Source organism: Streptopelia decaocto (assembly GCF_964273445.1).
Source record: "Streptopelia decaocto genome assembly, chromosome: 2".
Classification (NCBI taxonomy): domain Eukaryota; kingdom Metazoa; phylum Chordata; class Aves; order Columbiformes; family Columbidae; genus Streptopelia; species Streptopelia decaocto.
This window is the reverse complement of record NC_138655.1, coordinates 110,539,424-110,611,512: the sequence shown is the minus strand read 5'-3', so window position 1 is coordinate 110,611,512 and position 72,089 is coordinate 110,539,424. Positions and strand designations below refer to the sequence as shown.

Sequence of the window (72,089 nt, the reverse complement as noted above, 5' to 3'; positions counted from 1 at the left end):
GTTTCGGTTACTTTTGGGGCAGGGTGGAAGTGCAACTGCCACAATAATAAACCTTGTACCTGGTGTAACATTGGAGATCATCCTGTGAAAGGGGGCTGTGGATATTGTAGACTCAGCACTTTTCCAGCCGTTGCTTTATGTAGTTCTTGACAGGGACTATGGGGCAAATGGACATCATAAACCTTGATCAGTTTGGATTCAGGCCGTCAGTTCTGAGAAAGAAATAAAAAAGGAAATTTCAGACTTTGATTGTTATATATTGTTCTGTCTCCAGCTTGATAAGGTACATTAAAATGGATTCTCCCTCTCCTACACCATTAGTTTAGGAAGTGCACTGAAATGATATTGATCAAATAACTGACGAAAACCATTTAGCTACAGCCAGCAAACAAAAGACAATGACTATGAACCAGATTGACTGGTATAAATTGGTGTTCTGTGGCCCTAACTGAGGTTAGGGCCAAGCAGGTGATGATTTTGCCTCTATAACCTTATACCAATGCACATGGACGGAGTCTGATGTGTAACTCTCCTAAACAAGAACGGGATTTAAGTGCGCAAAACTTTATGCATTATGATGAAATATATTCCATGAAAAAAAGACTTCTATTTTGTGTTTGTGTCATAAAACTTAAAAGAAGTGCAAATTTTAGCTGGGAGGGAACTTTTATGACCTAGTTATAAATGTCTGCAAGGAGCGGTTTGCAAATGAAACACTGACAAACTCTCAAGCAGAACAGTGCAAGTGGGTGCGCCAGTAACATCCCCTCCAAATTCTACTCCAGTGCAGTCAGTGTGTCTCATGCCAGCATTTGGCGTCCACAATGAAATAACCAGTACAAAGAGAGGAAAATAGTCATTTCTGAATTACTGTCCCTCCTCAAAAAATAACCACAAAAACAGGGTGATTTTGTTACTAGAGTGTTGTGGTTCATATGTTCTAACAAGAGACTGTCAAAGAGAAAGCAACATATTCCCTCTCATATATGTAAACAGAAGAAGGGGAGGACTAAGAAATTGGTCACAACAGCACTGGTGTGACAAAGAGAAAGCATTCTGTGTTGTGCTTAGAGACAAATGTTTTTTAGATTCTTCTTTGTCTATTTCATAAGACTGTTTCATCATTTTTTTCCCCCTCTAGGTCTGTTTCATTGCTACTTAAATAGTTTTTCTGGTTACTTATTTTTATATATATATATATTTATTTATTTATTTATTTTTGTTATGGGCATGAAGCTCAATGAATCTAACATAAACAAGCTTTTTAAAAAATCTCAGTGTTAACATCTTTATCATAACAAGGTGCCTTGATCAATAGTTCAGTCTTTTTGTACAGTTTGTCTCCTGTGCCCTTTCCTGGCCAAACTGCTCTTAAAAGAGAATGACATTTCTGTTTTATAATCCCACTGATGGAATTAATGACTATGCTTATTAATTAGGATTATTGGAATTTCCCGTCTTTCTGCTTCAGAGTAGCACTCCACCTCTGCTTGCCAATCATAATTATAATTACTGACTCTATCACATTTTGCTTTTTTAAATGAAATAAAATGTTTGGCTTGGCCTTGCGCCAAGAATCGGGTCATTCCCAAACTTGTAATAACATATCCTTAGCTGATGTTTCTTAGTAACATGTGTAAATAGGAAAAAACAGTTGCACTGCGGGGGTTTAGCTTGGCCACATGTGACTACAGTTAAAGAACATGGGAAGAAAATCAGTGGTCTTGCCATGATAGCCATGCAGTTCAACAAGGAGCATGCTGCACAGAGACAGAAGTGCAGACATAATGCTGAGTTAACCGCTTTCTTTGCTCAGCAACAAGCCAGGGCAGCATGTCCCTTCTTTGCTATGAACCAGCCATGCAACCTCTGCCTGGAGCTGTGATGAGGAACTGAGCCTCAAAGATGAGTCTAGGAAAAACACGATGAAGTCTACTAGAACATTCATTCTGATATTTTCTATTTACCTCTGGCAACACTAAGCTCCTGTTACAATTAAAAACACATCTTTGGATTAATGACACTACAAGTGGGTTCTCAGTAGCACCCTCTGGATAAAAGCAGAATGCTAGATGTCGCTATGAGAGGTGGGCTAAAGCTGTGAAGCTTGGGCCAGGTTTGGATTCTGGATAAGCCAAGATGTTTGAGACCAAGGGCTTTTCTCTGACTGTTGCAAAAATGGGCTCTCCTTCAGCTTGACTCAGACTTCGATATTCAGATTCACAGAACAAATTTGCCCCATGCTTTGCTGCAGAGTAAAATGTTACGAAAACAAAGATTTGATACAGAAATAAAACAGAAAGCAGCAAATACACTGACCATGTGAAGTTATCCTAAAGTTATTTTTCTTTCCAGAGGCCCCAGTGACTTTCATTATTCAGATTTCTGCTGGTTGTTTCAGATTAAGGGGGTTTAACATAGGCATTCTGCAGTGGAAACAGTTGCAGGGTGAAAATTACTATTGGGACAAAAAGAAATTACTATCAATGTAAAAAAATTCATCTAGCAGGTACCCCCAATACTCTGTATAGCAAAAGGTCTGGTAGAGGGACTGCCCAGCTCTACACTGGGCATAAAAAAAATCTTTCCTGCTGCTGACTCTGCTCATTGAGGATCAGCTGCAGCCCCGCAGCCTTGTAGAACTACCCACCGTCCTGTCTGAAATCTGTCATTGGGGAAAGCTGGAGGCCACATACCACAGCTTCCCTTCAGGTGCCAGGTGCCCATGTATGAGCACAGCATTTTGAAACCACTGTGATCAGTCTGAGACAGAATTTGTCAATGTAGGAAACAACAGGCTGGCAAAGGGAGAAAAAGCCCAGAACGGTAAGGTAAAGATGTTTAAAGATAGTCTTATCTGACAACCTTCCCCCGTGCCCTTCCAGTGTTGTGATTTCTCCATTTACAACTGCAAAGAAAATGTTTCTTGCCTTGCCACTGTGCATAGGGACAATATATCCCTGATCTTCCTATGAGATTTATACAGAGGGACACTGTATACTTTCTCTTTGACTCTTAGCAACTTGAGTGACTTTGTCTAAAGATGATCCACTGCAACAGGACTGTGTGTCCAAGGCCAAATGAGTACACCACATACTGAAAGGAATTCTTCCTGTGTGGTTTGGTGGTTATGGTAGGAAACTGGCAGATGTGGCTCCTGGGCATTGGCATTTTCCGAGGTGCTTGTGTCCAGATAAGCAGAATTAAGACAGGTGGCAAATGGAGAAAAAGCAATAAAAAATGATGTGCTTTGATTATCATTCCTACACAAAAGCACGACCTTTCAACTGGTCGCAGATGAAACAGTGAACATTTTGTTTTTCACATAAGCCCAGCAGAACTTTAACATAACTTGTATAGGAGCAGGTGTCCTCTCTATTTTTCACATAGTATAAAGTTTCCCATGTGGCAAACTGGAAAGTCCAGATCTTGGCCCAGGCTGTGGTTGCTGTGGTTTTTTTAAATCAGTGTGCTGGCACAAAAGAATCACAAAAATGGTTTAGCAGGCTATCCGAGTATTTCCCTGCCATGGATCTACCGATAGGAGTTAGGTGGTTATCCATTTCAGTCAAGGCAATCTAGGGTACACTTGAGGCCAATCTCATCTTCATGTGGGGTTGGTCTGAGCAGAACAGGTCTAGAACAGCCATTGCCAAAAAAATCTCAAAATCTCCAAAATTTTTAATGTTCTCTCTCCACTTCCCTTCTTTCTCTTATTCTTTCATAACTCATATCCAGACTTTCTTTTGCTACATTATGGACTCCATATTAATTATAGTAAAATTGAGATGTCATACAAAACTATGCACTGCTCTATCACAACAGAAGAGACAGTGGGAATAATTCCCAAAAGCTCACTGGGTTAAAAGCAATAACAACAGCTGGAGTTATCTGAGTTTCCCATATTCAGTGGATGCCTCTGGAGATGATGTATTTACATGGTGTGAACACTGCAAATATAGGTACCATGATACCATAATGGGAATTGTTATGCTATTAAGTCAATGACAAAAGTTTCAGAGTGAGTTAATAAGGGTGCCCAGCATAAGCTGCAGGTTCCCAGAAGCTGGGCAGAATCCATTTAAGCTGAGTGCTTATCCCCTAAATAAATATGATGTGCTCTCTCTGAGGCACAGCACTCCTGGCTTTTTTGAGGGGCCAGTTATTCTATTCCAGGAAGGCTGGAGCCAGCAGTCTAGTCAAAGTCCACTACAGTTGGAAGGAACTAAAGCAGGAAGATGGGAATAATTTACTGTGACAGTTTATACACCTTTTCTCGCAGAGAAGGCTCCTCACATGTACATAAGGACAGTTCTTCATGTGATGGCCCTTCTGCTGATACATACACAGCACTTTCACATGAGAAAAGGATAAAGACCATGTGAGAGAGGTTATGACACACATAAGCAGCAATCTCAGGAACTATGTCACATGTCTGTAATCTTTGTCTTTCGTTTGCCACCACAGACACTGTGGTATGGCTGATTCATGGTACTACCTTAAAACTTGGAATTCAAACATGATTTTTAGGGAACCATGTAACTCTATTACAAGGAGATAGTCAGTGTTTTGATAGCTGCTTGGCACTTGACACAGACATCTCTGAACAGACAGGAATAAAATAAAGGCTCATATGTAGAATACAGACTGAATCAATGATGTTTTCTCGGACTGCTGTGAAAAGCTGATTTAACCTTGACCAGAGATGCTGGAAGACAGCCTGTGTGAAATTAAAGCAGCAGAGATCAGGGCCAAATCCTCAGCTGGTAAAACTGTTGGAGCTGCACTGAGGTAAATGGTGTTAAATCCCCACTATCAAATGGGATAGTCCATGTTACATCATCCAAAAAACACTTTAAAGTATGAAAAGCCAGCTAGCAAGCTCAACAAGAACAAATGGTTTACAGAACAGGAAAAGCTCCTATTCATTAAATAAGGGTCAAGCATATGGGCCAGTAAACTTCCCTTCATTTGATCAATTATGCTTTAAAAATCAAATGAAAACCATTCTTAAGGATATGTCAAACAGTTAAAGCCACAAGAATGTCCCACGGTTGGGTAACAGTAAGGCAGTAAATCAGATCTTTTTGTAGGCCTAACAAATGCAAGGCAAACAATAACAAAACAGACAATGGCAGCAGAGCTGTATCCTTTGAACCGGACACTGTAACAGATATATACTGTGTTTTGCAAAAACAGCACAATAGTATGTTGCTGAGAGCATACAGAAATCTAGAACAACAACAACAACAACAACAACAACAACAATCTGGCTTTTCTCCACCTTAAGTCACAAAAAGCCATGAGGAACTTGAGATACAAGGACATTGCAACTGCTTTTAAACAGGTCATTCTACTACGTGAGGTCAGCAGTACTGCTGCTATTGACTTCAGCTGAATCAGGTTTTGGTGCACTGGTTTTAATTTATCACATTATTGAAGTTCCGCACTGATATAAATCCACACCAGAGCAAAACTAGAATAATGCTGTAGTTAATCAGGCCTAATGAAACAATGGCCCTCTAGGTCAGAAATACAGCTGTATCTCTGATATTAGAATTAATACTTGCTCAGCTTTGAAATTAGTTAAAAGATTCCTGCTATGGGTGTCATAGATCACATACGGAGAGGCTAACCAGCACAACCCTCAGATCTATGTGATTTGGAAAAAATGCCACACAATGAGGTGCAAATCAATAATTCTAATGATCCATGTGCCAAAAGAAATTCCATTGCCTAAGGTCTAATATAAAAAATAAGCTTGATAATATGCATGAAGCCTAACACCAAAAATATCTGCAGATTCATAAAACTCTTTTTGCAGCCCAGGAAACAGAAGAGCAATACTTGTTGTGCATATTACTGAAGAGGAGGAATGACATACATTTGCCATCTGCCCAATGTCAACCAGAGCATTCATATATTCTGACTAGCCTGCTGCAGATACATTAAAAAAAACTCATAGATGAGCTTCAGGAAAAAATTATCTGCATTCCCAGAAATTATTAGGTATTTAAAATAAAGTCTGATGAGTTAAGTCAGTAGACACTTTCAAAATCAGTACCAGACATCCCTGAGGAATGAAGGAAGTGATGGATTTATAATAGCTGATGATTTAGTTTACAAAAGAGGTTTGATCACATTGAAAAACAGACAGTTTTTTCCATATACTAGAGAGACATAACGCTGAACCTAAATCTGGTTGAACAGACACCCTCTACCCAGGAGTTGAAACCAAGCAGAGAGTTGATTTACAGTAGCAATTCTTTTTAGTAGCTCAGGCATCCCCGTGCTTTAGCATGCTCCATATCATGTCCATAGCTCATTTCTATAGCAGTATGCTGACTCTCGCCTCAACAATCCCTGCTGGGGTATTTTGTCCCACAGTCACAATTGCCCAGTCCTGTGTTCCCTGTGCATGAGGTCACTGCTGCAACCCATGCTTGAAATGCTCACAAGTCATTGACTGGCACCCTTTGCCCTGCGACACGTAGTGCTCTCTGGTATGTTTGGGAGAAGTGTTGAAGTAAATACACCACTTTGAGAACTACAGTAATTCTCACTGACCTATATGGGTGACTTCAGCTGAGGGTAAGTTACACAGGAATGTTCTGCACCTTACTGAGCGTATTCCTGTAAAAAATAACATTCATGTAGCATTAGGAGATACATATAAACAAACATTTCAGCCACCAAGAATTCTGTTCATTTATTTTAAAATATTTTTGTTTGACCAAGTTACTTTCTTATTTATGCACCTCTCACAGGAATGCGTACTTACTGCAAGAAGGGCAGAAATTTATTTATACCAACATCTCCTAAGAACACTGCAGCAATCATTTGCTTCTAAATGGGACCCAAATACTGTGCCTGTATTGCTACAGAGAACTTTGGCAGGTTGTTTCAAGCTTTATCGATGTAGCACAATACTTATGAAAAGTGACTGTTTTCTAATTGAAAACATATTTTACAAACATTTTTGTCTTTAGCCACAACTAGAACACAAATATAGAAGATAATTTGACTTCAGAGTGGGTCACATGCTTAGCAAGGCAATAAACAGATCTCCACCAACTGAAAATAAAGCACATTCCTTTTCATTCTACGGTCAGGAAACTATCACAGAGATATATTTCTCCCCTCTACTTTTGTATTAAATAAAATCCACTGTTTTATAAGGCCAGAGTGAGCAAAGAGCATTTAAATCCCCACAATTTTGGCATTTAGGGAACAAAAGAATTAATAGAACTGTGCAGTGTCAGAAGGAGAAATGCGATGATTTCAGCAGTTTAGGAAAAACACAGTATCATAGGTACTGAAAAAAGTTAGCAAAGGGCAAGATAAGTTTTGTTATGTCCTGGGATATATGCTTAGATAAAAGACATGATAGTTCCAAAGAACACAAATGAAAAAAACTGAGTCAAGTTCATGAAATGACAGACTATGGGAAAAGCAAGAGAGAATTTGACCTAAAAACCTATTTCTTAGAATATGATTCCTACTCTAAAATTCAAAGAGAAGCCAAAACTAATAAACAATTAGTACAATGTCGATGTTTATGCATATCAAATCATGATGTGCAAGTCGAAAAATATCAGCAGTTCAAGTTACGGAGTGAACACCCAGAGAGGTGTATCAGTTGCTCAAAACATTCACAGGGCAATGAGATGGCTGAGAAAGCCCAGAGAAACTTCACTCCTTTAAATGCAGCACAAAAGGCCAGTAAAGTTGTGTGACCAGATCCAACTGGACCTTCAGAGTGCACTGCTGAACAGAACTGCCTTCTTCAGTCTTGATGCCACCGACTGTGTGAACATGGATGTTGCTATTCATAAAGTCATAAATACATAAGTACATAAATATTGTATTTACAGTTGTGTTAAACCACGAAGGAAAAAAAATTCTGTGAGGAATAACACATAGAAAACCACTCTCGGGCTTGATAGTCACAGCCACAAAGTCAAGCCAGACTGTTTACCTGAGAAGAGACCCAAGATGTCTCAAGTCAGGAAGAAATGTCACAATGGGGTTAGGCTCTCAACCACAGACAGGGGACATGGCTGTCCCAGCTGGCTGTGTGAGGTCCCAGTGACATCCCAGCCAGCCATCCGTGCAAAGCCGGGGGTGAAAACTGGCCTCTCACTGCAACAGAGGGAGATCGTTTGTGATGAGGGCACTAAAGTTGGTTCAGCAGGTAGGAAGGAGTTCATCCCTCTGTTAGCAGATGGATAATGCAACACTGAGCATTGCCGAGGTTTGGATTTGCTGTTATAAAACAGGTAATAACAGTTCTAAAAGGCAAGAGTGTGTAAGAAGGGCACCACGGACACGTTTGCACTCTCATGCCCGCACCTGTCTCACATGCCCAGCTGAGTCTCAAGAGATGGTGGCAGCTACCAAGAGACCAAGTTTTACTAGAGATGGAGGAATCAGCTCATTTAAATAAGTTCCTTTCACATCTTTACCAAATGCTCAGAGACAAATGCTGAGATCTGAATGGTTGCTTTCATTTATTTCGATAAGTTTTGATTTAAACTCTCTGCTCTGTGTGGAAATGGCAAAGTGCCAGGAGGAAGGGGCTTGTCAGTTGTGATGTGGTGCTTTTTTGGCATTTTCTGGGTAAAAATCTGTTCACTCTTCCAAAGTCTCCGTTTGGTGAAAAATCAGTCTCAGGTGCTGCAATAAGCAACAGCTATGATAGTGAAACAGAAAAAAGTATGCGGTGTCAAACATGACACTAATGACGTGAAGTTGTTTCCTGATCTGAGTAAAACAAGTTTAGTGATTGCAGTCCTGTTCCTGCAGCACAGAAATCCCCACAAAAAGCACCATTGAAACCAGTATCACTCTTGCTACATCTCTTAGGAAGGTCAAGTATTTAACAGACAATGCCATTATCTAAGGTCACCTCCAGATAACCCTCCTCCAAAGCAGGTTAGAGGAACAGCAGAGGGGTGATGAGGGAAAATGTATGTTAAGCACAATTTTCTTCTTGAATACACAGCTGAGGTTGGTTTTGCTTTCTGTTAGCCAAGGACAACAAAAGCCATAGCTGTGTGATAAACTTTTTTTGAGCAAGCTGGACAAAAATGCCCTTTAAATTAATCTAGGGAGGAATAAAAACTCTTTCACTTAGCAACAGTCTCTTAGTCCCTCAGCCCCTCTGAAAGCCTATCCCTCCAAAAGAGGTGCCTCTAGTCTTCTCTGTTCCTTTTGGCTTGTCAGCTGGGAATTGTAGCTCTCGGCTAATTTCCAATATTTGGGTACTGTTTTGTTATACAGTGGGACCAGCTATTCCCACAGGTCCTTCAAGGGGCCACATACACTGTTACACTTCTTTATCCCATGCTGTCATTATAAGACTGTCCATATTCACTACAACAGAAAAAAAAATTACTTTTGAAATAAGAATGCTTACGACCCGCCGTGTTTTGGACCATAAGTAGAACCTTGTGTCCCGATGGCCATTCTGGAAGCTGCTGGGCATGGCTTTGCGTGAAATGTCAGAGCACACAGTTCCCTGAGCTATCAGATCTGATAGAACTTCAATTCGCATCTGTAGAAGTTTAACACATGTCAGATCTTTCTGACAGCACTACAGTTTTTGCTGATGCTGAGAATATTTTGCAACTAGTTTATATCCTTTCCTGAGGACGCAGAGAAAGAGAAGCCAAAGCTTTAATTCTTCTAAGCTATTCTCTTGATTTTTCTTTTGATACACATTTTTACCCATAGGCATCTCAGTTTCTAGCTGTACTTGCCAGTCCCACAAGCGCTTTGGAACCCTTCTCAAAGGAAGCTTCTTCCTTGTCATTACCAAGTCTCTCTTTGCAGAGAGCTCACTGAATAAAACACAGTCATCTCTGACTTCCCCTTACCGTCTTTTCTAGGAAGACACACTACTCATCATACCTTCTGCAAGTTTCTAGGGTATGTGGGATACTACCCACAGCACTCCAACACACACTGTGTAGTCTGGTTGTTGGGAGAGGAGGACTGTCTGAGTGAGCCTCCTCTGTGTTATTAAATACTGCAGCCAAAGCTGAAATACTGTGCTGACATGAAATTCATGAACACAAAAGAGAGACTCATGTTGGTAAAAGCAGCAAGGATCCCAGAGAGCACCTTCCCACACCCTAGGGTGGTCTCTGTGCTCACAAGAGAATCTGTTTGCTTCTGTTCCCACCTTGAGTGAAGAAAGACAGAAACAAGACTAGCTGCTACAATCCACAACTGAAATACAGAAATGCTCTACAGGGCAAAGGAGTGGTAGGATAATCTCTACAATAGACAAGCAGGCTCAGTCAGCACATTGTTGCAGGGAGATGACGTGCCAGCAGAAGAGAATAGCAGTCCCAAGACAATTGTGGCTGGCCCACAACCTCAGTCTATGTCAACTCTGTGGCCTGTAAGCCAAAGGTTTGCTTTTTTTCCCAATCCCTTGCATACCACATGGCATCTCCAGCCTTACACAACTACGGACTTCTCCCCAGACCTTTGGGTGAGCAAAACAAAGTCAGGAGCAGACTCCAGGTAATAGCAGGCAGCATGTTAGACATTCACTCTGAGAACTGAACAAGGCTAAAGAGTGCTCTGACTCTGAAGAACCCTCTGGCCTCACTCAACCCCAGCTTCCTTGAACTTACTGCACATGTGACACCAATGTGTGCCCAAGAACAGAGAAATCCCCTTTTCTAGCCATCCAGGTGCTTTTTCACTACTGGTCACTTGGGCAAATGACTGTGGTTCTTCATGCAGTTCCTACCTTGCTGGAATTCATCCCCTACAAGAGGCTGAAGAATCACTTGTGGAATGGCTTGAAGGAAAAAAAAGGTCTCCACTGGATTACAGCTCCTTGAACACAGCAGAAGGTATTTAAATGAATGAAAATTATACCAAGACTGTTCTACAACATCATTACTTTCACTGTAAGAGCATTACTCAAGCTACTGTGCCTTTGTAAGTTATACATCCTCTAATAATGGTCACGGTGTCAAAACAGTGAGATACATTATTTCTTCTCAGCCAAAAAATCAATTATGAGGCTGCTCCCGGAAAATCTCCATAAATGCCAATATGTAACCAGCATTAAATTCCTCAAATTAACTGGTCCACAGCCTCTCTGCAACAACACAGACTATTATAATCAGGTGTTTGGAAGAGATAAGAAACAATAGTTCAAAATGATGCACAAGGACAGAGCAAGACTAAGGGCAAACCCGGGCTAATGCCTATCTCCACCCCCTCAGAGAAGCCAGCAGTGGAAAAGGCGCAAGATAATTCAACCTTTCTCCCGGAAAATGAACGACACAGCTAAAACCGGGAGGATTTTCAGCAGTTGGGGAAGGGGGGGCTAGGAGGGAGCCTGGGAAACTTTGACCAACACAAGTGTTGAGTGCACAGCAACATCCTACAGGCAGTGGAGGATTCCACCCGCACACACCAAAGCGCAGGGTACAAGCAGCCCCCTTCCCATCTTCAATTCCCTTCCCGTCCCTTCCCACCGCCGCAGCGACCCTGCCCCCCGGGGCGGGCGGGCGGCCAGCCCGCGCCAGCAGAGGGCGCTCCGACACCAACCAAAGGCGGGAGCGGCCCCGAGCGGCCCCGCCCGCCTCGTTAACGCGCCGCAATTAGAGGCTCCGGGTCTGCGGGGATCAGCTCTCCCGCACCCGGAGGCGGCAGCAGGCAGAAGAGGGGTGGTGGGGGCGCAGGTTATGGGCGTGCTGGAGTGGAGGGACTGCAGGTTTTTTTGCAGATGCTTCTATTTTTTTGCTTTTCTTTTTTTTTTTTTTTTTTTCTTTTTTTTTTTTTTTTTTTTCCCCTGTGCAGGCCAAATTCTCTGCCAAAGGGAAATGTCTGTCTTCCCCCAAGGCAGGAACTGAAGAACATGACTCAGGGCAGGGCAGCAATGAGGCTGTTTCATGCCCCATTTTATTCTTGGGTGCTGTGAGTTTCCTCATTGATTCTACTACAGAGACGCACACATTTGGAAGCCACAGCTTCTTCTGCAAGCATTGGTCTGCTGGCTGCTGTCCTCCTGCTACTCTCTCAGATCCCGCCTCTCCCTTAGGCCTGACAATGCCTCCTGCACAGTGAGGGGACAGCCAAGGGACTTCTGGAGTGCAGAACCCACAACCCACCCACCTCTGGTGCCAAGCCCTGGCTTCCTATGGTGCCCAGGACACCAGAAGCATCCCTCAAATGCTTGCATCAGGGACTAACGTGCAGAAGACCCTGCCCTACAGGCTCCTCCGGCCCCTTCCCCCTAACCCATAATCTGATGCATGAGGTCTCACACAACAGGCAGAACTGGTGACACCCTTGGGCCCCCTGATCAAACCTTGAAGCTGGGTTTAACTTCAAAGTTGGCCTTCCTCTGTGCAGTTGGTTAGGCAGCGACCTCCAAGGGTCACTTTCAAACTGCATGGTTCCATGATTCTCAGCGCTGAATAAGTACAGATAAAACATAATTATTATCATTTCACACTGCAAAAACAAAAGGTATAGACAGGTAGATTAATTTTGACCGATCGTGAAAGGAACAGAAAAGTTTCGGGACGCAACAGGACCTGTAAACTGATAGCCCCAGCAAATCACTGCCTTCCTCTCTACACCATCCTGTTAACACTTCATTTACAAATTCTGTAAATGGGGTGGAATGGATTACATGAGTTCATGTTACACTCCTGGCTTCACTGTACTTATGAACATCAACTACTAACTTGATGGTGTATATCCACCCGTAGGAAAACAGGGCATTCAGTGATGGGCCAACTAGAAGAATGTCTCATTTGAAAAGATCAAGAAGTTTCTTTCGATGCTAGAAGGCAAAGGATTATCAGTTTTTGTCATTGTAGCTGCTCATTGGTGTGTGTCTGCTGGCTCACTCACCCCTTATAAGTAAGTTCCAACACCATAAATCCAGAATTGATTTATTGAAGTCCATGAGGCTTAATCAGCCTGATTTTATTACAGATTGGTAAAAGAACTTGCACTTAGCTATCAATTTGATTTGATTGTATAGGTCTATATTTTAAGAATATTCTCCATGCTTCTCCAAACTTTTTTTTAAAATCACTGTCAGTGTTATGAGAGGCCAAATTTAACTCAAAAGTGGCTTAACATATAATAAACAAGGTTGCTTTTACTTTGTTCCTGCAAATGCTCTGGTAATATGATGAGAGCGTAAACTTGACCTAGTGGATGCTGCTGTGAACTTGTGGTTTGGACTTCTTGGGGGCCCCTGGACAGGCCACTCACTTCTGTGCCACACTTCAGTTTCATGTCTGCAAAATGCGGCTAAAACTTCCCTGCCTGGCAGGGGCAGTGGGAGTAAAACCCTGTTAGGATTGCAAGATGCTTGAAGACTGCATCAGTGAAGGCCATGTAAGTGCCAAGAACAGATATGTATCTACATATCCAGACAGCTACAGACTTATTGTGACTCAATCAAGTTTAAGCATTTCAAGATAAAAGCTGCTATTTCAAGCTTCTTAGGCTCAAGGAAATCCATAATAAAAACAAAGCATCAGCACAGAAATAACTGGGATTATTCACACTCCGAAAAAGTGAGAGAAATCACTTATCACGGTCACTTTTGAGACCTTGACAGACTGAGGAGAAAACAAAAAAACACAACCCAATGTATGAAATCCATGACAGAAAAAAAAAGATGTAATATTAAGTTTATTTTCCCATTACTTATTCAAGTGGAGAGAGAAGTCCAATGTTTTATCTGCAACTAAATACTCCTGCAGGCTGAAACTCTGAAAATGAATTTATATATAGCAGGCCAAATTCACCTTTTCTAAAATGCCTTGAGGAACAGGTCTGGAGAATAGATTTCATCCAGAATATTGACTCTTCAGGGAAAAATCAGTTAATTTTGAAAGTACCACAGCCCCTCATTTGCCATACATTGCTGGAGTGTCAGGAGGCAACTGACTCATTATTTACCCTGTCCTTCTCAGCTCTGAGATGCTGGCCTAGTTGAAACTGATAAATTAGAAGGTTGACTAGCTTTTAACCCACTGGATAGAGGTTTTCCTTTCAAGTGCTGGCACATGGGAAATTCTTGTTTTAAAATATGATGGAGTGAAACTAGCAAAGCCTTTCGATCAAAAGGAAATTCTGATCCAGCAATAGCGCAAGACTGGTCATGTTGCCACCTCACCTCTCTTGTTTCAAAGCCTTACATACACAGTCGCCTGTACCGACACCACCACACATCACCATTCATCCAGAGCCATACAAACTCTTACAGCTGAGATGGGCCTAAGCTACGCAATCCTGGTCTGAATCCAGCATCCACCCTGCATCACCCTAATTCTGGATTTAGAGCATTTTTCAGCCTCAACTCTAATACAGAGTAACAGTTACAGACACAGTCAGCAAAACATAGGCACATGGACTCCCTAAGTTCGAGTTTCCAAACATATATGGGCTTAATTGGATCCTTATTCCCTGTAACTAATGACTAAAGGAGCGTGAAACTCAGTGTTACACACTATGTGGAAAACGAGCTCTTCAGCACCACCCTGGCCTTGCTAACTAGGATATATTAATACATTGTGTGTGCCTGTCTGACATGGACAAGCTGTACGCTCAGCGTAATGGATTACTGTTGTAATTGTGCATGAGTTACTTGTTGCTGAGAAGGTCTGGGACCTTTCCTGTGGTTGATCTGAACAGTTCTCCCACTTCTGCATTCCAGTGACCCCCTTTGGTCTGAGGCTTCCCCCTTACCAGCTTGCTCCATTCCTCTGCGTCAGAGTGCATGTGTGTGTGTTACGTAAAGCATGTGGGCACCCCATTGTGGAGTATTTACGCAGCAGCAAAAATGTCATATGTCTGTTTTGCAAGGTATGGAGTGTTTCATATGTAAGTTATTTGCAACATCTAGATAGAGATAGAGACATAGATACAGACATGCATCTGTGTAGTTCTGGAAAATGTTGACACTTTCCTATGGTGCAGGGTGATGCAATTTAAATCTAATACCAGACAAGAGGCAATATGTTGTTCTTAGATATTGTTTGAAGGATAAAAACGTTTGGTGAGCTCTTGGTTTGGTAGCCAGAGCAAAGCACTGCTGTTCAAAGCAAAATGATAAAAATACAGTAGCGAGAACCTTCTAACCAACTATGGCAAAACAATTTCTCGTATTATGTTTTTAACCTTGTATTTCACTCTTCATTTCTGCATTTGATTTCAAAGAACATATTTCTCCTCTTTCTTTCAAAGGAAATGGAGATCAAAGAGCATGGTAAATTCACGGTTACAAAGATTGCCAGTTACCTTTTGCTGCTGCTACCCTTCAACTGTAATAGAAACGTGAGAACACAGAACTGGAAAGGACCATCTGGAACCATCTGTGAGTCGTTCCTCACACTGTAGGCTACTATGAATTAGATGTTTAATTGCAAACAGTTCATAGAACATCTACTCCACATGTCACAGGCCATAAACCAGTTCCTATGTAACACAATTAAGAAAGATGATGAAGAATAATGAGCATCCAGAACTGTAATGTGCCATAGAAAGAACACAGCATCAAGCATCATCAGCATCTAAGTACTGGGGGCTACCATCATTTTAGGGTGAAATGATTTTAAGAAATAAAGCTCTAATTTTGCTGTAAGAAGGCAAAACCAAAAAGAAACCCCAGCATCCGCTACTCTGACCCAGGGGAATATTTCTTCTTTACCTCAAAACTTGAAATCCATTTAGCTTGGAGTGTGTGAATCAAATGCGCCTCCCACTCACTTACAGGCGGGGAGTTCATGATAGAAGAGTGTGTTATTTGTCTGTAATTTATCTCATTTAATCTCTGAAATTTATCTCATATTCCCCCATAAATAGTACTATAGCCACTCTATTTCAGCCATCAGGCAGGTCTAAAAAAGTTGGAGAAGCCCACGCAGGAGAAATGCAGCCCTGGGCCAGTTCACTTGACCTGAGTATGTACTACAAAGATTGAAGAGTGTCATTGCAGTGCACTTATCTGCTGCCAGCGCCCTTGTAAGGAAAATACAGGAAACCTTTGAGGCTATGTTAAAGGTGTAGCTGAAAAAGACCTTTCTTCCTATTCATTCCCAGTAATTCTTCCTTACATAATGTCACTGTTTCATGAAAAAAAAGGAAAAATAATGGCTAATGGACCCTTTAACTGGATGGCTTTAGGGTTTGGGAGGATGTTATCTTCTAGGGTTAAGGCCAGTCTGAATCCCAGCAGCTTCAGTCTGCCACAAGCATAAAACAGAGTATAACACAACTGTCCAGAAGTGGGGGGTGAAGCGGGGGGAAGAATAAAAAAAAAAAAAAGAAGCCTACCGCTTATTTTTCTCTGCCCTGATCCTTATGGGCTGATCGAGAAAAATATAGTCTGTGTAAATGGAAGGTATTCCATAAATACGTTGAGTGGAGCTTACAGCATCCCAAAGGAGCTATTCATCAACTCCAACAGGAATATGCACTGGGAGGCCTTCACTGAATTAAAAACAACAAAAAAAGAGCTATCCACTTATCTCATCATTTGGTTATCTCTGATTTCAAGGAGTGCATGGAGAAATGTTAAGCCCTCACTAGACTTTTTAAAAGAGCTCTAAGCCCTATGTCTTTTTTTCCCCTAAGTACAAGAGAGATATGCAACAATTTCTGCATGCACTGTCTTGTATTAAAAATACATTTTAATTACACTTACATTACATGTGATTTATATAATATATTCTTACTGATTTAGAAAAAGCTATTAAAACCCAGACTGAGCAATTCAATACTCCATTGACAGACAGTTTTAAATACCATTGGCATGTACTAGTGTCCATTCTGCTTGAGCTTCAGCAGAATTTTTGTAATTAAATTTAAGATACTTTAGGGACTGTAAAGTGGAGAAAAAAGTCGGTCAAGGTTCAATCTTACGAAATACTAAACATTTTCAAGACAGATTGAGTGTCCTCAGTTTTATCTTAAGCCGAATGATGGTGCTCAGTATCTAGTAGAAGTGCTCAGCACTCTGCAGGGTTAAATCCCCCAAGAACAAGCAAACAATATGCTCTGAATACTGACAAGCCTTTAAAAAACATTCTAATATAATGACCTTAGCCGTGACCTGGAGGGACTATTTCTCGTGGGGCCAGAGATAATTCAGCCTCTGTGCAAGTTCACACTCGAGACTTTCCTGACCAAAATGGTCAAGTTGTGCAAATTATGAGTTAGTGGTCTTAGGTTTCAAGATACAAATTACTCTCTGACAGGAAGGAAGAGCTATAAATGAATTTTATTTATGAGCTGAACAATGGTACAAAGAATGGTACTCTGTCTGCTGAGCCGCTGTTCTCAGGAGACTTCAAGCTTCCATTGAGAAGATCTGGAAAGAAGAACCTTGTTATATTGCACAACATACTCAGTTCACAATCAATCACTAAGGCATGTTAGCTCCACACTATGTAAGAACCTCTGCACTGTGTTCATCACTGATCTATGGAGCATGCAAGGAATGGACACTTTTTAAATTTCACTGAGGTACACATACTTTTTTATGTCTACAGCACAAAAGACGAAACTAAGTAGACAAGTGTTAGAAATCCATTCAGATTTGTGGAAGTTAGGAAGAGAATTTTGAATCTGGCTGATTCTTCTACATTCCTGAGTAGATGAGGTTCCTAAGAACATGGTTTAGTACTAGCCTTAGGGTAACAGTTGGACTCTATGATCTTGAGGGTCTCTTACAACCAAAATGATTCTATTATTCTATGATTCTAATCACCAATGAAACTGAGCATTATGCACTTCACTAACTGTTCAATCTTTTTCCCACTAGTTGGGTACAATTAGCCCAGAAGTGAAGGGTGACAACTTCTAAACATCACACCTTTGCTGTGGAGAAAGGCTTTGGGAAGGTTACCATGCAGGTAGAACTTTGATGGAAAGTTAGATCAGGGGTATGTAACTGTCAAGCGAGAACTGGTCAAAGAGGCAAGACGGAAGAGGATAATTTGCAGGAAGTGCCTTTTTAAGCTGGGAATCTTAATGACTGCAACTGAGCAGAAATTTGGCCTTGCTTATCTTCCAAAGACATAACCCAAGTATTAATCCTTTCAGCTTCTGACATACTAGTACATGTTTTGTCAAGAGAAAGAACCTCTTTTTCATCAGCCTCCTCCATTCACACAGATACCTTTCATCTAATGCTGACCCACCAACATCACTTTAACTGGATACAACGCAGAATGGTGGGACTGCCAGAAGTCACATTGCTACACCTCTTCTACTTTAGCTTGTATGATTAAATCCCTCAGAATCAGAATACTACAGCATATAATGAACTTGCATCTTGTCAAATGAAAGGGACAGCCAAGTGACAGAAGGTAGTGGCTTAAAATGACAATGCATTATAATGCAGCTCTGGGGTATAAACCACAGATGAAATTATTTGGATGGAAAATTTTCAATCATATGCAAGCTTTTTCCAGGCAGAAATGTTGATGTGTCTAAACTGGAGCTTAGAAGGGCAGTTTTCCTGTATTTCTTTACTGGCGAACAAAGATAGAAAAAGTACCTGCAATTTCTGTCCCAGTAGAAGTGTCAATCATTCAGAAATCGACAAATGGGATTTGAGACACTTTTCAAATGACATTCTCAAATAATAATAGTGTGAACATTCAGAAAAATAAGGTAGATAGAAAATGCCATAAATGGGATATTTTATCCAGATCTTTATTTGTTTGGATTTTCAATTTTATTTTTTTCTTTTTAATTCTGTTGCAGCTCAGAAAATTTTTAAAAATTCGAACAGCTTTCATGCCTTATCCTTTTCTGCCAATCCTGAGGACTTCAATAGACACAAAACTTACTTTTCTTTAACCATGGACTTGTATTTCATAAAAGACAAAAAGACATTTGACAGAGGCTGAAGATCCAACTGGGTGGACAAGGATACCAGAAAAAAACTAGAATTATGTAGAGTGAAAATTGCCAAAAGCTGTATTGAGTCACATAGACTTTATGGATTTCCTGGCTTTTCTTAAATCAAACACAGCAAAAGGTCCTTTGTTCAACACAAATAATAAAATAGCAAGAATTATTGTTGTGCAGAAAGGATGGCATAGGACTCAAGATATGGCTCCAAAAATGAACTGTGTTGCCTCAGTTTTCAGCAAAGGTTCAGCTGTTGAGTCTAAAGGGCAAGGTTACAGAGTGAATGCAAATGAGAATTTGTAATGGACACACCTGAAGTAAAAACAAAACTGAAACAGCTAACCATACTAAAATCACAAGGTAACTGCTACCCCATTTTTTTTTTTTTTTTTAATTGGCCTGTTAAGCAGTAAGCCTGGTAACAATCTGTTAGTAAATCTGTCAAGCTGTGGGAGCACTGAATTACTGGCAAATTCTGAATGTGGCATCCAGAGATAACGGAGGGAATTGTGATCCAGGCAAAAAAGGGCATTTGACTGATCTCAGGAGTACTTAAAGAAAAGAATAATTGAGAGCATGCAGCTATATGCAGCTGAGTAGTGAACAGGTAAAAAGTGGTCAGGGTTTCATCAGAGGTACTTGGTGCCAGAACATCGACAAATCTTTCTTTGATATCAACAGCAATTTTCTTGAAAAGTAAAACAGTATGTAGTTCAGTAAAATATTTGGTATGATGCTACAACAGAATTTACTAGAAATTTTAAGAGGAATTGTGCTTGAAAGATCAGTGATGTCCCAAACCAGAGGATGAAGAACTTTTGATATTCCCAAATCTTCTCCTCTATGATAAGAACTTTTTTTCCCAGTGATTTTCTCAGGAGCCAAATCTGGAAAATAAGATATTTAATTAAAGTCTTCAGGAACTCCAGGAGAATATGATGCAATGATGGTTGAAAATGGGACCTAGGAATAGTTAGGACTAACAAAGGACTGCTAGAAAAGAAAACCTTTGAAAAGCAGCTACAAAGGTCAGAGACCATGGTTACAATGATATTTAGATTACTGGCAATATGAGCTGTCATCAGAAAAGACTTTAAGTCTTAGATACAAAGCGGAAATATCCAAGAACAAAGATGCCAGTCAGGAGTGATACTCAGTTTGGCAATCGTTACAAATGCACCCGAGTTAGAGAACTCTGCCCTGAAAGAGATGGGACTGAAATGGCCAGTTTAGCAGGTGGATTCATCATCTATCTATTACACAGTGCCAAACATGCCACATCTGACGGCACTGAGCACACAACCACTGAAATGGGAGTACGTGGTATGTGACCACAGCTGGTGGATCTCACAGACCCATGGTGACAGCCATGCTTAGCACCAATGCCTCTGATAAACTCAGAAGTCCCTTGATCCTGTCTTGACCAGCACGAGGGATGGTGACCAGCATCAGGTCTTTCTGTGCACTTTCCCGCCTGAGGTGTCAGGAGTTGTAACAGCCCAGATCACACTGTGAGCTCTAAGAAGCATGATGTGCCTTCTATGCAATCTGTGCCTTGTAACACAAAAAGAGAGATTAGTTTCAAGAAGAGCAGAAAAATCTCAGGAGAAGAGACTCTACAAGGGCTAATCCCTCAAAAATAAACTTAAATGAATGTTATGGGCTGAAACTGAAAGAAGATGCAAAGCCCTTGACAAGGGGGCTTTCACAAGAAAAGCGACAAGAAAACATTTAGCAAGACGCCATACAAACTGATGGCTCCAGTACTGGTCTGGAACACCTTAATGTGAAAAAGTTAGTCTCAGTCATCTTAACTATATACTGAAATTAAGGCATCAACAGTGGGCCTCATCTACTTGAATGTTACAATGCAGCGTTTCGTACTGCTCTGCACCATTATCACAACCATTAGGAAGATGCAGGGTGCTCCTGGGGCAGACTCGCTGCTAACACTGCCCTTGCTGCTTGGCCTGCAGGAATGAGATATGGTGTCTGCGGTGCATCTACAGGCCAAAGAAACTGCTCAGCGAGCAAAACTCAACATGCCACCCCAAACCCTACAGGACAATCCATGTAAATGTGCTTGGAAAGTTCATCTCCTTTCTGTTACTTCCTAGCACTTGGCCAGTGAAGCATTTGTCTTCACACACACACAAAAAATCATGCTCACCTTTTCATGTATATATATATATATATATATGTATGCAGATGTATTCATATATGAATATACAGAAAATCAAGCAAATACTAGAGAAAATAAAATTTCTTACAACTATATAATGTCACTTGGTGACCCATTATATTTTGCAGCATGATGCTAATACACATTTAAGTATATTCACGTGTGAAAGAATGCAAATACTGGAATGAGGTCATACAGGGTAAGTTATCAAATCTAGGCACATAGAATTTTATGAATAAGGGTGTTAAGTAATTCCAGCCAAACTCTAAGCAGGGCAATTTACTACTGATCGCCTATATTTTCCTTGAGATTTGAAAAGGATACAGAATTCTTTATTTCCTAAGCTAAAACGTTTTGGCTGTGAATTTAACGTTCATGAAAGGTGTCAGATTAATGGCCTGGAGACCATAATCTCCTGTATGCACAGAACAAAGTAAATTACAGGCAGAAGTAGTGCAAGTTCCCTGCATTCTTCCACTAAAACTGTCCAAACTTGACATGGACAACCTCTTTTTAAAGGTCGCAGCATATTTCAAGACAGACTGGAGTAGAAAATTAGGCAAAATGGTATATATGACAAATCACATGATGTCAAATATGAATCAGACCGCCTTGTGAAGCACTGACATTTAAACATGATGGCAACTTATGGTTTACCTAAGTGGACTGAAAGATTAAACATGATTAGCTGACATGAGTTTAAGTGGTCCTTATCTATAGTAATGTGTCTTTCTCTAAATCACCTTCTTTTATAGGTATTCTTTAGTGATATGATTTTCTTTTTTTCCTAAAGCCCTTAGTACTTATTAAAACCATAGATCCTGCTGAAATATTGAACAGCACGCTACTTCAAGGAAAATAAAGTAGACACAGAGGAATGCAAATAATTGATAAGGGAAGCTAAAAGTATTAATGAAACTGCATGATCAATAGGTGTTAATTGCAAAAATATGTACTTCTTGTCCCAACGGGTTTATAAATCAGGCAATAAAGGAACACCAGCAATATATCTGTTCAAATCCTATTTGGAATTTTTCTATCAGCAATAATGACAGAAAAAGGGGCAAACGTGTATGATAAATATTTCTGTTCTGTATTTTTCTGTAAAAAAAGAAAATCAGAGACCGCATGCAGTTTTATAATGGATTACCTTCTAGTTTATCAATAACAACAAATGTTGTTTGCCATAATGTATTTATGTTAACCATTCTCAAGTCAAATGCATTTTTCCAAGGAATTGGAAAGATCAGAGCTCTCTTATCATCCAAGTGCTGGTTTTTAGTATTTATAAAATAAAGAGAAAAATCAGAGCATTAGGAAAAACAAAAACCCAACAAAAAACCTCGGTTTAATTACACTTGATCTGATCCTTAAAGATTTACTTAAGTCATACTATCTTTCCTAAGTTTGAAACGGGATGAAAATCATTGTTGCACCTTGGGCACTTTGACACTGAACAAGGCAAAATAACTGATTTTGGATTCCTTAAGTAAAAAAAAAAAAAAAAAATAAATAAAAAAAAGTGAATCTGCATGGCTTCATGGAACACTGGTAAATATCTGGAATGCAAAATCAATGTAGGAAAATCAACTTAGGAGACATTAAGTGAGTTTGTATCTAACTAAGAGTTGGTTGACAAACTTCACTATTCATGAGGAATTGCATAGATTAAATAATTTCATTTTAATTCCGCCAAACTTTCCAGTGTCTCAGTGTTAATTTAGTATAGCAATTTGAATACAGAACATGGAGTATAATAACAAATCATTACTGGCAATGGCTAAAGCTAATGAAAGTTTGGTGGCACAGTAATAGTGATAACAGCAGATCACTTAGAGTGCTCAGTTGACAGTGATTGTTTAGGTGATCTGTCTGACATGCTGACCCTACTTCATGAGTTTTGCTCAAGTGCATTACAGGTGTCGTAGTCCCGTGAAGAGCAATGCTATACATCTTTCAACAGAGAATACAAGTCATACTCACCGGCTGTGGCATTTTACCCCAGGGGAAAAAATTAAGAGGTCACAGTAAATAAGCAAAATGAGCAAAGCCTTTTGCATTATATTGCAAGGGAGTAAGAAATTGATGTTTCGTCAGTCTGTGAAACTACACTAAAAATAAATTTTTAAAAAAGTTTCGAAGCAGGAGCACAAAATCAGAAAGGTTTCAAGAAAAATACAAGAATCACTTAACCTGTGAAGACCGTTCTCAGTGATAAAATTATGAAGCTCAAACAATTAACCTTTGAAAGAGAATGTTAAGAGGTAATTTTAATGATGGTTTCCAAATCCCTACAGTAAGAGAAGGTACCAGACAGTAAAAATATCTCTAACTAGCAGACAAACACATGACAGTGTAGAGTGGTCGGAAGTTGATATTAGCTAAATTTAAACTGGAACTAAGCTGCACTTGCCTACTAATAATGGCAATTATTCACACAAGTAATTTACCAAGGAATCTGTCTCATTATTTGTTTTATTTAGATTCAACAAATGCTTTTGATGAGAATTTGGGAACTTTTAATGCTATTGAACTTGGTCCTTAGGATCTTTGTCATCACGAGTTGACGTATTTGTTAAAATAAGCACTTGGTCACATTGCAGAGATGGGAATGTAGGTATTATTGAGTGAAATTCTACATATTTTATCTTGTAGGAGGTGTGGCTGGATCATATGATGTTAAATCTAGTGTTGTCAATTATATAATGTTGTGGTGTTTTCTTGAGTAACTACCCAGTCTACTTGGAAAGGGAGAGAGACCATCACAATTATTTCACCTAAGTTCAAGCACCATAAAATTGAAGAGCTAGAAATAACTATTGACCATAGCAAGCATAACCCAAGACTTACTCCAGTTTAGCTGAAGTCAAAGAGAGCTTGCTAGTAATTATAATTGAAATTAAATTAGATCTTTAGAGAAAAAGGTACATATTTGTAACTAATCTCTCAAATAATCTATTCTGTCCAAAGGGAAATGTACCCATTCTAACAGACTACAGAAAAAATCCCAAAGCTATAGAAATATCCATCTCAGATTGCCAAATATTTCGTTCAAATTCATCTGCCTGTATATCTGATCTGTCTGCCTAATCCTTCACATTCATCCAGTCATGGCTACTTCTTTGCTCTTTTCCCTGACCCTTAACAGATGAAGACTGTCTAACTCAAAGTCCTGCCTGTATTTCCTTCCCCGGCATGAACGAGTCACTTCAAAATAACCCAGCCTTCTTGTCTAAATCCCTCTTCTCAACTGCTCTTCTCTTGAAGTAAGAAGGTAACTTTTGGCCTCAAAATGACTGAGATGTGGAGTTAAAAGTGAAGGGTAGAGTCTATCTTTTCCTCGGTCTTAGGCAATAGGTCAACAACACTAGAAAGACATTGGCTTCTTAGCAAATCACTAATTAGATATCCTTCAAAAAAATCAACAATGAAAAACTTGCCCTTGAAATTTGGCTTATTTGCCTTTTTATAGATAGATGTACAAGCAGACAAACACTTTATGTTATCTAAACCAAAAGCAGAGCAGAAAATACATATTGGAATGTACCGCTGCTGAAATCACATTCAGAGTATGATGATAGCTTGTGTCTGAAGCACATTAATATGTTATACTATGGAACATGATGTTTTCACTATAATCAATACCGCTAATGTTTTATAGGGCAAGCGACTTCATCCTATGAGGATCCCTTGGAATGTCCGAGCTTCCAGTTAAAGATATGCTCTTTCATCTCTAAATAGATTACACCTTCAGCAGGTGTTTGAAATAGTAGCCTCATAAAAAGGAAAAAGGGGGATGGTTGGTCAGACATGGAAAGTGAGAGCTGGTAATTATTTTCATATGACATGCAAGAGATGTGACTAAAGCTGAGCATGAGTTAGCCAGTCCTCTTCAACAATGATGTCACCCAGTTCTTGCTTTCTACAAAGTTATGATTAATAAAAGGGGAGGATTATTACAGTAACTTACTCTTAGTGGGCAAGGGGTGACATCAACAGCAGCTGAGCAAACTGACCCAACTTAGTTGTGTGTTGTTGAGGCTTTTTTCTCTAGCAATGACTAACAAGGGACTAACAGCATCTGACAGCACAAAGGGCCCTTGAAACTGGACGGACGCTTCTGGTGGAACTTCTGAACAGGAGCCACCATTTTAACTCTTCCACTTCACTCTGTGGTTGCAAGAATCTTCGGCTGGCCTACAGCAAGCTCTTGCCTTTCTGTGTTCATTAAATGCACACACATGCAAACTCAAAATGCATCAAAAACTACCCTGCTGGCCTTTCCAATATCAAGCTGCATGATCCCCATTTTCTGCCTCATCTGCTGCTGTTATAATAACTTTGTTTCTTTGTTGCTTATTCCAGAATATCTTTACAAAAAAGAACTTGTGCATCTTTGGAGCATGAATTTTAAGAGCAACAACACAAAAAAGTTAGACACGGAATGTAGAATGCCAAGCCTCCAGTTACTATCTGGAAGAATGCCGTGTTTAATCACATTTTATGTTTTCAGATTGGTAGAGACTTGTAGCAATCCTGCCTGCTATTTAACCTTTGCAAATTTGCCCTCCCAAACATCAGATTTGGCCACCTGGAAATATTTACCAACTGAACTGAAATGCTCTTGTGAAATCAGCACCAGTGTAAGTGGAATTCTTACCCCTGTAGAGAAACAGCACTTGCATTGTGCAGCCTTGAATATAACTATGAGATGCCCTGAGAGAAGGTCGGATTCCTTGGACTCTATCAAGTTAACTTTTCCATGTGAGGTGGACAGCATTTGCACTGATAATAAAAAGGGCATATGACACTACTTTTGACTTCTCTGTCCTGCAAGCACTAAGAAAACAAAGCCAAATGGGAGCTGCAGAGGTTTTACATTACATTACATTACTCTGAGCTGGGACAATTCAAATGCCCTTTTTAAACACTAATTAAACAAAAGATAGAGTGTGCAGACTACTCATTTACTTGTCCAAACACTAATAGCATTGTGCTTCTCACTTTCACAAAGACATCTTGTGAGGGAAACAAACGTAATTTTCTAAACTGAATCGGTGAATAATGGTCCCAATGGTAGTATCTGGAAACTCAGCCAGAAGATGTGATGAAGAGTACTACAGATACCGAAATGTTCAACCACAGACCAGTTAACTTAACACTAAGCATTTTCTGTTGAAGTCTTTGTGCAGCTTAGAATGGTTTTACAGTTCATAAGTAGTTAGCAATGTATTTCAGTGAGCAGGGAGAAAAGCTCGAGAACCATGGCAGGTTCCCATTTTCATCCTGACCACAGACTTCTCTGGTAGCCCTGGACAGCGAACTAAGCACTGTGAGCAAGCTCACACCGTGTATCTTCCAAGTTTAAAAAGACACATACGTATTTCAAAGGATATAGTGGTGATTCATCAGTTGATTTCTGAGAAGTTCTACATGCTGTCTGAACACCAAGCATTCATGCTATCAGTGATCAGTTATTTTATCCCTTATACTTAACTTCACAGTTAGAACACATTTAAAAGACAAATTGAGATTCTGTGCGGTTCTTATTGTATTTTAGCCTATTCTTGAATCTCGGAATACGCTTGGGAACTTTTTTTTAAATTTTATTTTCAGCAGATGACTAAGAATGTCTCACAACATCTGTAACTCTTATCAGTTTATGTCCAAAAATGTCTATATTTGCCTGTCTAAACAGCTTGTTTTATGTAGAGATCAGGTAATGAAATACCAAGCTGTCACTGTAGCAGTTATTGCAGTTCTATATGAGCTGGAGTGCTCAAAGGAAGCTGCTGGTTTAGCTTTACATAGAAGAATCACCTCTGACTTTCACCCTTCTTTCTGAGTCAGATGTCATCCTGCAATTTCAGCCTCGCAGCCTGTTTCTGTTTCCAGCCGGTGACACGCAGCAGGCTTCCCATAAACGTTGGGACATCTGGCCATACCTGGGCAATTCGGAACAGCTTTGCAGCTAGACAGCAGAGGCAGTCTTTCCCAGTGATTCAGCTTCGAGACTATGAGAAAGCAGTCTAATGTATACAAAATATGTTTTCTTAACTTTTCATCTTAACCAGAGCTTGACGTACTGCTTCAACATCACTGGCTGAGGAAATGTTTCCGATTGCTTGTGATCAGAGTCAACCAATAATCATTATAATAATACTGAGCTCTGATACAGTGTTTTTGCTCTTGAAAACATTTATCAAAATGACTGTGAAGGGTCTGGATTGAGTTTTTGTATATGACACTTTTTTCAGTTCCAGATCAGTGGTTCAAACCCAACCTGTGCCAGTTGTGACTAACGTGGTTATTCACAAGACCAACTTTTGTCTAGGGCAGTTTTCCTTTGAAGTAAGTGGTGAGAGATAGGCTTTTCTGAGGGTGAATCAGGGCAGGAACAGTTAGGTCTTGCTCTGAATCACCTTCAGGAGCTTTCTTCTTCTTTCCGTGGCACAGAGACAGGACTGTCTCCCACGTAAGGACATGAAGAACTCCCCACAGGGTCCCACTGGTGGTCCATCTAACTGCCTTTTCTCATTCCAACAGTGGCAACAGTAGATGCTATTTGGAGAGAGAATGTGAGGCTGGCCACTTTCCGCGGGCCTGTCCCTTCAAACTCCCCAGCATCCACAATTGTTGTATTAAGGATGTTAAAGGATATGTCCCTGCCTATTCCCTCTGGTAGTATTTGATGGACCTTTTTGAGTTTTCTGATACTGTCTGCCTCCACAGTCTCCTGTGGCAACAAATCCCAGCAGCTCAGTCTCCATTGTGTAAGCGCTGTATCTGTTTTAAATCTTCTCCTACCAGTTTGAACGAGTTCCTCCTAGTACTGCAGGATTCAGTGGATAACAGTTCGGCATTCACCCCATCTGCCATCTTCATGATTTTCTAAACCTCAAGCATGTCTTCTCTCAGCCTTCTCTTCTTCAAGCTGAAGAGTCTCTGCCTTTCAATTTCTTCTCATGAAGCATTTGCTCCACAAACTTAAAAAACGTAGTGGCTCTTCTCTATGTCCCTCTTGAGATGCAGAGACCAGAATTGCACACAACACCCACCTTGTGGGTGCAACCAGGGCTTTCTATAGCGGCAAAACGGTGCCCTCTGTCTTGCTCTCAGCACTCTTCCTGACAACACCCAGTGTTTTTTTGGCTTTTGGACTGCCACTACACATTACATTTATAAGTTTGGAGACCACTAAATGATACCTCCAATACTTCTCTCTCCCTAGGCTCCACATACTCCTCAACTATACTGGCTGGAGTGTCATTTCCAGATCAGCTATTTGCTGATTTGTATGAAGGGATTCGCTTCTTTCCGTTTAGCTCCCACTCAAAGCAAGACACTACAGCAGGCCACTCTGCTTTGCATCCCAAGAACTCGTCAGACCAACAGCATAAGCTAGCTTCTGTGTGCCCAAGAACGTAGGTGAGGAAGGCTGTCCTGTGGCTGTCTCTGCTGCACCTTTCCTGTGGGCAAGCAGATGACATTATTGTGCGAAGCTGTCAATTCGGCTCTGATCACAGGAGCTAAATTCAGTTTAAGGGGAAAAAATAAAGAAAAATAAAAATTAAAAACAAACAAACAAAAACAAAACCCACAAAACAACAACAAAAAAACACAGAACTAACCACCCCCCCACAAAGAATCTGCTTCATGAAAAACATCTGAACACTTCTTTGTTCATTTTATACTTCCTAGATGCTTGGTTACTGTCCCTGAATGGGCAGCTTCAAAGGAGCAATTAAAAAATGTGTGCATGGACACACAGATGAGCCCTGTTTGCACACAAAAACTTTATTCTGAGCTACCTTATGTCACCCCTTTTAGCAGGAGTCATCACGAGGGCATGACACCAATAAGCAGACAATGAATAAAGAAAATAACTGTTCATAAGTTCATAGTTGGCATACAAAAGTTATTGAAGAGGAACTGATATTCTAGGCAACTGGCCACCACTGCTGCCTATCAACCCTCTTTTCCCCCAACTGTTACAGGGTGTGATAAAGCTCATTTTAAAAACACTTCTATGAGACCTCTGAGCCTGGTAGGTACAATTTCGTGCTCACTGATAAACAGGCTTAAACCTTATTGTTCATGCACATTGTAGTCTGTAGTCAAAGACAACAGACAAGCAGGTATTCAACTGTCTATGTGTTACATCTCCCACCTGCACTGAACTATAAGTATAAAATTTCAACCATAAGATGTGAAGTCACATGAGAAAAATTAACGGAAGTGGATTAGTGAATTAAATCCAGATTTGAGGACACCATATTCATTCCAAAGGTTTAACCTCAGTACTATCAAGTAAAATCTCAAGTGTTATAATCCCAGATTTGGGGAAAATTCTGAGACAAATTCTCAAAACTTAGGCAGGTTTACATGTGAACCTGGAAATTCCAGGTCATCTCCAGTGCTTGTTAATACAGTGAGTGTGTATGTATAGGGAAGGGGAGCAGCTTCATTACATCAACAAACGATGGCTGTTTGTTTTACTCTGGTCACCTTCCCATATGCGAAATGGTCTCAGAAATTTCCAGTGTTTCCCTGAAAATAATCACTGAACTTCAAACCATCCCTCAGAGGTAACCTGTGTCTGTATTGGACGTGAGTCCAAACATTATTTTAAATAACCAACATGAGAACCAGGGCTGGTAGTAAGAATACAGGATATTGTTGCTCACTGCACACTATGTGCTTTAGCTGGACATCCTGTCAAGTCATGGAGCTTCTGAACTGGGTGGTTAATGGCAAAAATGCTGGATTGAAATTTTTGGCAAAACCAAAAATACTTGTTCATGCTCACTCCTGGGCACCGGTTCTCCTGTGTGATGCGGGGCTAGAAACTGCCCCTCCTACAAGCTCACTGGTGCCTCAGAAAGCAGCACTGAAGGAGAGCAAGGAAAGGTGGTGCCAAAATGGTACAAGGTGGTACCAAGGAAAGGCAGAATGCACAGGGAGCACTGACACTCCGCTCGATGTCAGACAAACTCAGCTTGCCTGTGCCCTCACCCACACCCTGCCTGCCCCTTTGGCTTCCTCTGTCCAGATCCTGAAGGGTCATGAGAAACCAAACAACAGCAAGGACGTGTTTGTCACTTCTGACCCGCAGATCTCAGAACAGTTGTTGATTCTTTCCATTTTGCAGATGAGGAAATGACGTACTTGTCTTCTTACCCAGCAGTCAAGGGCAGAGCCAGAGAATCCAGATTTCCTGGGTCATCATCTAATACACTATTCAGTAAACAGCTGTAAGCAGTCAGACTTCCCCTTACCATTTTCACTGCAAGGATGTGTTTACTTTTCCACAGTGATTTGCTCCACAGGGGATTCACAATGGACAAAGAAGCAATGATGCACAAGATCAACATATCCTTTTTAAGCCACTTGTTGGTGTCCTCAGTATTTCACTTATGCCAATACTCTGCTGGTCACTCTCACAGAGAGGGAGTATCTGCCAATGTGTGACACTGCAGCTTTTCCCAGTGGCCTGTGCGTGATGACTACCTTGAAAGATTTGCCAGCGTAACCTCCTGTTGAGTTCAGCTCAACCAAAGTGGCAAGCTTATGGGCTTCATTGAATTCCCTCCTACCTGTCAGCAGATTTAGAAGTAATCAAAACATAATAGGCAAAGTGTATCCCCCTCATCGAGGGAGCTAAAGCAAGATGAAATTGGACCTTTCTTACAATACAAAAACTGAGATCTGTTTTTAAAAGGAAAAGCCAAAAACCAGACAATACTATGTAGAAGTTAAATAAAAATAATACCTTCGATCAGATCTTCTACTGATGTAATCTACTCTCTGAAGTCAGGAGAGCTACCCCAATTCACATTAACTAAGAGTCCAGTCCTCCTCTTGCAAACAGAGTTGTAAGCCTTTCTAAAATCCACAGACAACATTACTTTGGGAAGTAGATCAGTGAATAATCATCTGAACAGCTTTTATCTAAGACCTGATTTCTTGTTTCTCTTTCCACCCATCAATGGTTAATAGTAACCTTCAGAGCCAAAGCTTGATTCGACTGACTTCTGCTCCCACAGACAGCACTAACTTCAGTAGCATCAAGAATTGGCTCTAAAAGCTAAAAGATAACAGGGGTCTGTACTGACACCATTGTGTGTGTGTTGTGATTTGACTAACTGTAGTAAAAGAAACATAGAAAAGATAATTCAGAGCTTCCCAAACAAATAAAATCATTCCCCCTTATTTTGCTGCTGGCCCAAATATATTCTTGATCAAAGTATAATTACATAAGGAATGATTCTGATGTATCTTTTGTGCAACAGTCAAAGTTTACGATAGCATGTAAATTAACTTAGTGGAATCTACCTTTCAATAATAGCTTTAATTAATCTTTAAATGTTAAATGCTGCTCCCACTTTAGCCATAAATTTTTCACCCTACTTTGAACCAAACAGGATCTGTCATCTGGGACACACTCCCTGTTTGGTCTAAATCATTGATGTGATTCTAGTCATAACCTCTGGAAATATCTTTGAAGACAGCATCACTCCAGACATTTTACACATTACAGAGCTGTTTCTCAAGACAAAATAAAAGAAAAAGACTTTTCCAGTAATGTACTGAAAAATCGCCTGTCAAAGGAACAAGAAATGTGCATAACTTCAGTTCTTTGGACTACCCTCTAGAGTTATAACTTAGCTATATCTATGTACTCTCAATAAATTCAAGAGAATTCTCTTTGTAAATAGGTTTTCCCCCAAAATGCAAAGTTTTGAACAAGCTCTAATTATAGAATACATTTGTGTCATATCATCTCATACTAATAACATCATCTGTGTCACCTGGCTTATTTATTCATATCTCCTGGGTTTAATTTTTTAGTGTAAAATGGCAACACATGTGCTAAAATAACATGGACATATAAATATCCCTGTTAAAGAAACAGCTCACTGTTCCATGAGCTGGCAAGAAAAAAGATCAATGAATGACATGGCAGAAGACATAGGTATAGTTTAGAAAGAAAATTAACATTATTGTATTTGTTAGTCAGATTGACTTTATATGAGATGCTCTTAAAACAGAATATTTATACTCACCCCGCACCCCTGCAGAAAGTGTCATCCATTAATATTAAAAAAAAGACGAGAACTTGAAAGCTATTCTTTACCCCACCCTTTAGACCGAGTTCTTATCCTCAGATGAACTTTATTTTTTGACCAGCTCACTAATCATGACTGAAATCACCGGCCCCTCTGAACAGCACATAAGCATTAGAGTTAGCAGCAAAAGCAAGACTGGCCTTAATTGGTCCACTTACATAAAAGTAGAAACATAAAACTTCTAAATATAAGTTTCTGGAATATCTTTTCTTGCTATCCCATTCAAATGAGGTACGAGAGCGTGAGATCCCAGCTGATTTGCGCAGAAAACTGTGCCAACGTGTTTTCTAGTAACTGCTCTTCAGATCAGGAATGGAGATGCACAAATACTGTTGTGTGCAATTCAAAATTCCAAAAGAGCCAGTAAATCGCACAATCTCCAGTAGGTGAATAACAAAGTGGCACTAGGCCATTGTTTTTAATGTTTTGTAAAATTAAATCCACAATTAAGAAAAAAAAAGGGGCAGGTTGCTGGAATACTAACCTTTCTCTCTTGGTCCCATTCCTTTAATTATTTGTTATCCCGCAGGGAACCAAAATATGTCTGTGAGCCAGCAAGATAGGCTCAGCATCTCTCTGATGTTTCATGTGGTCCCCATCCGTGGTATCAGAATTTAAATTAGAAATCCCAGAGTCACTAAATGAACAATGATTACGCAGATTCTGAATCTGCCAGAAAGAAATCAATAATAATAATAATAATAATAATAATAATAATAATAATAATAATAATAATAATAATAATAATAATAATAATAATAATATCTACAAAAAACAACCAGCTACAGCATTTCCCAAGAGCAATTGCCCTTTCTGGCAGGAAGGGGTAAAAATAGAGGCAGCTCATTAATATGGCTTGGCAGTACTTAATGGCAGCTGGTCTGAAGAGTTAGATCAGTGGCCCTTTCCAGCAGTACTCCCGGACCACTGCCAGCAGGTGTTGCTGTGTTCAACAAAATGAAAAGAAGTGGAGGGGTGGGGAGAAAAATATTTATAAAGAGAGAAATAGGTGTGAAAAAAAAATTAGTCACTGAGTAAAGCTTTCATTAGGCCTTTGGTAAAGCTATACACAAATCCCCCAAGGCAATAAGGAGCATGCTCTGAAATGAATAATGCTTTTCACTTCTCCTAATCTCCTTTCAGAAGTTATTCTGCGCTATAAATCACATACGTGTTTTGCTGTGCTTCACTCGGTAGCCTTCTCTTTTTGTCACAGACCACACACCTTCGCGCTGGGAATTCTCGGCCCCGCTGCCGTTGTGGGAGCAGCCACGGCCCGTCCGGGTGCTGCAGGGTCGGGTGTGATGGTCGGCAGCCGTCACGCCAGCTGCTGCGAACGGAGCTCCGCGCTGCTCCGAGCCCAAGGAGGAGATAACTCTCTTGCTTTCAGGGCAATTTTTCCACTCTCTGTAAAAACCAAGGCAGTACAAGAGCTCTTGCTGAGCGTATGTCTGCTGCCAAATTACAACAGTCGCTGCACTACCAGTGTGTAACTAATTTCAAAGAGTTTTAGGATGCCAGTTAAAACCAAATTCAGTCTGGTCCCGAGAAAAACAGAATTCCATGCTGGAAAAGCCCTTTGCCAAAACTCACTTTTAGGATCCCCGTTAAAAATATGGTCCCGCAAATAACTAGTTATGTGCACGCTCGTTATTTTTTTCTTCCAGCATGCCTCTCACTGTGCCTGAAGAAAAAGGGGGGAAAAAAAAAGCTGTTCTTTGTGACAACTGGAATCCCCAATGTCAGATTGCAGGAAAGCTACTGAAACCTGTTTCAAGAGGCTTCAATCCACAGCATGTTACAGCCTGAAAACTTATTATATGCATATTAAACCTGGGAAACAAAACAACCTATCTGGTCATATGTTTCCCATTAACTCCTGAATTTTTGCTCATTCTACCAAAGCTGTTGTGTGAATACAGCACACACACCAGTTGGAATCAGCGCTGCTATAAGGACTCCCTGGTATCACTGTAAGTTGGACATTTTAAATCTTTCTTCCCTGATCCAGATCAGCCATATTCCAAGACAGATTAAACTTACATTACCAACAGGACATAAAAATGCAATTATAAGTACGATTCAGACAAAAAAAAAAAATCTGAAGGATAGGGATTTTCTGGTAATCAGTGGGTGTTTTGAATGAGTAAAGACTGCATGATCATGCCATTTGTCATAAACGGTACCACATAAAGCCAGCTATTATGTGTGCTTAAGAAAGGAGATGGATTTTGGATTTACTTTTGACCTTATATATATATATATATATATATAACTTTTGTACTGCCTAATTGGCATACAGTTATTTCTGAATTTCACTAATGTAAACCGAAATGAAAACTGCATTTTATTTTATTCCACATGTGTTAATACCACACTTGCAAAAAATGTGACCTGTCATTCATTGTAACTTATTTTTAGATGTCTAAACCCTTTTAAATAGTGTGATGCAATCTGCACGTCAAGAAGCCAGGAGAGTTGGACAAGAGCAATATGAATCATTTTTTAAGAGCTTTAAAGGGATCCCTAAGTTAACAAAAGGACATATTTATACAAAGATCGAATTTAAAAAATTCATCCACAGCAAAAGGATTCTTAATCAAATGCATTTTCCTGAATTTGAAAAGAATCCAAATTTGCAAATAGATTATCTGATATATCCTTAAGTATGAAAGAAGAAAACAATTTGCAAACTAGTAATTAAGTATCTGGCAAATACTGTGTTTCAACTAAATCAGTGATATCTACATCTAATAATATCTATATCTGGCTATGCAATAAAACAAGTTGGAGTGTGTCTTCCTGACTCATAATATTTGCTTTCAGTCTGAGTTCAAGTTTTATTCTTTAAATGGATACAGAGATCGCCACTACAAGTTGAATTCACGATATTTTGTCATGCTAGACAATTAGGAGTTTCCATTAGATAATTACCAGAAGTATGTCTCATACAGGAAAAACAGTCAATTGCTGATGTAACAGGATTAACCAATCCAGCACAGTGATCCGGCCCACTTACTTTTGACAGACATTATATGTGAGTGTACACATGAGAAGTACAGTATAAAGCTTCGCATTATAAATACCACAAAGAGGAACTTCAGCAGTTCTTAATGCACAATACAGCAGTCTCCTTCTGAGAGTCAGGACTAGAGAGGTAAAACTTTAAACCAGCTTTTTTCCTTTAAAACTGAAACTTTTAATTCCTGTGCATGCTCTTGCATACTGTTGGGGCTATATTGAATGTATGTATATACAAAGCTTTGCAGCTCAGGTAATTTTATAGAAAGAGTCTGAACCGCTATTTCTATACTTAATCAAACACTGTGTATTTTTGTACATATATTTATGCATGTATGTAAGTACCAGTGAACTGTATGTTAGCGGTATCAGCACACTCGCTCTTAGAAAACAGTGGTTTTTAGAAAGTTATGCTTTAATGCTACATCTGTCATCATCATGGCATGCAAGTAAAATATGTTATATGTAATAGAGATTGTCTGTGATAAGTGTACCTGTTATATATGGCAAGCAATGTATACCCCGCGGCAAGAGTCCAAATATACTTATCTGTATTTTATATTGATTTATGCCTATCCTTTACTTTTCATCAGACACTGTTGGGATAGGTGCTATATTAGAACTATAAATAACCCCTTTAATTATGTCATCTGTTAGTACATCTAATCATGAATGCATATTTCCATCTGAAATTATTTTTTGTCCAATTAAACTTTTAGTTCTATTTCAAGCTGACTTTCAGACTTTATATAATTACAACAGACTTTGGGCTGTTCACAAGATCCAAGAAATTTAGATGTATTATAGTGAGGTTTGTGTTACAAAGATGTGTTTATAAGAATGGCTGCAGGGTTTATAATGCTGACAGACCTGTAAGTGTAACAGTATATAACAGTATAGCAACTGAGGTCAGTAAAACGCAGATGAGGGTGTACTGTGGATGCCTTATAACAGTGAAAGACTTATAAAAGAGCTTAATTGAAAAGGACTTGCAATATATAACATTTGTAAAACTTGAGTTGATTGTTCAATTACTTCTGTATGTTTCCTTTACGCTAACTATAATTCCTTGCCTGTCTGTCAGCCCATGTGCCTGTAGTCATCTCACAGAAACTAGAGACTTTACAATGCTCAGATATATGAATTACTTGTTTCCACTAAAATACAATGGTTGACAGTAATATAGTGAAAGTGGAATATTTGCTGGGTAGGAGGTAACCACACCTGAGAAGACAGAGGTGTGCATGAGAGACAATGAAAAGAAGGAAAAGGGAGAGGGTAAATACTGAAAAAGTAGAAGCTATTCTAAGCAAATCTGAACGAGTTAAAGTCTGGAGGGGAAGAACCTCAAAAGTTAGAGTCTATCAGCTGTAGATTTCTCATTTTCCATTACAAAGTTCAAATGTGAGTTTGCTAGCTTCACCCTTGCTAGGTAAGGAACAGAACGGAGAGGCTACAGAATGTAAAGGCAACGTGAAGCCGTGGCAGGGACACAGGGAATGCATTTTCACTGCACAGCAGAACCTTCATGGGCATGAAGGGTCTCCCAGTGCTGGTTGAAACTCCAGCTCCTAGCAGTGTTTTAGATGGCTTTTAATTCCTGATGTCTTAGTCTAATATTGTGATTGCTCTGTGTGGTTTAAATGAATGGAACGAAAAGTGTCTTCTAATAACAATGGGCCAAATGTAGATGATCTTACTCAGCCTTCCCTCAGACAGAATTATTATTGGCATCGATGAAGGATTTGCCTGAGTCAGGACTGAGTATGATTTGGCCAGATGACATGTAACATTTTTCACCTTCAAAGCATTTTTCAGATGTTACCTAAATATATCTGCCTGAGAACTTCTAGGCACAGACAGGCTTAGAAGTAGGGATATTTCTGGTGCAAGGGCACTGCCATAGCATGTCACAGATATGTGCCACACCAACTCCTGCTTAGGCTTTCAGTGCCTGGCCACATATTGCAGCTGGAGAGCGTATCATGTATTATATAGCCCTCCAAACAACAGTGTTATTTTGCTCCCGTCAGATCTCTTGCCAGTGTTGATAACCTCTGGTACTTAGAAATAAGCAGAAAAGATCTTTTCTACTCTAGGTGGAATAATGTTCTGCCCAAAATATTCGGAGCCCCTGCCCTCATCCCCATCTCATTCACAAGCTATTTAACATCTGCTTTCTCTAACAATACCAGTCAGGATCAAGAGCAAGGTGCTCATTAATAAAAGGTTTCACTCTTTTCATTCATTCATGTTTCCTCTGTTTAGTTAAGCCAGTGGTACTGTTGAAACGAACAAAACAAACAAAACAAACCAAAACAAACAAAGCTAAAAAAAAAAAAGGGGAGGGGGGAAAAGGAATGACAGCCAGGGGGGTGCCAGGAGGGTCAAATAGAGAGGTAAATAAAAAAAGGAAAAAAAGAAAAAGAAAAGAGTTAAATTTACAGGAATGAAAAGAGATTTTAGAAAGAGGGGAGGGCAGGAACCACGAGTAGTGATATTTGAAGAGAGGTGTGTGTTAGGGGAGCAATGAGCATAAGGAAGCCAGCCTGCCTGTTCCTCCCCCTTCCTAATCATAGCCTTTACTCACAGACAAAACTCCCTCCCTCTCTCATTCACTCACTCACTTTAGGCCAATCCGTCCTCTCTCTCTCTCTCCCTCTCTCTGTGTCTCTCTCCTACTCTGAGACAGAGTCAGAACTCTTCTCCCTGACAGCCACAAACATCTACAGCACTTATTGCATGCAGAGAGGGAATCTGCAAACAAAACTTCACAGAAAACTTTTGGTTCTTGTTCCAGAGAATTTGCTGAAGAGAAGGAAAAACAAACAAACAAACAAACAAACCAAACCAGCCCCAAAAAAACTGTGCGTGAAGGGGGAGGAAAAGCAGGGCCTTTTAAAAAGGGAATCACAACAACTTTTGCTGCCAGGATGCCTTTGCTTTGGAAGAGAGGATTTTTGTTGGTGCTTTGCTGGATTATAGTGAGGAGTTCCCCAACCCCAGGATCCGAGGGACACAGTTCAGTCACTGACTGTCCGTCATGTGCCCTCGCCACGCTCTCAAAGGATGTGCCCAGCTCACAGCCTGAGATGGTGGAAGCAGTAAAGAAGCACATACTGAACATGTTGCACTTGAGGGACAGACCTAATATCACTCAGCCGGTGCCCAAGGCAGCACTTTTAAATGCCATCAAGAAACTCCACGTGGGAAAGGTGGGAGAGGATGGTTATGTGGAAATAGAGGATGATGTTGGAAGAAGAGCCGAAATGAATGAAGTTGTGGAGCAAACCTCAGAAATCATCACTTTTGCAGAATCAGGTGAGTGCTTGAAAAACAAAATTGTAAAATATCCTTTGTGCCAGAACTGTAATTAACTTCTTTTCTTCTCCCCAGCAATAATGTTTCCTGCAAGGTTGTAGGATGAGACTTGGGGGGGGGCGTGGGGGGGAGGACAAACGGGATGGAGGGGACAGGACTCTGAAGGAATTTGATTTTTCTGATTTAGTCTTGGCTACAGATTACACTTGCTAAGCACAGACAGCCACACAGGGAGGAAGCTCTCTAACCAATCTTGAGCAGAAAGTCAGGCTGCAGCGGGGTCTTCCAAACTGTGCCTGTGAAGCCAGAATACTTACAGTAAAGTAACTAGATTGCAGAGCTCATGGTTAAAGAAAAAGGGCTGAAGCCTTTTGGGGAGTTTATCAAGACAGAAAGTGAACTGCAAACTACTTGAGAAACAACCCTTTCATGTAAAAAATTACAGTGGAAGTTATAAAATAAGACAAATCAGCTTTAACTTTTAGCAGTGAGAGGTGTGGTGATTTTTATTTTTTTTTAATTTAACACAGCATCTCCGTCAGTAAAGAGTTGCAGGGATGGAGTTGCAGGGACTGTCAGATGACTTCAACAGAACCAGACAAGTTGCTATAGCTGATCCAATTTGTAATGCAGACTTCTGCATACTGGAAAACAAGATTCTGTTCCTAAAACACTCCTGTCAAAAAAATGCAACCTTGGTAGGGTGCATTTTGAACTCTTTCACAGTTCTGTTTTCCCTGTTACACAGTAGAAGCTTAGAATATGGATATTTACTAAGTAATGGCTTAAGACTCGCATCAACTGGCTATAGGAAACAACTCTAAAGTTGTACTTTGCTGTCTTGTTCCTACATGAACAGTATCAGAACCCATTTTAATTCAATGCATATATATGTGCATATATATCTGTTAGTATGTATGAGTATGTTTATACATGCATCAATAGCAGTATATTGCAATAACTCTGTCATCTAACTAACAGGAACTTTTTATGACGTTGTCTAGCCAAAGCATTTTTCCTGTTGCCAAGACGGTTTTAAAAGAATGTCATTGTTTTGTTTGGTACAGCATATGGTAGGCAAAGTATGCAAAGGAACTCCAAGCATTTTTGTTTAAAAGTTTGCTGCGGCAGTATAAACAATTAAGACAACACTCAGAGTTTCCAGTCCTGAAAACCTGTTGACTCAGATGTTCTGTTTGCAGGGGAAGCCATGCACAAGAAGTGTGCATGCTTTTAAGAGCAGACATTCCTGCTGGCTGTCTGATTTCCAACTGTACAAGGAGCCCTTGCCTTTGGAATCCTTGTCAATATACACATTATCAGCACTTTCAGTATGAAAGCTCAGGCTTTTCAGTTTTTCCATTCCCTTTGCTTCAGAAAGCAGGCAGAAGGTATCAATGCCAGTGGTCATTAGAAGCAGGGGTGGCTCAACGTTAGTTTAGAAATGAGTTTTTAAAAGCAAAGAAATCTCTAAGATATCTATGAGTCGGATTCCCCACCTGGTTTTCAGCAGCTCGCACTGAGCACAGTGAAACACATATGGCATGAGCAGTGGTTTCTCTTCACTGTGTGAGTCCCAATCATTTGTAAACACATTATTGTCTCTCCTGAGCTCTGACACAAAGGAATTTGGAATTTGATATATGCCTACTCAGTACGACACCCTCTGACGGCGGCTCCTGAAGCCATTGGCTCTCAGGGCCACGTGAGCAGCGAAAATCGTGCCATTGCCCACAGGCTGGCCAATAGTCCAGCCACTGATCCCCCCCGCTACAAACTACCCAACACTAACACGTCACTTAGTTTGATTTACATAGCGTTGTCCTACCACTGCTAGCCGAACTAATTTAAGAAGACTTATGCTGTAGAGCTGCCCAGCCAAAGGATGGGGGCATCCACTGTGTTCCCATGCCTTTTCTGCGCTGCTGCCGTTCTCCACCTTCATGTCAAGCCCATCCTGAGAGCCAAAGCAGGAGGGCTGCTCTGGCCCTTTTCCCCATACGTGCTGGGCTTTGATTTGGCAGGAGGGAGGAGCAACTAGCAACCTAGAAACCGAGCTCTAGGGTTTGGGTTTATAACAGAAATGATAACTCCACTCTGTGGAGCAACTTCAGACCTCTAAAATGTATTTTTCACCTGTAGCCATTCATATTTGGTGTCTTGCTAACATCAGAGGATCTACCAGGCTTTACAGGTGCCCATGCTGCAACAACTTCAGTAAACCTGGAATCTCTTCCACTCACACACCAGCAGTACTGCATGTCAAATATGAAAGCAGTATTATTTTTCCTGCTGAGGAAAGTGAGGCAAAAAGAAGGCAAGTGACATGTCATATAGGAAATACGAGTTAAAAAGACAGAACAGAATGTAGCCACATGGACAGTTGCCGCTTTTCAGTCTGTGGGAACTGGGAAGGGTATGGATAAGTTTAAAACACCAAGCAGGAGAATAAACCTGCTCCTCTCACAGTCAGGTGAATGTTCTTCTTGCTTTTAATGTGAAACATGCTCTGTTGTGAAAGAAGGCAATAGGAAATCAATGAAAATGAATGGAAACATCTCACATTGTATCAAATAAAGGTCTATGGAAAGAGAAATAAGACTTTAGGCTTTTTGTTCCTTTGGGTATGATTTGACATAAGCCAGCCATTCCCCTTACCTTTACTACTTGCCTTCATAAAAAAGTAGTATTTCCATCTTTCATCAGCCATATCCTCAGACATACAATGAAATGGAGTGAATGAACAAACAGTGCCCTGTGCACGTGCTTCTGGCCTGAGACTGCTATTTTCTAAAATAGACCAAAATTCAAACGAGTGCAGGCTTAGGACAATTAGAGGGGAAACTAATTGCAGTGAACTTGTCTGAAGCACAGGTGTAGTTATGTCCAGGAAATCAGCAAAATAGTTGGCAGGTAGTTTTCACAGCTAACAAATCTAGGCAGATCTTTGCGAAACTAATGACCACGAGTATTGGGCAAAAGTTTACAAATGCACCCTACTGTCCTTTGGCACTCTTACAAGTAAAACATGAAAATGATTTTCTGCTTGCATATCAAACTAAGATTACTGACCTTGATTAGTTCTGCTATGAGGGTAGCTGTGCCAGAGCTCTGTGGGTTACTTCAAGGTCTTAAAAATAGTCTTTTTAGGAGAGGGGTCATATAGTTTTGTGACAAGCAAAACCAACAGGTTCTATAACTGAGATACCCAATGCTCATAAAATATAGTTGGCTACTCTTTCATTATTTTCAGTAGATATCTTATTAGGCAGTCCTGGGATTTTGCCAAGTGAATTTGATCCTGGCAACTAAACTACCAATGAAATGGGTTGCTAACATTAGCCCCTGAGAAGGTGATAGGGATTGCTGGATGGAAAGACTGAAATGCAAAGGCTTATCATTAGGAGAACTGTAAGGAAAAAAAATGAGAAGTCTCGCAGCTACTTAGGCCACTTCTACCTTTTTGTATCACTTCACACAGAAATCAAGGTGAACTGACTTGATCATGTGATGCCAGCTTTCATGTGCAGATCCATGTGTGTACACACTTGCACCTTTTCCTAGGAAGATACCTACTCCTGTCCATCCGGGCTGGCAGTTCAGAAAGAAAAAAAAGCATGGGTCTCTTGTGCCTCTTCAAATCATTTCCTCATTTTTTTTGGAGAGCAAATGCATTTAATGGCACAAATATCCGTGCTGAATAAAGAATGGCCACGAGAGGGCACACTCCAAAGGCTTTTTGCTCCACGCAAGGCAACCTTCCTGCAAGCTCCTATTTTACCTAATAGGATCCTGAATCCCAGAGATCTTTATGTTTATCTGTAGCTTCTCTGAGTGGAGCTCTTGTTTCTCTCTTTTGGTTTATTTAAAAGGCAGAGATTCAGTGGAGTGGAAGACTGCAAGTAAAATAATGCAGGAAGGAAACAGGCAAAGGAGAACAAGATAAACTGATAGATGCTGGAAGTTCTGGAAATCTAGAAAGATCAGAAATTATCATTATTATTTTCTACAAGATACTGAGAAATGTGACCATGAATCATCATCTGAGCTGATTTTCTCACATCTTTTTTTAATGCAGTTTCCTTGGCTTTTGGAAAACAAGCCTATTTCCCCTCAATTCTTTTATTTTTTTTCTTTTTTTTTTTCTTTTTTTTTCTTTTTTTTTTTCTTTTTTTTTTTTTCCCTTTGGCATACTATATCAAAGATTTCAAGTTTAGCAAATGAAAGCAAGTTACTTCCAGAAGAAGAAAACCATTCTGTATTAATCTGTTTCATTGTCACAAAATGTCAAAATGCGGGAATTCAGGGAGGTTGGTTGGTTTGAGAACAACTTGAGAAAACACAGGCGAATCTGAGAAGGTGGGAACCAGTTTATAAAAAGATAGCTGCGAGAGAGACAGAAATTACTGTCCATCTCTGTGTGTAGTCATGCATGCAGTTTTGTATGCAAATGCAGTTGGGAATATGAGAATATGCATTTGCCTGTATGTGTGTATAAGTGCACACATGTCCACATGTGCAGGTATGCCAAGGCAGACACACTTATATACCCATGTACCTGCACCACTCTAATATTAACGTGTTCCTGCAGATAAGTATATGCATTAATGTGCTGTCCAGTGTGCAGGATATATCTATACTGCAAATGTGTAACTGATTCATGCTGAGGAGTTCTTATATCTCGATATGTCTATATGGGTATGAAAGGGCAATCTCATTTAATGCAACAGAGCTTGGCAAGATCGATTTAGGATTGAAGCTTAGTCTACTGGAAGTGTTTGGAAGTTTTGCTATTCATTTCAGTGGGCTTGGGCTCTGGGCCTTAGTGCATAGAAGTTAACTATTTTAATGAAAACAGACTGGCAGCTTCTGATCCACTTAATTTTAGAATTTACAACAAATTATTACAAGTATGTAAAAAAAACCCTTTATCTTTTATGAAAGACAAAGACTTGTTATTAGCTTTACCTTCAAATATATTAGTAGTGCAAGTCTCACTGAATGTTGCTTAAGCTATTTTAGATGTAAATGCAAGAATCAAGTAACAAAAAACTTCAGCCAAACAAACACCTTTTTTTGTTTCTAAATATTTAAAGCCATGCGGGGGAGGGGCTTTCAATTTGGAAAGAACTCTGGGCTGTGGATGTAAAGTGTTTCCCTCCTGACTATTCTGAGGAGAGTCAAGGTTCACCAGAACTGAACTATTTCACATTTTCAATGACCTTGTCAATGCCCCTTTGGGTTAACTTTTCAAGAAAGGTATTTAAATAAGGTTGCTGCTGCTTTTTCCCTCATGAATGCTTGGGGAACGGTTCTTTTTCCTGGTTTTCTTTTTCTTTTTTTTCGGTCTATTTTTTTCTTAAAACAAAAATCTGCTTTTGCTGGCAGCAGAGTATGTGAACATAAAGATAAGGTGGTTGCTATCTGTGTCATAATTGCTTCTCCCTTTGTAAGAGGCAACAGTAAGACAGTCGGGGCAGGAACGAAAGTACACAACCTGGATGACCAGTCACATACGGGGGTGACGAACAGTTGGAATAAATTGTCTGCCAGCGCTCCATAGGCTGAAATGCATTCACAGAAACTGCCACTGTCTAATCGCGGTAATAACACATTAGTAATAATCAGTCTGCCTAGGGGATAATTGCCAGACGATAACAGTGCTAAATTCACTGAATAAATTCTACGGTTTGAACAATTCATCTAACTCTAGTGGTCACTCATTAGTAAACATTTTGAGCAATTATCTCTCAATAACCATGCTCTTCTCTTCACTCTCTTTAGAGGAACCTTTCTAGTAACCTATTTTTTTCTGTCTCCTGGGGAACGGAAATGAGAAGTGAAGAGAAGGATGCTTTTGAATGTAATTACAGATTGGCACGCAGCACAAATTCCCCCAAATCTAAACATAGGCAGTAGTAAAGTTAGCAACTAAAAAAGGAAAAAAAAGCTTGCTTTGTATGGAAAAACAGTTCACTTACAGTATAACGTAAAAACGGTTCAAAATTAAGCAGTGGTGAAGCATGGAAATTTAAAGTAACAGCACCTTCTTACAGAGTGAGCATTTTGCAAAGGAAAATTTAAATACTGCCTATTAAGAGAAATTAAGAATAAGTCACATTACATTGTCAAAAAGGATAATCGCTGTCATTATGAAAAAAACAGCCTTAATAATTTAGCAGCATATGGGTTGTTTTTTTTTTTTTTTTTTTTTAAAGTAATTTTAATTGTCTTAGCATTTTACTCAAAAAAAGATCCTCTTAATTGTATAGCTTAGACTCTACATGGTATATGTATATAGCTTAAACTATTAGGGCTCAATCATGAATCCCACTGCAAATTGGAAATAAATGAGCTTTGGCTACATAGTTAAAGCCAGCAATACCGAAGGAAGGATCCTTAACCTCAGAGGAAGAGTGTGCTGGAGCCACAGGCTCCTGCTGTGAGCCCAGGACCAGCTACCCCATGCAGGGCTGACCCCGCCATCCCCCCACACCTGGGCCCACGAGGGCTCTGCCAGTCCCCCCACAGTCTCCGGCACCATGCCCGTCACCAAGTGCCACTTGGGACCAGGTACAGAGCACAGAGTCCCGCACCCGAGCCCTGAGCAGCCCTTCCAAAGGTGGAGAGGAGGGTACCTGTGCAGGCTCCCCTCTGCTTGCATCTTCAGATTTCCTCCTAAAAAGGTGTGCGAGCACCACTGAAGAGAAAAACAGACAGGAGCAAACTCTCCTGGTATATATACTGATGCTACACTTTCTTTCCATTCAGTAACTTCTTTCATTAAACCTTTTACCATATATGCACTCCTTCTTGGGGTTTGTATTTTTAACCATTTCTCACAGCATTTGCTGGTGTCACAGTCCTCTTCCTGGAAGGGACTTTGCTCAGCAGTAAAGCAGAGAGGTGGCCTCTCCAGGGCTTTGGGAAGAGGATATGAGGAAAAGCAATCAAAGAGGGGGGGCGAAAGTAATCCCCCATCTCCTTTTTCAGCTGCTCTCTGCTATGATAACAATCCAGGCTGTTGACATTGCCGTTTATATTGAGCATGGAAGTGACAAAGGCATTACCACTGTTGGGCCGTGAGTTTTTCCACAGGAGTCAGGCAGGAGGTGCAGGATGACTAGAAATGGAAGAAGACCCTGGCAAATCAGCTGTGGCAGATGAAAAGGCAAGACAGAAGGATAGACATAGTGTAATTATGGAAGTGATACCATCCTCAGCTTTCAGGAAGGTCTCCTGTTTACTTTCAGTTAAATGAACATCATGTATTTCCAAAACTTTGAACCTGGTCAGTAAATCAGGCCAAAAAGGAAAGACTGCTAAATCCCTAAGCAATATTTGAAGAAAATGAATTACAGTGATTTTTTTTGGTCTCAGAATAGTTGAAGAATTTATTTTATTGTAGCACTGAACCTTTTGGAAATAAAGATCCTGTTATAAAGTGAATGTGTAATCGTAAGTCCGATCCAGAGATCTCCATTCAGTTTTAGCACAGGCCAAACTCTGATTTCAAAATGAGCTTGTCTGAGCATAGTAACCTTGTAAAGACTGCAGGATTCATACCATTTGTGCTGTGTGATCGTAACAAACTAGTTGTGAATGTGGAGAGAATTCAGAAAAGCTTCGTTTTTTTCCTAATGTGAAAGCATGCTTTTTATCCCCAACTTTGTACCATTCCCAGTCTCCTTCTAAAAAGATCTGTGAAAGGGAAAGGTTTTTTTTAATTGCTATAAAACCTTTTGTTAGCTATGCAGGGTTGAGGACTCAGGATTTTGTTTCACCCAGAAATATTAGGCTCAATAAGCTTCCTGAATATTTTTTCTTTAGAATCTGAATTGACCATTAGTGTATGAAAATGTAGCTAATCACATTCAGAGAGGCTGTTATTGTAGCTAACAACCTATAGGGAAGCTGTTATCCCTGTATAAGGACATGTCTCATGCTACCTTGCTCAAGCTCACTTGAGGAAAGTGAAGAAAAAGAAAAAACAGGTACTTTCACCATACTATTCTAATACTTTTAGTAATGAGGAAGAATTCAGCTTTCACACATACAGGAGTATATGAAAAACTATTTAAGAGAGCTCTTGAGGTCCTGTTTCTTTCATGTAATATATGTCAAAAAGGCAGGTTGCGTAACTTACACTTCCGGCCAGTGCATAAGGTAATGTGAATATTTACTGTTGGAGATATGTCACTATTTTCAACTCCCACTAGGATGGAAATAGCGGAATGTGAAATACCATGCCTTAGCACTCAAGAGCATCAGGCTATTCTGTAACATGGGGCTGCCTGTTTTTTTTCTGATCTGATGGGCCATGCAGCTTCTTCCCCTGGTGAGCCAAGTCTGTGCACCCCGGCTGCTTTCTTCAGAGCACGAGGGGGCCAATTTTCCATGTTCATGTCCAGCACAGCTCATCTGCTCATGCTCATGCACAGGAAGATCCCCCCTAGCACCAGAAATGCTGTCTGTGCCCAGCTTGGTACCTCTAGAACACAGAACAAGTTTTGCACTTCCCAGCAATATATGCCTATTCCCCAGACCAGTCTGTGAGCTCTGGGGAAAGAGAGTGTCCGGGGAGAGGCTGCTGGTGACAGAAGAATTTCTGGTCTGAACCGTGTTTTTTTTTCCCCAAGGTTTCTCTGGGTAGGGACAGGAAGCAGAGGGGATTAGATGGAAAGTCTTGGAGGCAGCAACCCACCCCTGGCAGATCACCTGCCTTCAGGTTCCCCTGAATCCCAGGTCCCCCTCAGAAAGGTTTTATCGGGACTGTGCCAAGGAAAGGCATAAACTAAAGTTAGAAGTTTGCTTTAGGAGAGGGAGTCAGGGAGAATGAAGCAGCAGGCTGGATGGATGGTCCTCACAGGCCTTAGAAATATCCATTCTCATAGAGGACACTATAACATCCCTCCATACGAGGCAAGCAGCCTCTTGGACCAGACTTTCTTAGGACTGGAGGAATGCCACTGTACATCTCCTCATGCTCTGAAATCTGTGAAGGAGTGTGATTAATGCCTACTACCTGCCCTCTGCTCCAACACAGCTGACACCTTTGCCATAGTTTCATTTCCGGAGTGGAAAAAAATGATGTTAGCTGGTAAGAGATGAATAATGAACTTTCCGTCATTACTGAATGAATCTTATTTAAAAAAAATAACAGAAAACCAGTAACTCCACCATGCCTCACAGTACTGGTCAGCTTGCTCTGTCTTTTCTATAAGCCACTTCCTTTTCTGAGGCGCAGCCCCCTGGGTTCACGTGGCTCCCTGAGAAATCAATGTAACTTACTTTGGAGATGGGCACCAGCAAGGTCTGTGAGAAGCAGTTAACACAAACCATGTGCTTCCCTATCTCAGTGACAGTTAAAGTCTACAGTTTTACACTCTCACTTAGAGGGAAAACAAAAACAAAACACTGTGCCCTTTGGCCACTGTAATTCAGAAACGTCTGTCTCCTTGACCTGGGAATGCCACTGGGGAAAGCTGGATGTGTCAGTGCCAGGACTTCACAGCGAAGGAAAGCAACAGGTAGCTCGAAGGGGAGCACAGAGTTTAGAAACCAGGAACTCCTGAATTTGCAAGGGAATACAGAATAGATGTTTCTTATGATTTTGTCCCACTTCTGTCTCACCTGAGAATGGGGGAGTGGGGAGGTGGTCAGGGAGCTGGTACTGCTGGAGTTCAGTGGCAATGGGAAGCAAGGAAGAGAGCCTTCTTGCCATGAGAGCAATTTTTCCTGTGTGCATCCAGTCACTTCAGCTTTGATCGGCACTTGCCCTTTTCAGGGTGCAAAGTTCTGGTTCCCTGAGAAGCAAAACCACTGCACAGAGAATTGGGTCAACAGCCATGGGTAGCTCAAGAATAATATCGATGACAAACTGATGATTATGAATACTGCTTCTGTCTCACTAAGGTCAGACATCTGTGCATTTCAAACCTGTGACCCCAAGTCCATCCCAGCCTCCATGCTAAGAAAGAACAAAAGATGCCAACATGGCTTTTTCTTTTGTCAAGAAAATAGAAAAGTACCTCTGTTAAAAAAAAAATAATACCACCACCCCCCAGCTAATTCATTCTATCTCAACTTTTTTCATGCTCTAGTGATCAAATCATTAAACAGCCCTCATTATTCATTCCAACTTCTGCCAGAAATATGAGCTCTGTATCAGAGAAACACCCCCTCACCATCATAATCATCATCATGACATCTCAGCAAGTTGATACAATTATGCCAGAGAACCATCCCCATAATTATACAGTTCTTTAGCTCATTTTTCAGTGTATTCACCATCACTATAATCACAGCGAGCACAGTGTGTTAAATTAAGAACAGGATCTACAGCTAACATCTCCCAGGATGAAGAGTCTGGCTGCTGCAATTCTGCAGTTCTTTACAATATAACTCTGCAAACCTCTCAAAGCTGAGGCTCATAGTATTTCTTTGTTTTTGAAACAATTGACATTTACAACTCATTTTAAGATGAATCTGAAGAATGGCATTTTAGGGAGGGAGAAAGGGCAGACCTTGTTCCCATATAATTTCCAAAGTATTGCCAAAGAATTGGCAGGGCTAGAACTCACTCTCTTAACTTTAGCTATTAGGCATAGCTTTGTATGTGTATGGTACATAAAGTCATGGACTGTCATCACAAAAGCATTTTTGCTTTTCAGCTAACAGTGACCACAAAGACAGCTTAGGCAAATATACTCTTAGCAGCTACTGATGTTTATTTGCCGTGAAACACTATACATAAATGACTACATCGTTACTGTAACAAAGTACTTTGGTTAAAATATGATATTGTAAAACAAGAGGCAAAGAAATACTTTTCTAAAGGGAGAAATTTCACAAAAGACAAACTGAGGAGGGGATGAGGTGAAGGAAGGATAGAACAGAAAAATGATAAAAATTTACAGAGCTAAGTAGGAAACCCAGGGAATTTCATGCCTGTGGCGACAGTAACAGAATTTTCTTTAACAGAATGCAAGCACACATACTAACAAGTTCTTCCTGTCTATTTCCATCTACCAAATCAGGCACAGCCAAGAAAATGTTGCACTTTGAGATTTCCAAGGAAGGCAGTGAATTATCAGTGGTGGAACATGCTGAAGTGTGGCTCTTCCTGAAGGTCGCCAAGGCCAACCGGAGCAGGACAAAAGTCACCATCCGTCTGTTTCAACAGCTGCGGCAGCCAAAAGGCAACTCTGAAGGAGCAGAAGATATGGAGGATGGGGGGCTGAAAGGTGAAAGGAGTGAGACTTTGATTTCAGAAAAGGCAGTGGACACCCGCAAGAGCACTTGGCACATCTTCCCAGTCTCCAGCAGCGTCCAGAGACTCCTGGACCAAGGCAAGAACTCTTTGGATGTGCGGATTGCCTGTGACCTGTGCCAAGAGACTGGAGCCAGCCTGGTGCTACTGGGCAAGAAGAAGAAAAAGGAAGATGACGGGGAAGGGAAAGAAAAGGAAGCCGGAGAATCTACAGGAGAAGAGGAGAAGGAGCAATCACATCGTCCCTTCCTGATGATGCTTGCCCGGCACTCAGAGGACCGCCAGCACAGGCGGCGGAGACGAGGCCTGGAGTGTGATGGCAAAGTCAACATCTGCTGCAAGAAGCAGTTTTTTGTCAGCTTCAAGGACATAGGATGGAGTGACTGGATCATTGCACCTACAGGTTATCACGCCAACTACTGCGAAGGAGAGTGCCCCAGCCATATAGCAGGCACATCTGGTTCATCATTATCTTTCCACTCCACTGTCATCAACCATTACCGCATGCGGGGCCATAGCCCCTTTGCCAACCTCAAATCATGTTGTGTGCCCACCAAGCTGCGGCCCATGTCCATGCTCTACTATGACGATGGCCAGAACATCATTAAGAAAGACATACAGAATATGATTGTGGAGGAGTGTGGCTGCTCATAGACACACGTGTGCGTAAGACCCTTCTCGTTAAGTTGAGAAGAAAATGTATCAGAAGCCCAAGAAGAGGAAAGACTGGACATGATATAACCTTTTTTGAATGAAAAAAAATCATCAGAAATTAAAGCAAAAACAGAGAGAGAAAAGAGGGAAAGAAAAAAAAAGACTCATGGAGGATCAGAAAGACTTCATCTATAAAAAGGAAGAAAGCTTCATGAACCCGGGCTCGAATGAGATACGTCTGAATGGCAGTATGGGTTGGGAATTTCCTCTTCCTTTAAGTATGCTCCTTATCTTATTACATAGTGTATTAAACGTTAGTTATTACTGGGGGAGTTATGTTCCCTCCCTTAGTTACCCATCAGTTCACGCCGTGGTAGCAGCTCATCTAACCTGCAGCAATTTGGACTAAGTCCAAAATGTCACTGAAATTCCTTGAAAAGCCATGTGTATGAATACTGCATTCACTGGCACTTTCAGCCCAAACTTACCGAGGAACTGAGTAGGTGTGTAGTGTTTGTCTGTATATAAGTATGGCTATGTATTTATATACATATCTCTATACCTACAGACACTATACACATACATATACTTAACATTGGTAAAGGGACAATATTGTGCAGGTGTATACACCTTCATCTTCTGCACTACATTTACAAAAAAAAAAAAAAGAAAAAAGAAAAAAGGAAAAAAGAAAAATGAAGAAAAAACAGAATAAAAAAGGAATGAATGAAAGAATAAAAGTTACATTTTGTAAAGGTGCTCACAAAGTTAGAACTATGCAACCTAGTTGGTTTGAAACTGTTTACCTGCGAGAGGAAAAAAAAAAAAACACAAACAAAAAAAAAAAGAAAAAAAAGCAGAAAGACTTTTTTTTAAATGGAAGTAACTTGTTTTGAAAAAAAATTCTTCAGTGAGAGATACTTGAAAGGAACATGTTTGTCCAGTTACTGGAGCCAAACATTTCTATATTTTGTAAAAAAAAAAAGTTTTTAATCGTTTACTATTTGCACTACAATGGTGTCTGACCTGTCTAATCCTTATTTAACAAATATTTGCAAGGGAGGGTGGTTGGGTGTGGGAGGGGTTGAGAGCTGCACTTATTGTGAGCTATACAAGAACTGCTACAGCACACAAAATAGCTATTTTTATTATTATAATAATTATTATTATTTTGTACCTTAAAATGAATAGACACATACACCAAAGACATTTGTGCAAGCCTCTAAAAAGTCTGTTTGTGGTTGGTACCATTCACCTGTACTAAGTTAGGGTTTGAGTTAAGGGTAAGTAGGTTGATTATATTCGGGCTAGAATATCTGTTAACCATTTAAATTCAAATAGCGCCCTCAACAGAAAATTGCCATTTGAAGTAAACCCAGAAAAGCCCCGGGAATCGGATCCAAGGTGCTTGGATCCGAGGTCCATCTACGCATAATTGTACCCTTTTGCATGTTCAACACTAAGGCTTGTCCCTGATGCACAGCAACTGTGCATTGGCTGGGAAACAACTTTATACAAGGGATATACATATATGTATATATTTCTGTATGTATATATGTATGTATACGCAAGGTATAAGCACTTCTGGCTTCACTTTAATGTTCTTAAAACAATGAATGTTTGTGTGCAAAGCACAGTTATGTTAAAAGATTGTCTGTACTACCAAGTGGGAGGCTACATGTTCAAAACGGTATTTGTGTGACAGAAACCTAAAGTGCTGGTGTACACTTCGGAAGTCTTGATATAAAATTGCAAGCAGCTTTGGGCCCTGCCCGCCTGTCGCCCCTGCAAATATACAGAAAATGGCAGTTGTGGTAGGATTTCTGTTTGAAATGCCGTCTTCAGCAAAAGACTGGCTGTCTCAACCACCACCCTCTAGCACGACAACTCTTCATGGGTTTGCGTGTTACCTGTAAGACCTGATTTTCAGTGTCAACACCTAACCCGAAGGGTCCAACCCGTAGGGCACAGGTAGATAGTTTTTAAAACAAATTCTATCGCTGTCATATTTAAAAGAATGTTAAAGTTCCAACATTTGTCTTTGGGTAGGGGGAGATGATAAGAGGGAACGGGAGAAACCTTTAGGCCCTGTTTACACTGAGTTTGATAACCCTGAGCCTGAAGCTTCAGACTCTCACAAGTTTGCAGGACCAAGCCCCTGTTAGCTGCCTTCTGATGGGACAGGCTTCAAAACGCCTCTCACAGAAAGAAGCAGTAACACGGCTCCCCACCTTGCTGAGAGCACAGTTGGTAATAAGAAAATAAAAATTTAAAAAAAAAAAAAAAAAAAAAGAAAAAAAAAAAGAAAAGAAAAAGATAGCACAATTTAACCCGGTCACATTGGCTAGGGATAGCGTGTTAGCACCTTCATGGCGAGAACCATGTTTAAACAGTGTAATCAGGGCCTTCATTTTTTTGTCAGCCAAAACTGTTTATGGATGCATGTGTGTGTGGGTGTTCTCTGTGTCTGCATATGTATGTATGTGTGCATGGGCTCATGTCTGTATTTGTACGTATCAATAGACATAAAAAAAAAAAAGTAAAAAAAAGAAAAAAAGAAAGAAAATAATAAAAAAGCCCTTTCCTCTGTTGAATAGATATCAACATACATGCTTATAGCTAAGTTTTCTATCTAATTTATTCCACAGTATTTAGATTGCATAGTACAGCTAATGGGCTATACATTTATGTACTTTTTTATACAATACATTTTTTTACAGACTTGTTTGCAATTTGCAAAAAAAAAAAAATTTAAAAAATTATAACATTTGGGTAAACACTAAATTTGTCACTAAAGTATTCTGTAAAATATCAAGGCTTTCTGATTTAAATTATTTGCAGAAGTTTGTTGGGTTTTTGTGTTTTCTTCCTAGGGAAAGGGAGGGATACCAAAAGCTAGCAGGAAAATACAAATAAATAAATAAAGAAAGATGCACAACTAACTTATAACTTAAATAAACCAAGTTTCTGGCCCTGTTTCAACTGAAGCAAGTGGTAGAATTACTGTTGATTTTTCTAGAAGCAGAGCCAGCCTCTGGAACAGAAGGACAGAAGGAGCAGAGACATAGTCTGTGAGAGTTGTTGAGAGTACCTTTTAGTTCACTGGGCTTTAGACTTGGCCTTAAAATTGGATGCATGTTGTCCCAGAACCCTTACTCATGTCAACAGGCTATTTGACATCTACTGGTCTCCTTACAAGAGTAGTAAAACTACTTAAATGAGTAAAGGTAAGCCAGGGTGTCTCACAGGTTCCTTTGCTGTGGGCAGTGTGAAGAGAGAGAAAGGATTTTGAATGAATGGCACCACATACAATGTTGCTTAATTCAATTATTTAAACCCGTCTGCTTGCATCATGATTGATCCCTGAACGCAGTTGCAAGGGAAGCAGATGAGATGGCTCATCTTGGTAAAAATTATTCTCAGGCGTATTTAGTTAGAGAGCATTGGAGACCTGAAATCCCAGCACCTTCCCCTAAATGGCAATGGCAAAACTCCCATTGGTGGCAAGCAGAGTAAGCTTAGGCTCACAGTTTTCCCAGCCAAAGCAGAAACAGCCTTTAAAAAGAAGTCTGATGCTGAGTTCTATACCAGCTTTTATGTGGTGAATGGGAACTGGCCCTGGAAAACATGAAACTAGCTTGAGACAACTTCCAAGTGAGGAAAGAAAATAGGATATTAGATGTGGTGAGCATTATTATGATAGATACACCAAAAAGAGAAGAAGGTTTTCAAATCAATAAGCAACTGTTCCTAAGCCCTGCTTTTTAGCTTTCATTTGTGCATATACACTAGTCACAAATTGTAAAGGTTTCTCCCTCCAATCTCTAGATACAGTCATGGGGTTTTGATTTGTGGTCAGAGTTATTTAAAGTAGGAGGAAATGAAAAACTATATGATAAAATAAAATACGAAAGTGGGATGTTAATCAAGACTGACTGATTCCAGCAAAACACCCCACCCCCAATAATTTGATTTAATTAGATCTGCATGTACTTAAAATAGCATTAGAAATTGTTACCATATTTAAAAAGTTGTTCAAGAGCATGTAGTCTCAAAAATTACTTCTCCTTTCAGGTATAACTATACCAAAAAAAAGAGGCTTTTAACTACTAACACATTCCTTTCCATATAACCTACTTCCTGCTTATATTGAAAAGGTATTTTCAGTATATATTTAATCACATAAATGTATTTGTTTAGTACCTCCGCAATCTCCTTGTGTCACAGTTGACCACATTTGATTGTCTTCCCCCTCTCCACGTCAGATGCCAACTGGATACAAGGCCTCAGAAACTGGCAGAAGTGCACATTAAGATGTTTCTTTGGGAGGGCTCAACGTATTTGTATTCTTGGGGTTTAGCAAAAGGAAATGCTGACAGATGCTTATAATTATTCTGCACTTGTATGTCATAGTAGAATATTGATCTAGGGCCCAAAACTGTAGAACAGAATGAAATGGGAGTTTTGTCATTGACTTCAATAGGAAGAATGTCTTACTGAATCATCGCAAAGTAGGACTCCATTATATATACTTGGGTTTTTTTTGCATTTAGTTGAGATTTAAGCCACCAAGTTCATTTAACTGTGACACCACAAGGCTACGTAGAGGCTAGCAGCAATATATCTAAGGTAGAGAAGTTCAGGCATATGTAAAGTCTATGTGCAAAATTAAAATTTTTATGGACTATAGTTACTTGTGTGGAATAGTGCCTTACTCTGTAAGCAATGCTGTTGATTTCAGAGGGTCTCCTTTCCTAGAAAGTTACCAGTCAGCATCAGTAAAGTGAGCGAAATCTATTTCTGGAGTATAGGTAGAAGAGTTGTGATGGAAATAATTAAGTTATTTAAGTTAAACCTCATGTCAATAGTGTGCATCAGTATAAGAATCAGATGCTAATCACTTTCCTTATGCTGAAAAAAAGCTTTACTCCCCATCTGCTCTCACTGCATTACATGTGGAGTAAAAAGGTTTTCAGTATGAGTAAACAAAATCATAATTTGACCTTTCATGAACAACTATAAGTAACATTTTCATTGGCAGAAACAAACAACACTTCTGGGTTATGTAGTTATTTATTTTCTGAGATACAGTGAATCTGTGTTAATTCTCAATGGGTTTCTTTGTATTTAAATACTTTCAAAACCAATACATTGACGATGGGTTGAAGATATATATATATATATGTATATATACATATTATATATATATCTACAGTATATATACACACAACTATATATATATGTATATACATATATATATAAATTATGAAAGCCAAGATATTATGAAGCCTATTTTGTTTTTATCATTTTGTGTTCTGTTGTTGATATTATTATTATTGTTATTATTATTATTATTATTATTTTGCATACTACATGCAGTGCTTTAACCAATGTCTGTTCGGCTAATGTAATTAAAGTTGTTAATTTATATGAGTACATTTCAACTATGTCAATGGTTTCTTAATATTTATTGTGTAGAAGGACTGGTATTTTTTTTATTTACATTATGTTTAAAGAGGTAACAGTTTGATATGTTCTCATTTGTTTATATTAGAAGTTATTTATTTTCACAGCATTCCGTCTGGTATTTTGATATTTGGAAGGCATGCTACCTATACTTTGTACAGTTAGTGGGCAGTATTCAGCAGCTCCCGGTAGATTTTTAGGCCCTATGTTAAATAAAGACCTGTTTGAGATTTTTATTTTACATCTTTCCTATTGGTTTGCCAGGACCACTCAGTGCACTTATTGCCAGACACTCTGCCTGTGTGACCAATTTATTCCTACTGTATTTACCCAGGACAGAGGACCAAAACCACCTCTGGTGTAAGTCCAGTGACTTCAGTGAAGTTATACCAGAGATGTATTTGGCTCACAGAGAAAAATGCTTGTGCAAATCAATGCAAAGAAAAGAAAAGAAAAGAAAAGAAAAGAAAAGAAAAGAAAAGAAAAGAAAAGAAAAGAAAAGAAAAGAAAAGAAAAGAAAAGAAAAGAAAGAAAGAAAGAAAGAAAGAAAGAAAGAAAGGAAGGAAGGAAGAATCTTTGCATTTGGAGGGAGATTTCAACATGTTAAAAATGTTTGAGTCACCTACTATTTTATTTTACTTTGTTCTTTTTGTTATTTTGCTCTTTCTTATACAACAACAGCAACAACACAAGTGAAATAAATAAAGGGAGTTTCACCAAGCATTGTGTAATTGTCCCTTAATACACGTTCCTGGTTGGGAAATGCATGAAAGCTGGGGAAATTAGAGAAAAAAAATCAGCCTTGGAGGTGAAATATGTGGGTGTCTCTTTGGTTTGAATGGTGTGATGTCTTTCCCTTTGGTGTGACTATGCTAAATGGTCATTCGAATTCATGGCCCTACATGTAATGGAATTTTAGGTTGTTCACTTCTCCTTGTGAAATGCACCAAATAGAAAAGCTAAAGCCAACTGCAACTTCGCTTTGCCTGCAGGCTGTTAGGTCTTCAACTACCATCACCACAATTACCTTGAATAATCCAGAATTAGATGTTTACACAGATAAAAGCAGAATTTCTATTACAGAGACAAAATCCCAAGGCTGCCAGTTCACATGTGCTGGTTTATAAATTGATTAGGGGCCTGGTCACAGTCAACTGATCCCTGGTCTGAGTGAGAAATTATCTGAATATCCTCATATTAGAAAGTAAAGTGAACTTATGAAGGGTTTTCACCAGTCATTGCATTCCTACGGTGATAAATGGATTCCTGCTACATTCCAGTGGGGTGAGAATCAGGGAACAAGAATTTTTAGGTTGATCTTTAGACAGATTATTTGCATGGTGCTCAAGCACAGGCCACCACAGCTATAAGCAAGCCTTTTAATAATCAGGCACTGAAAACTTGTCTACAAAAGCTGGAAAAATGAATTTCTTTCCTCTTACTGAGAATAAATTTTCAACAAATCAATGCAATCAGGTCTAGAGAAAGCCTTTGTTTTGCATATAATTAAGACATGACTGAATATTTGCTTCCTTTCCTTTGTTATGATCACTATTATTATTATTATTGCCGGGAACGACAAATCCAACTGGATTTGAAATTTGCTCTAAGAGAAGAAAATCATAAAGGCTACATGACTCCAACTGCTGTTGTACTAACCTGGTATAAATGAAGCTTACACTTCAGGTTTAAAATGGTGAATTAACCTTTCTCTGGCATGACATAAAGTGCAGTACTGGATGGTGTTATCCAGATTTTTTCCATTTTTTCCAGCTATTTAATTTTCTTTTTCCTTTAAGAAAGCTATTGAGAACGGTTGCTATTGCACAGGCTTGTTGAAATACCCCATCTGAAAAGAACAGTGGAACCAAAGCTGCCTTTTGCATGAGCAGAACAATCTGCTAAAACTGAAAAAAAACCCCTGTCCTAAATGAATTTGACCAAGCTAATAATGTACAAAGGCAGATAACACCAAACGATTTTGCAAAACAGATACACAGATAGTGTCTACTCGGTGTGGATTTCCTACCTTAAAGGTACATCTTCAAGCTGCTGCTTAGGCTATTGAGTCACTGGGTTGGTTTCAGCGTATATGATGATTCTTTGGATGCTTGTCACAGGATTGACAGACTCTATGTTTTGGTAATCTCAGTGGCTGCCCTCAGTGATCCCTTTCTTACCAAAGTTTGTCTGTCTCCCTGAAATAGAATCACAGACTAATTTCAAGCACAGCCTGGGGCTCAGAGTGACTGTCCTCCCTTATGCTGTTGATAGAAATACAGCACAGTGATCAAATCCATGGCTTGCAAATACCTGCCGCTCAGCTTCTATGACTTCTGGGCATTTCATGGTTTCAAAAGAGCTATATCGCACTTTATCACAATTTTATCACACCTCTCCTGTCTACTATTGCTTCTCATCAGCTTTGCTAGAATTGCAAAATAGTGCAGAAAATCATGAGCTGCTAGAGCATCCCAAATGCCTTCTGCAGGACAGGGTTAAGTGGATGGTGAGGTTTCCCCTCTAACAGCCAGCAACTCCAAGCACCCAAGATGGAAGGGTTGGGAGAAAGGTCCACTTGAGTAGATACTATCTATCTTTTCTTTTGAGGACTGTGTGAGCGAATGGGTTTATTTTGTCTGTGAATGGTGACACTGCAGCTTATGGACACAGTGGCAATTTCAGTGTACACATTACACCACCACATCAGGAAGCAGCATAACATTTAATATATCTGACTCATCCAGTCTCTATTGCTTGAGAAAGTTACTCTGTTTCTGAGAAGGCAGAAATGTATACCACCAGAGTCATGGCCTCCCAAATTTCTTATAACAGCAGACAAAACCAACATAGCAGCTTTATTCAAACAAGAAAAACATTCAGAGGAAAGTTGGCAAGAGATACTAGCAGAGGTCCCTAGAGGGGCTCTTCAGCAGACTGCTCCTCCACAACTTCTGCACACATGAGAATGCCTCTTATAGCTGCATTAGGATGCAGTTTATAGGCCTGGGCTTGATCTTAATGAAGTCAGCAGGGTATTACAGACCTGGATGGCTTAACTGAAAGTAAAATTAAGTCCTACTCAAGAAAGATCGCCGAGTATAAAATAGCAAAGAGTAAGATGGTAGACAACATGGACACTTTAATGAACTGCATGTGAGAGTGATCAGAGTTGATTGCCTTTGAAAAATGTGAAGATAACCTAAATTAAAGTAGAGGTAGAAAACTCACCAGTTACAGAATGCAATTTCACAGGGTCTTTCTACATAAGGAGCCTATTCAAATGTCTAAATCTTAGTTCTCAGCTGATCTGTGTGTCTTCTGCTTCACTGACACAGCCCTTCCCAGGGTCATGCCAGCCTCAGAAATGGTGTGATGCAGGAAAGAGATGCAGAACCACTTTCAGGTAGCAGAGAGTCACTGCTTTACCACTCTGAAAGTGTACAGAGGCCACAGATCTATCTAAAGACTGGGCAGACAAATTGGTTAACAAGCAACAAAACAAACTATTTCATTTTTTTTTGAAATTTCTAGCACATGACACAACCCTCAGAAGCAATTCAGGCCTGTCTCAGCGCTGGCAAGTTACCTTAGTATGAATCAGGTTTATATCTGTCACGCTTTCAAATGCATACCTTTTTGTGCAAATCCTACTCCTTTCTCACGCTTTCAGTGGACAGCCTGGTCATTTGTACACAGCTGTTGTGGCGAAATTGGCTCTAGGTTTAGACTTCAGGCTTCACTTCTCCAGTTGTATTTCCATAGCCTAAGAAAATACTCTCAGGCCCAGGCTTTTTGCCACCCCCACATGTCTAGGCAGGAAGGACAGAGATCAGATAAATAAGTTAATTATGTCAACAAATAGGAGATATTCTCTATGAATAGAAACTCCAGGTCCAAACAGGAGAAGCGCAGTCCTAGACTTGCCCTGCTGGTGACCCAGCCCAGGTACCCAGAGGGTCTGCAGCCCCTGGGGAACAGCAGAGGGACTGCAGGGAGAGCAAAGGCAGCGACGGGGAGTGGTTTCTATTACTCCCATGCAGTAACTGTCACATCAGGTCAAGATGCAGAGGGACAGACTGAAGCATAGGAGGTTCCATCTGAATATGAGGAGAAACTTTTTTACTTTTTACTTTGAGGGTGCCAAAGATGATTAAGGGAGTGGAGCATCTCCCTTATGAGGAAAGGCTGAGGGAGCTGGGTCTCTTTAGCTTAGAGGAGACTGAGGGGTGACCCTATTAATGTTTACAAATACATAAAGGATGAGTGTCACGAGGATGGAGCCAGGCTCTTCTCGGTGACAACCAATGGTAAGACAAGGGGTAATGGGTTCAAACTGGAATACAAGAGGTTCCACTTAAATTTGAAAAGAAACTTCTTCACTGTGAGAGTGACAGAACACTGGAACAGGCTGCCTAGGGGGGCTGTGGAGTCTCCTTCTCTGGAGACACTCAAAACCCACCTGGACACATTCCTGTGTAACATCATCTAGGTGAACCTGCTTTAGCAGGTGGGTTGGACTAGGTTATCTCCCAAACCATTCTGTGATTAAATTTTTTGCTGTCACAAATGACCTCTTCAGGGAGCAGCTAGGCAGGGAGTCCACAAGAGAAGCAGCAAACTGCTGTGCAGAACCTGGCTCAATCTGTTATGAAATTATTGTTCTGAAACAGTAACTATACAACAGTTACAGCAAGAAGGTAAGTTGTGCTTGGCCATCTTTCTGTCTACCTACCTCTGCTACAGCAGAGTGCATTTTCAGAAAGAGAAACTGAAAAAAACAATGAAAACTTCAAGAAATTAAAAGGGACAGCTGAAAGGGTAAAATATTTCAAAGCAGTTTGCAGACTATTTAAGGATACTGTAGTAGAGGCACAGTACTGAAAAAGACCCCAAAAGCCAGTATGATGGGTCAGGAGGATAAAGTCATATTTAATTGAGAAAAATAGAAAAGAACAGACATGTCAGCAAGTTAATTCTAAAAACATATTACAAGAAGGTTAGAAAAGAATCTGAGTACCCTGCAAAATCCACAATACCTAAAAATGAGTTAAAAGGTCAAGTAAGATAAATGCAGTAAGTCAATGTGTGCTTTGTATGTGGAAAACCTGATTCATTTCTTTGAAGGAATCAACAAGTTTGTGGAAAGGAAAACATGCTGATATAGTCAGCTTGGATTTTCCAGAAGGAATTTATAAAGAACCCCACTAACTTTTCCTAAAGAAACCAATCCAGCAAGGGATAAAGAAGGCAGCACACACATAACTTAATAGTTTTAATTAAAAGAGATGAAGGAAATGCAGAGATGTCATTAGTGTCTGTCTCTGCATTAGGGTCTGTGCTACAAACATGAAAAGACAGATGACAAAGTCTCCTGATGATACTGAGTTAATCAAAATAGCAAAGGCAATAGCTGATGGCTCAGAATTGCAGAAGTTCACAAAATAAGGAAAGAACAGCTGAATATCAGTATTAACAACTGGAAATTACAGAGGTAACACAGGACACGTGTACCAGAAAACAATCCCAACTTCACATGCACAGAAGTGAGCAGCCTCTCTGGAAAGGGACTTGAGTATTATAAAGAACAGTGTCGGCTAAATGCTCATCATCTGTAAGAAATGCAAGGGATTACTAGGCAAGACACGGTTTGTTGCTCATTAGATGGGTTGGTATAGCTGGAAAATGGTTTGGGCTATCAAAAAAGAATGGCAGACTTCAGGGTAAAACAGTAACTCTCATTAGGTAGCTGAAGACAGCAATTAGGCTTTTGTTTTGTTTTATTTTGTTTTAAATACATGTTTTTAAGATTCTTTCCTCTTAAATCACGAAACTTTATTATTCTTATGGCTGAGCAGCTACAGCCTGTGATGATTATCTCCGTGCTTTCTTCAAAGGCCAGTCACTATTTCCTTCAAGATCAAGTTCAAGTCCTCCTAGCTGCTCTTTCAATTGCACAAACCACATGCATCCCTGGGGAGACAGATAGACGGGCAAATCAGCTTATGAATGGTCAGGTTTGCCTTGCTGCATTCATGCAACAGCAACAGAGATTATGTTGCTTACATTATTATTCCTGGCCTACACTATCTAAAAAGAAAAGGAAGGGGGGTGGGGAAGAGGGGAAGCAAGGCAAGCTAAAACAAAGATGAGGCTAAAACCAAAATTAAAATAGTCTTCATACTATTTCCACATAAACAAAATTGTTTGAAAAGAGTTTTTTGGTTGGTTTTGTTTTTTTTTTTTTTTTTTTTTTTTTTTTTAAATAGGGAAAAGGAGAGAACATACTGAAATGGAGCAGTGGATGTAACTTCAAAGATAGGAACACACCACTGGGTAATAAATATTTATAAAATAAGACATGCTTCAGCCTGCCACATAGACTTTCTACAAAATTATATATGGATGACTAAAGTGTGATAAAGAAATGAAGAGTAAAGTAACACAGTGCCTAAATTTAGACACATGTAGCTTTTTCCAAATGTTGCATTTTCAAGGATATTAAAAGAAAGACAAGGAGGGAGGGGAAAGATGAAGTGGGGTTTTGGTTTTGTTTTTTGGTTTTGTTGGTTGCTTTTTAAAATTTTTTCTTTTTTTTTTTTCCAAACTAAACACAACTGTTTCACATCTTCATTTTTTCTTTGTTTCTTCCCTTTTTTTAAATTTCCCTCAACTCCCAGCCTTTGTTCCTTTGTCTTATAACACGTTGTTATTCTCAATATGACAAAAGTTGTACTTTCAATGCCAAATTGTTTGATACATTTTATAAAAGAAAATGAAAGACAGACCTTGGATTGCAAAGAGATGTGGAAGTTCGCTTGGTGCCATAATGTGCTACATCCACCATTTTCAGTTAACCCTTCCCCGGCCAAGTGCTGCCTGTGCACTCTTAGCAACACATTCCTGCCAAAACAGCTGAACAAATCACCACTTCTGCAAAACTGAGAGGTACCACTTTAAATTTCTTAGACATTCCTTTGAGATCAAATTAAGGCCTTCCTGGTACATTTAGCAGAATGGTGACCAGATCTCCATGCTAAAAGTGCTGTGTCTCAAATCTGGCCCCCGAAGAATGACCCCAAGTGGGTCTGTGTTTGTAGCTGGTAAGAGAAGTAAAGTTTTACTGTTACTAATACCAATTATTCCTGCCATTCTAACATGAAGCCTGAGCTGTATTTTATTCTGCAGTGTGTATTTTCCTTGCAAAATGTGATCCTTTAGATCTGTAACATGTTCATGCAAAGCAAAGGGCCTGGCAGTGTCACAAAAGGCATGAACTGAAGAAGACAGGGTGCTACAAAAAGAGGCTTGACAATATAAGGAGGCCTATACTGGTTGCAGAACCTGATGATGGTGTGTCAGTAGCTCAAATCCTAATACCCTGTGTGGTTTGCAGGGCCAGATGTTAGGAAAGACAGCTTTTTAACTTACAAAATGAGCACTTCAGCTATAGAAACAACTGTCAGACAAATATAGAACCCTGAAATGTCATTTTTACGCTCTTTTTTCAAAGTAATACTACACTTAAGGTACAGTAGAACATAATGATAGTTTTAAGGAGAAAAAGAATAGATTTTATTTTAAAGACTAGGTATGGGAGAAGTGAGTCAGATTTAATATTGAGGACACCAGAGGAGATTTGGAGTTATCACATTAGAATTATTTCTGATGTAGGCAAGTATAACTGAAATTAGGACCTAGCAAACTCTGGAACGAAGGCATAAATATCCTTCATTATGGAGCACTTGAAGACAGCTACAAAAATAAAAAGGTACATAAAACCAAAAAGGTACGTAAGTATAGGCACAGTAATCCCCAGAAAGTGTTCTGGTGTCTGCACCCAAGCCCAGGTGCTTTCAGTCAGCAGGGAATAGAGGCATAACAACTCAGTTCCATCTGTTGAAGAAATTGCCTAATTTTGGATTGCTGCAAGGATGTTCAGGGTGTTATTGGAGAAAACGCTGGGGTGGTAGTAGCATATAAAGCTACTTCTCAGGCTATCCTGGCAATGCTTGTCTGTACAGTTAGCAGGCAAGAGAGTAAAGAGGCAGGAGGTCAGAGATGTATTGTAAGATATAGCAAGCAGAACAAGACAGATTTTGAATACCAGTATAAAAATTCTGGTCTGGAACTGAGGCTGCATATAAACTTTGTATTTTTTTCATTTAGATGCAAGATTACATGTGGTCCTATGCCTTGTTTTTGTAAACAAAGTAGCTATGGTGCTTCCCTCAAAAGAAGCCTTGCAGCCACCAAGGTAGCTGTTGGAAAGGATGTGATGCTTTAGTGATTTGTGCAAAGCTGGAATGACACAGAACCAACCACAGATTTTCACTAAAAGATGGAAAATGGGTAGAAACATACTCTTCCAGCAGCATGCTTGACCAAGCTAATATGTAACAATTAAGTAACAAGAAAATGATGGCTTAGTACAACCATTATATTTTTATGTAATTTATTTTTAACAAGTTCACCTAATCATAATTCCTGAGGATTAGGAGTATTTGGCAAAATTTGTCCAGTTTTGCAACACTTTTTGTCTGATTTGGCCTAAAAGAATAAATGGTAGAGACTGCAGCCACACACACAACCCTTTGCTTTGATCCATGTGTGCTGCACAGCTATTTCAAAAAGGAAACACAAACAAAGAAGTACAGCCTGCTCTCATTTGCCTGCACTGCTTCAATTTCTGATATCACATGCCCTTTTATATTTGGGCAAAAAGTATTTCTGTAATGGGCAGGAATCACTTCTTTCTACTGCAGTTATTAAAGCTGTTACACTTCTTGAGAGTTTTTCAGCTTTCCAATATCTGTACACGCATCGTACCTTGTATCTGCAAATATGTTTTAAGCAGTAGCTATCAAAATACAAAGCGTCCTTTGCCATCAAACTTTCTCTTTGCAGAAGCTGTTTCTGGCAGCAATGCTTACATTTTTCTTTACTCATACTGCAAGAAATGGTTAGTCTAAAAGTATCTAGAATGATGACAGTGATGCATGGCATTTGCTGTTCTACATTCACTATATTCTGCTCATCTAACATCTCAGTTATGTGACATATTACTCACTTTTTGACCTACATTATCATGCAATCTTGCTTTGTGCTATTTAAAAGTTACCTCATCTCACCTTGATTACCACTAAGCAATGACAGCTGAAGTGATTCCTAACACGGTCTGTGCCCAGTTTCTGGAATCTATTCAGGTAACAGGCCATACCAATGTCAGATCTTATTATCTGACAAACTGTCATGTGCTTGGAATTAATCTGAACATCTAGTTTGGACAACTGAAAAAAGCCACACTTTTCAGAAGATAACCAGTGAGTGAAATGTGTTTATGACAAATGTAACAGTGTTATTTCAGTGTTGACTAACAGAAGAATTTATGAATGTTTGTATTGTTTGTTTGTTTACCAGATTTGGATCCTGTAATAGAGATATTGCAGAGAAACTCATGAAAAAGTTTATGTTTAACAGTATGGTACCCTTATTACACAGTACAATTCGATTGTGCAGCTTGTGAAAACAATTATGGCAAAGAGACACAATTATGAGGCATCTCAATCCCATGGAGGCAGCAGGATGAATCCTGTTGTCATTGCTAAGTCTTTCTCCTAAGAATTCCTACCGGGGTGTGCACACGTTTCTTGTCACTTCTGGTCCCTTGCCTCAGTAGGACAGGACCATTCCTAAGCCATTTCGCCATATTTAGGAGCTATAGGCTCCCTACGCAGGGTGCCCAGGGCAGAGACAAAGTCAATTGTGGGTGCAGAAGCAGCATGAGCTGCTTGGCATGATGCTGTAGCAAGCCAGTCCACGCCGGTACAAAGCCATGCTCCTTCCCCTAGGCATCCAGAAGTGCTGCAAAAAGTCATATATGGTCTTCTAACACGTGAGCATGTATCAGGGATTGGTACATTAATTCCCGAGTCTCCTGTGGAGGCAGAAGTCATGACCGATGGGCTAGCAGGATCAGGCTCCTCTGCACATGCAAAAAGGCTTCCTTGTGCATTGGACAGGAAGGCTGGAGTCACGTATGAAGCTGAAGCCTGAGGAGACTGGTCAGCACGATGTTAGAGGATGATGTGTTATTGATGCCCTTAGGAAATGCTTAGTTGAGGACTTGGTTGTGATTTAAACTGTGATTGAAAAATTCAGTGTGGTAGCAGTGACCTACTAGGCCTCTATAGAGTTAGGTACAGAAATGCTCTGTGGTTACAAAGGCTTCTCCAGGACAATATTAAGGCACTGATGGCATTTGCAAAACCTGTACCTAATCCTGTAGTCACACGAACTTCTTTGATGCCTATATTGCAGTGGCTGTCATCTCACAGGGGCCCATGTAGCCGTGAGAGTGCAGCTTCTAGCCACACTGAGTTGCAAAGGGCAAAAGCTCAACAGGGCTTCACACGATAGAGTCCTCCTAGTTGTTTCACTTTGCCATAGTTATCCCAAAACGAAACATCCTGTTGAAATAAGCTCCATCCTGGTCACCCAGTGGCTAGAAGTCACTGAGGACATCTAATGCATAGGAACCATAGCCCTTCCCTGAAAGGACTGGAATTGTTGTCCAAAGTGGTCTTCTAACAGTGGCACAAAATATGTCCATTTTTGCCACAGGTCTCACTTACTCCAATTCATTCAGTGCTTATTGTACCCAGAGTAAGGCATCTATGGGCCTGAAGATCCCCATCCCAGATTATTTACAACATGGCTACACACTACCAGGTGAAAGCTGCTTCTCTGACTTTATTTAAATCAAAATGCCAAAGAGAAGCTCTAGTATTTTTTTAGCCATCCTACCTTTGGTTATTATTTTGTAACTCCACAATTTTACTGCACCTGGTAAATAAGGGAGCAGGACAACTTAGTCACTGAAATATGTAGCATGGTTCCCCTTATTTTTGCATTACAGCAACACCCCAGCCTGTGACTGTGATCAGGTCTCAGTCTGTCTTTCAGAGGGTATTTAATGTGAGGTTCTCACTACATGCTAATAGAGATCCCCTGGCACTTTTCACAAAAGTAGGGCTATTAACCTCTCTGACCTGACTGTATTCCACTCTTCATTAAGCACCATGGAAGGAAGCACTAGTTTAGTACTGACTCAGAAGGAAGAGTGCCACCCACAGAACCAACCAAAACCATCACACTTAACAGCAGCAGCCTGGATATATACGTACATAGACATATGTGTGTTTACAGTATATATACACAGTGTATGTTGAACAGAAACCAAGGAGTGATCTGACATGGTGGTTATAATTCACCATGTCTTAGATTAGTGTGTTACATCGTTCAGTGGCAAAACTTACAAGATGTTACTCGATCACTTTTACTCACATTAGGTATGTTGTAAACCAAATACAGAATTTTCCCTAATGCTTATAGTTTCAGCACCCAGGAAGAAATCCCAAATCCGTGACTGCAGCATTAAACTGGTGGATATACACCAGCAGAAAAAAATGAAGCAGGGAATGAGGCCCACGTTATTTCTCCCATCCCACTGTTTCCTCTCTGCATTGTGGCTGTTAAGAACAACTTTCCTGCTTGATATGTTGTTTTTTCTGCCAGCTGCCACCTTAAATTAGGCTTTCTTATGTCATTTGGTAGTAAGGATCTTTGGGTTCATGTCAGGAGATTCATTTAACATGCTTCTGATACTCCAGCATAAGCAGCTGTGACATGTAGGCAATTCTGAACATCCACAACCATCACCACCAATTACCCCCTTTATTAGTCGGACCTTGTGGTGGATACCCAGGGAGAATTTCACTGTCAGTCTAAACATTTCACAGCTTCCTATGTTTCATGAATATATATATATATATATATATAAAAATATATATATATGCCCTGTTTCACATTTCACTTCTTTGCTGCCCTCCCAAACACCAGCTTCTTAATTTTAGCTGCTTTGGTAATAAGATATAAATCACTTTTTTATGGCTGCTGCACCATTTTTCTGCTAACAGCTGTCATATTGCATTAGGCTACATTATACATGATGAAGAACGAGGGAGAGGTGGAGCACGACATGCGCAGCCTAACAAATTTATTATGCTGTTCGGTTGATAGGCCTATTCATCTTTCAACGCTGAGAGTACAATAAGTCCTACTAACCCAAACTAACAGCACTCCAGGAAAATGTTAAGAATGTAGATTATATACAAATCGGGAAACCCTGATACTGTGTATTCAGCTGGGATAATCTACTCCTTGATAATGGAGCCGATGTATTTTAGGCATCCATTACCCTTAGGATGCTTTTATGAAAAGGCATTTATAAATCAGTTTCCAAGCACAGTGGAAATCTGTATTGAACAATGGAACTGTTTAGCTTGTGGTTATGTTTATACAACTCAAACACACTCAGGGCTTGTCTACACTGCAGGCTGTGGGGTGACGCAGATACCACATTTCAGCTGAGGTAGCTCAAGGCTTCCTAATGTTGTGTGGTCATTCCCTGGACCCACATTTTGGAAGCCGGTGAGTACCCACCTAGAACAATGCAGGAAGACCCTAGGGTGCCAGAAGTGCTGCTCTCCCCTCGCCTAAAAAGTCAAGCCACATTCCTGCATTTTGAAGAGGTCAGCCACAGTCTGAAGCATCCCTGGTCATGTTTATCGTTTCAGCACAGCTGGGCTTCTCCAGCACTAGCACATATTTTTTAAATGGGCTGTACAAACTGGCAAAGGTAAAAACATGTTGAAAAGCTCTGACTTCAAAAACATCAGGAGTTCTTACGGCTATTTTTATCAAACCCTGGAACTGAAATTTCCAAGTGAAATTATTCTAAAACAGGTGTTTCTATAAGAGCAAAATATAAGTAACTACAATATGTAAATGTGGAGTTATAATAGAGATTATTTAGGCTATAATAGCACGGACTGTAGAGCTTTTTGTAAGTGGAACAAAGTTTTAAGGAGCTCTTAGAAGAAATGTTATTTTTCTTCCTTTCTCATGCAAAGCCCCCTGCTGCTTCTGCAGTTATTGGGAGTTCCTTAAATCACAGCATTGAGACTCCATATTAAGGAATACACAAATTAAAATCCTTACAATTCTAACTTTTACCGAATTATCTTTACAGCAGCATTCACACTGTGGGGAATACTGTAAACTGTTTGGTAATGTTAAATATGTGCAAATGTCAATTGTAAAGGTTTTAATAGTGACGTCTGTAACTAGAAACCTTATTGATCATGTCTATGCTCCGATGTGTAATTACATAGTGCTGGGTAAAGCACCCCAAATCCTCTCTTGAATGTACTGAAGACTGTTTGAAACCTGGGATGGGCACCTGAGGAATAAATTCTTGTTTGGTTGCTTTTCAGAAACTTCAGTAAACTAAAATATCAAAAGTTGGACAATTATGCTGAATTATTTTATAAAGCTATGAAGATAACTGATTGAATTAAAAATCTGTACAAAGTAATCCATGCTGGTTTGAATGTAAAACATTTGCAAATCAATGCATGAATGAAGACTTTGGCAGGCCTTTTGTTTCCTATCTGGATATCAACAGTTGCACCTAATGAGGCCCTTTTATTTCTTGTGAGTTCTGAGACATATACAACTCTTTCAGTCCTTTGCTAGTTCAAATGGCTCTGTATTTAGCACACACACACGTATTTCAAAATAAATTCACTGGAATATGAACCTCAATTTTTGTGGCTGTTTTTTTTTTTTTTTGTTGTTGTTGTGGGAACAGCAAATAGAATTGGGACATTCTGCAGAGATGTTTTAAAATCCACAATACACCAAAAGACAGACTTTGTGCTTTCCACCTCTGTTACCAAGCTGTGCAGGTAGCCAAGATTTTCCTACAAACCATGACAGTTTTTATCATGAGCCATGAATCATTTAAGCACAATGCTGAACAAGCGAGAATGAATACCACAGCACAAAATTTGGGCAGTATCTCAAAGGGTCTTTCTCTAGCACATGGGAGCTAAAGCTCCTGAAAATTTAGATTTTTTGCTAAGAGTCAAAAGAGCATTGGACACCACTATGACCAGCCAGCTTTGCTGGCTCCAGTGAGCAAAAAGTGAGATCATATTTTTAGTTCTCTTCATATTTAAAATTAAGTTAATGTGAGCCGCTTTCCAGACCAGCATACACGCTCAGCAGATCCGCAGTTACAGCTTGCCACTATATAGGGGTGTTATTCCTCACTCTTTCAGTGCAACCATATAATATCTAGGCACATTTTGTCTTGAAGAGGTTAACCAGCTATGAACCTTATGAAGTGTTTTGAGTGTTAATGGTCTCTGTTCAGTTCTGCATTGCTTTGAAATAGCCCAGCTTATGCATCTGTTTATTTGAACTCAGATTAGCTAATGCAGTTGTTTATTTTTCCTTAACTAGAGCACTAAAACACTTATTCTCTATAGTTTTAATCACTAATTCCTAAGAAACATTTCTTTTTTCAGCATAAGAACTTGGAAAAAGATGTTCAATTAGAGTGGGAAGAGTGAGATGATTTTATCCACATTTGTGTCTTATTGTTTTAAAAGCGGAAGAGAAACGACAAAACGTTGAGACAATTACATATGTGCAAAATTATTTGTTTATTTGATGCTTTTAACCTAGGGAGATGCATGAATTTATTTAAATTTGGTTTGGATAAAACTTTCCCTTGATACTGTAGTCTATATATTTTAATTTGGTTTAATGCCTGGATGCTTTGTGTAAAGCCAAAACCAAAAAGTACACTCTCCAGCTATATCTAAGAAGATTGGGAGTTAACCAGTTTTTAACCTTTCCAGTCCTCTGTATGGAAGAATCATCAGTATCAAAAAGCATCAAAAAGCTTGTTCTAATTTCCCTACGTGGAACAATCTTTATCAGAGCAGAATGAAATTCTTGGATCAAAAGATACATTTTGAAATATCAGAAAGGATCATATTGATGTTTTCGAAACAGGAGCTTTCCACTTCTCATTTTACAATAAGATTTCCATTTGAAAATTACCTATATTCAGTTTTAATGAATGGTAAACAGCCTAAATGAAATGTCTTCTGACCTGAAATGACATTTCTTTCAAATTTGTGTATTTGTTGCTGTTTGTTGAGAAAACTGACAAATTTTAATTCTGGGTGGACCAAAAGAAATATTCTTATTGTTGTTGATTTTTTGGTTTGGCCAGCATACAAATAAATAAATTCTTTATACAACTCTAATCTTCAGATGAGCAAGAACTAACTTGATCAGCAAAACCATCCTTCCGGTTTTACACATGTAAACAACAAGTAACCGTATTTGTTTTCACAGGGTTACTTCATACTTACGCAAGAGAGAAAGGAGCAAGATTTCCTGTCAAAATAGCAAAACCAAAAATAGGTTAAAAAAAAAAAAAAAAGGAGAGAAAAGGAAAAGAAAAACAAACCAGTGTAATAGAGCCTCATCTCTCCTGTGTGTTGCTCGACACCAGCTGAAACAAAGCTGACTTGAGACTCTGCAGAAGCATAGTTTGGAAGCGAGCAAAATAAATTCAGTCCTGCAGCAGTAGAGCAACTCCCCCGGACACCGCGCTGGGAGGAATCAGGGGAGTTTCAAGGGGCTGTGGGTGGAAAAGAGGATTAGGAAGAGCCAGCGGGACTTGGCTGACCTTTGCTAACTTCCCGACCCCCGCCTTCCACTCCTGGGAGCTGCGCTCTGGTCGTGGGAACAGCACCTGCCTTCCCCAGCCCTGTCTCCACAGGGGCTGCTGCTGCCCCCCGGGCGCCCAGGGCCAGGAGCGACCGCAGTTAGGGGAGAGCCTCCTGTGCCTCATCTGCTCCCCTTCAGCCCACGGGTAGAAAACACCTGAGGTGTGCTGGAGCAATGTCGTTCATTGCTGCATGTTGTTCTGCAACCCTGCTGAACAAAGTGCCCAACTCCACCTGCCTGGCCTGACGGGGTACCATGGGCCCCAACCTGAAAGACAGCATGGAAACAAAAAACACCATCATCTTTAACCATGGCCTGTGCCCAAAGGTGGTTTTGGGTCACAGAGGTGGAAACCAGAAGTTAACCACGTGTCTCTTTCGATCATCCATAGATATACAATCAGTATTTTCCCTACACTAAAGGTCTAAAGCCCTCAGTTACAAGAGATACGATCTAAATAACATAAACAAAC

General features: G+C 39.9%; 1 protein-coding gene across 1 annotated transcript; it reads left to right on the top strand.

Moving 5' to 3' along the window:
* The first annotated feature begins 37,973 nt into the window (after positions 1-37,973).
* On the top strand, positions 37,974-56,683 carry INHBA (inhibin subunit beta A). The gene is made up of 2 exons (XM_082045461.1): positions 37,974-38,571; positions 49,611-56,683. Exons 1-2 carry the CDS (start codon positions 38,184-38,186, stop codon positions 50,495-50,497), a joined length of 1,275 nt encoding a protein of 424 aa, XP_081901587.1. The 5' UTR covers positions 37,974-38,183; the 3' UTR covers positions 50,498-56,683.
* Positions 56,684-72,089: the final 15,406 nt, after the last annotated feature.

Coding starts and splice junctions, on each gene's coding strand:
- INHBA (XM_082045461.1), top strand. CDS start 38,184: ATGCCTTTGCTTTGGAAGAGAGGATTTTTGTTGGTGCTTTGCTGGATT. Junction 38,572..49,610: donor CATCACTTTTGCAGAATCAG/GTGAGTGCTTGA, acceptor CTACCAAATCAG/GCACAGCCAAGAAAATGTTG.